Raw genomic sequence first — 72,089 nt, forward strand, 5'->3', positions numbered from 1 at the left:
AACTGACACAAATATTCCTAAGTTTTTTTGATATCATATGTGTTAATGATTTTCAACATGGTTGCCATTGATGGCAAAAAGATAGTCAATACGGCTGTCCAATTCAGCCCACACTCTATGGCGCATTTCGTCAGTAATGTTAGTAAAGGCTGCATTTATTCTTTGCCTCAATTCTCGGACATCGGAAACTTCTGTCTTATAAACTTATAATTTTGACAAATTTAACTCACATGCTGCACAGCAAACAGACTTTCGAGGGTCGTGAAGAAATAATTGTTGCACGTTTTCAATCAATTCATTTTGGATTTTTGGCCTACCTTTACCTTTTAAATGTTGTAAGCTTCCAGTTAACATAAATTTGTCATACCAGGCTCGAATGCTGTTCCGTGATGGAGGACGTCGACCATAGCGTCTTCTAAATGTTCTTTGCACTGCAATATCTGACTTACTTTGAATGTACCACTCAACGCATTGCGCTTTCTCTCGTGCGTTCATGGTGCCTGCTTAATGACAGGGCAATGTTTTTAAATTTCAAGTTTCAAGCGACAACAATGAATCAGCTGATAGTTACAATTGATATTGAACAAAACTTCATGAGAGCAGTTGTCATATGATCACCTTCAAAGTAGATTAGGTATGCCTGGACGTATTATATAACAATTTAAAATTGTTCAGTTTTTTTTTGGGGACACGTTGTATATATTTGTATATATTAAACTATCACTGCTAAATTTCAAATATTATTATAACAAGCGATCATCCACTGCCACTACACATTATACTCACCATACGATTATACATTGTGAGTATACAAATCAAATAGTAAATTGATAAAAAAGAATAGTTATTTGTGCAACTAGTGAGAAAAGTAAGCAATTGACTCACTCGAGAGAAATCCTTACTCACGAGCCGTAGGCGAGTGAGGAATGGTTTCTCGAGTGAGGCAATTGTACTTTGAACTCGTGTTGCACATTATACTTTTCCTACAGTTACCATAAAACAAATAAATTGGTGAAGAAACATAACCTATTTTTACACAGAAGTGAACTTTTAATATAACATTTAATGTGAAGTGACGAATACAACAGTACAACAGCTGACCAGCTGATTTACAGCCAGTGCTGCCAAACGTATTTCGCGCGCATACGATGTTGCCTGCATGTTACGCGCTCACTATTTCGTGCCTTCACGTTGCAAATCTGGAGTGGGACAAAGTAATTAGAGTGAGAAAATGTTAACATTGTCTCACTGATGAGCGAATTGGACACTTTGCTTTCTCAAATCAGTGAGAGAACATGTACATTGTTAGGTAACTGTAGGAAAAATACATTTTTATTGACCAAGCAAGTTTCAATTAATGTACAAGACACTGCTTCGGTGGGTTCTGGGTATTGTACAGCATCCACTATAATAACCATAGACCGACGGCAGAGCTGCGGTTAGCACATGTTCCTGCGTCCACCGCTAGGAGTGCCGTGTAGTTACGGCGCACACCGGTGCAGCCAGCGTCTGTTTGGTAGCATACGGCTCCTCGCCCACGGCACTCCTAACGGCACATCGCGGAGCTTTCCTTTGACAGTCTATATTTATTCTATGTGTCTATGTTATAACACAATGGTGACTATTATAATCATCTTGCAAGCTGTACCCACCGTACTATTGTCGTCACTGTTGTAGCTCTGTATGGAGTGATTGCATCACAATGCAATCACTTGCACTAACTACAACTTATCTTATTAATCTTATTGCAATCACCGCAATAAGACCATCGTTATTATGAGGTTGTACGATCCTTCTTCAACAACAACTTAACTCTTTTTGACATGAACTCTTTATTATGTGGTTTTAAAATGTAAGCCAATGGCATTTATATGTTTTTCAAGGAAATTGTCCAAGCCCGAGTCAATCATTTGTTAGATCAATGAAAAGTACCAGTAGTGGTAGTATAGTAGATTATCTAGTACCAGAACCAATCTAATCGGAATTGGACCAGATTCCTTCAGATTTGGAGGTGAGCACTTCAACACTCGCCTACACACCACACACTGCGATCATTGCGATCTTACTGCATTCGTCGATTTAGATAGTTATGTACTGGCATTCTTATCTTGTGTTACCCCTATCGAACTGTAATAACCCAATAAATATGGCTATGGGATTGCTGCTTTTTAAAATGCCGTATTTTATTATTTACTATTTGCTGTACCCGTGTTTTGCAACGGGAAGATGTACTATTAACCGTAGAAGTGAGAGAGAGATGGTAAAGATGGTACTCAGAGGTATACCAGAAGGAAGGAGACCATTAGGTAGACCAAGAATGCGATGGGTTGATGAGGTGGCGAAGGACTTGAGAGGAATGGGAGCAGACTTGGAGCTGGCAGAGGATAGAAGAGCTTGGAGGCACATGGTTGGCGAGGCCAAAAACCACCTAGGTTTCCAATGGCCACAGGAGTAAGAGTAAGTAAGATGTACTATACCGCCTAATCCAAACATTTTTGTTAAGTAGTTCAAATTTATAAACAACTAGGTGGGCCGACAGACGTTGTCCTGTCCTAATGTGGTTTTATGTCAAATGCTCGTTCATTTTCAAGATGAGCTCGTTCGCATGGCTCAATCACGTCCTGATTGAAGTTCGTTCGCTAGGCTCACTCACCTTTAGGTTGGAGCTCGTTCGCTGCGCTCACTTGCCTTCAGGTTAGCTCGTTCGCTACGCTCACTCACATTCTGGTTGCGAATTAGCTGTTGTCATAAATAAAAAAAAAAGAATAGTGCTGCACCCTGTTGGTAAACCTATTAACTTTTTAATGCTATTGAACATCACAGAATCAGATTGTTTAGTTGAACCAGCTGTTAAGATTCTTTAATTCCATTTAAATATGATTGCTCATAAGGTTAACATGGGAAATCCCAGAGCAACTGGGGCGGAGCCCTTTTGAAGGATCTGCACCAAACTTCACACAAACCATCCTTGAATAATGCTTAATAATGCCTGAAAGTTTCATTACAATCTGTGGAGCGGTTTTGGAGCCAATAAAGGACAAACAAACAAACATACATTGGATTTTATATATATAGAAGAAGAGCCACCGAATCTTAAAAAAAGTATGACCTGCATTCTAGTTTTCATAACTGTTTACATTTAAATATACCGTACAACACAATTTTCCATAATCAATGACATAAATAAACCTACAACATAGTTCTGTAGTATAAAATATGTTATTCAATTTGTTTGGATCAGCTGTATGAAATTGTAAAATAAGCATTTAGCAGTTCTGATTGTTTACATTATAATGTCAACGCAAAGGTAAACAAATAGTGTGAATTTTCTCATGCTTACGTGGAGACCAGTTAATGTTTACTTTTGAAAACTTCACCTCAAAACCTTGGACATCCAAGGGGCGTAGCCCGGGAGGTGAACTCAGGGAAGTGAATGGGCCTATGACATTCCTAGATATGTGGACCATCTTTGTGCTGGCAGCCGCACAGACAAACAAACAGACAGACAATTCAATTTTATAATAGTATAGATAGAATAGATAAATAACAACTAATTAAAATCTCCCATATCTAACCACCAAGCTACAGCAGATCTCAGTGTACAATTGCATGCAATCCGAAAGCATTCTTTGTCTTGTTTGCGATTTTTCAGTCTCCCCACCAACCTTTTTTGCAATTTCCCTCATACAATTCAACAATCAGGTTTTGACGTGAATTCATTCATCGTCAAAAGTATACCATCAGAGCGCTATTTGACAATCACTATAGCCTAATTGAGGCCGCAGATCCGATAATCGCACAACCGATTAGCCTATATGTGCCGACCGATGTATATATTAAATAGGAACAAGGGTAAGCTATGTATCGATGAATCGACAAAACGTTCCGATAGTCCTAATCGAATTATACAATATCGACCTGGCATTACATAACCAAGAAAGCGACAGTGTACCCTTACACTATTTGCTATTAACACACGCAAATTGGTCGCGGATTTGCGTAAAGAATAGAACCTGGGGATTTGAATTTCAATGACGTAACTGGGGTATTTTACAATCATCATATTATTTTTGAAGGCCTTGGAAGTTTATTTACAAGTACAACCACATCGGGCTTATTCATTACATTAAGGAAGGTGGCTCATATAAAGTAGCTTCCATAATAAGTTGTGAGTTGTTTTTATTGGTCTATTTAGTGCTTTGGTTTCGTAACAAGGAATGGAAATGGTTGAACTGTAGGTCTAATTGAAATCAACTCTGAATAGATGTGGTAAAAGATCTGTATATTTGCACAGTATGGGTCAAAATACATTTTTCACAGAGATGAGATATTTTTATTAATAACACTGTTTAAATACAGTACTATGATGATAATTGATCTTTTTTCAACCAGAATATTGTTAATTTCATTACGGTACCAAATCTACATTTATGTTTTTATCTAATTACCATTAATAACATTTAATCACCATTAAATAACACATTGAATGACAACTCTCTTCTCCGTCAATTTTAATATCATCCTCTAAAGTTTCATCTCCAAAAGGGGTATTGAAGTGTAAACTAGTCGAAACTATAGGAAATTTGGAACCAAATATTATCCCTAGAACTTCCTCCTCCATTACTATAGTAAACTATGAGAATTTGAACATCGTCCCTGAAATTTCTATCTAAAAAACGAAAAGTTTCGTTCAGAAACCCTACAATGTTCACCTCACTCACTAGACTAAACCCGTATATTATTAATCCCCCTAGTGATGTCCACCTGAGTAATTGAATGTCTAAAAAATTCCAACTTTTGACTTTTACATATTTAAACACTACACAAGAAATTGCCTACAGTTTCTAGAAAAAGGTTTCAGACACTAAACGTCCAAAAACGTCAAACCTCTATGACTTAAATAAACTTTCAGAAACAACGTCACCCATCATTTAATCTAAAGTGGTCAATGACTTGAGATGAGGGTTTTGTCCTCAATGACTCTCTTACTGACTAGACAAAACTGTCAGAAACTAATCCCCACCACTAAAATTTCATCCATAATATCGGACGGCAATGTTAATTCTTGAAATGAAATCATAATCGCAATAAACTATATTTTGACGCTACCTCGAATGGCAGCCTACTCGCTTTATGTAACATCAATAAGTATGGCAATCAATAAGTGTACCACCAATTGAGTTCAGGTTTATTGAATTATTATTAAAATGACAAGTCATGTTTGTTTTAGTGAGCGGACAAGTGTGCCAGTTACGTATATATTTGTCGGTTTTCCCCATTTCCCAGCGTCTCCTGAATTAAAGCTTTGTTAATTTCGTTGTATAACATTTATATAAGAGCCCGAGCTCCACCGCCTTTTGACAAATGATCAGATTAATTCGTTACGTGGCTCTTATACTTGAGCTGGAGTACATTGTGGTATTAATCGGGCTAATGTACACTAAATAGCGCTATTAAATCGTCAATTATCAAAGTCAAATAAAAGAATAGTCAATTTCAGTACTGTACAACATTTCAATAACTATTTATTTATTCATTAACAATATTTTTTAATTTATTTGCGGATGATACTGCGATTTTGTCTGTTCATCGTGATCCATTTCAAGCTTCTCTAAATTTACAGCAAAATCTGAACATAATTACTGATTGGTTTATGACATGGAGGTTCAAAATTAATGAAACTAAATCTGTCCACATTTCTTTTACTCTAAATCAAAATTCTTGTCCTCCTGTCACAATAAACAACACCCAACTTCACGAAGTAACTGAGGTTAAATACTTAGGTATCCATTTAGATAGGAAGTTAACTTGGAAAACACACATTTGGAGAAAACGGCAACAACTAAATTTAAAATCTAATCAGTTAAATTGGCTCATCGGAAGAAAATCAAAACTTAGTCTAGAAAATAAATTATTGCTATATAAAACTATATTGAAACCAATCTGGACATATGGAGTGCAACTATGGGGCTCGGCGAGTACTTCTAATATAGAAATTCTCCAAAGATACCAATCGACAATGCTGAGGAAGATAACAAATGCACCTTGGTATGTCAGCAATAGAACACTACATCAAGAATTCATTGTCCTACTTCTGGATATTGCTTTATATTAATTAAATTATTATTGTTACCTTACAATATCCGTTTGGTGTTGGTAGATAGACAACTACATGTTTCGTGGCGACTGCCACATCCTCAGGTTATCCTCTTCTCAGATTGGTCGCCGCCGGCCCGACCAAACGCGTGCACGCACCGTGACGGTATCAAAATAAATGTTTAATGTAATGTGTTTTTCTACGTGTGTTCAGTGTTTTATATTTTTAAATTGATGACGAATCTGAGAAGAGGATAACCTGAGGATGTGGCAGTCGCCACGAAACATGTAGTTGTCTATCTACCAACACCAAACGGATATTGTAAGGTAACAATAATAATTTAATTACTACATCAAGACCTTAAGATGCCTACAGTTAAGTACGAAATCATGACCATAAGTGAACGATATATTACGAAATTGGAATCTCATCAAAATCATTTAGCTCTTAACTTATTAAACAACATGGATACAATTTACAGACTTAAGAGACCATCAATTCTGGACCTGCCCTACAGATTTTTGTAAAGTGTTTTCATTGAAAAATTTGTTGTTGAGAGTGCTTAACAGCTATTTTTAATGTTCCAAAGTCAATTTTTCGTATTACATAGTATTTACTTATTGTTCAGTATATAATAGAACAGATTGTAAAGTAAATAAAAAAAAAAAATTAACAATATTAAAACATGTGATAATTAATCTTCACAAATAAACCATACAACAGAAATATGAAGATTAATCAATGGTCATGCATATGAAATTAGTCATTAACAAGCGCCTTCTTACATGAGATTAAATAGAAATTGATTAAATTCACTTTATTATCGTAGCCTAACAGTTTTTTAAAACACATCTTGAACTTAAAAAATCAGTTGTCCTTTATGCATTACATAACCATCCATCCGATCACCATGAAACATCGATAAATAATTAGTTTAAATATGCATAGAAAGATTTCTGTTTTATTCCCGGTTATCACTCATTATACACTGAATATACTGTAATGTGTAACACGAGCGCGAAGGCCCTTTGCTGCACTCGAGGAGCTTGGTTTTAAAAAAAGCAATAAATATAAATATGTTTATAGATATAATACAGAATACAAATGTTCCCACACTCTGCATTGATAACCTTTACTACTTTCTTCACCACTTCCTACGTTCGTCGTGAAGCTGTTTCCTTCCATTACCATAGCATTTTAGGATTGCCGATACATTAATCTAACTGCCACAAAGGGTTCCCACACTCAGCACCTTTAAACCTTTACTACTTCCTTCACCACTTCCTTCGTCATGGACCTGTTTCTCTCCCTTCCTAGTGCATTTAGCTACCCAAATCATATCTGTGTACCTATAAAAGTATGTTTTATCTATGATTGTACCTATTCGATCAGTGGTCGTTTCCAAATTCCGACTTAAATGTAGCCTAAACCCAAGACTTTCTCGATATTATTTGATCAGTTGTCGCATCATCCGAATTTTTTCCTTCGTACTGTGTTTAGGCCGTGGCTTGTTTTAACATATGCTATGATTCTTTGTTTTGTTTACATCTACGTCATTATTTAGTAACCATCATGGCAACCCATTAGGCCAATGTTAAAATTTTAAAAAACTTGGACTTACTTTAAAATTGTATGGGCATTATCAAAAATTGAAATTGGTTACGTCCAAACCATCCAAACATTTGACAAAACAACCTTGGTAAGATTGGCTAAAATATGTTCAGCCGTTATTGAGATTATGTGTTATAAATATTGCATTGAAGTTGATCCCAAAGAGCTTCGCTTCGCTCCGCTCAACTACTTGGATATGGATGAATGAATAAATAAATGAATGCATTATAAAATTATTTACAAATATTTCCACCACAGCAAGCCTGCAGACTAAGCGAATTTCCATTTGCCTGAATATTGATTTTTAATAAATCTATATAAATAACAGTTAGGTTTCACGAGTACCTAGGTTTGCTGCTACAGGGAGGCTAATACAGTGTGTTCTTTAGTAAATTGTGATAGCTTAGTATAAAATAAATAAATTTGCCAAGTTTGATCAAAATATATCCATAAACAAGCAAACTACACCATTTTACAATTCTCTATAAGGCTAACATGGGAATTTTAAATTTAACATTTTTTAATTTTCTCCGTAACCAATAACTATACAAAACACTTTGTACACTAAAGTTATTTGTTTTTTAAGCTCTTTAAAATGGTCTAGAAGGGAATATGAAAATTTGATGATATGAGGGTCAAAAATTAGAAACCCAATTTTTACCTTATAAAACCCCGTTTCCATGGTCCGATCATGCTGGTTCGCGAACTTATTCAAGTTTATCCCGCCTTTCACCTTCAAACTAAAGTTCACGGCCACACACACACACATACAGTATATATAAAACATTTTGAACGGATGGTTTTTGGTCTCTGGGGATATCAAAATGAAAAAGCAAATAGGTCCCGGGCCAAGGTCTTACCGTGCCACCTACAGTAATAGCTACTTCCCTATAGGGAAATTCGCTAAAATGTACTAAACTATCCAATGGAGAAAACAAAAAACATAAATGTGAAATTAAAAGAAGTGTAAAATAAATTAACCATTTACATAACATCTATGTTTAACAAAAAAAATATGCATACAGTAGTTTTATGAAATAAGCTGACATGGGCAGTGAGCCTGTCGTGTTCGAGACTGTAGGCAAACTCCAAAGCCATCATCACCTTTTTAATACAGATTAATCGGAAATTGACAATACAAACATTTACACGTCTTAGTGTTCTCTTTCGTACCAACAAAAACGTGACCTACTGAATAAGGAAAGCAAAAAGGCGGAGAAAACCAGATAATTCGGTGTCAGTCATGCGGCTTGCCACGTGATGTGTCCTCCCCCTCAACCAATCAGAGGCGTCTTCGGCGACCCCATGACCTTCACAGCGGATTAATAAAGATAAGATAACAACCGCTTATACGGGTTTGTTTGCGACGATAATGTGATCCGGTTAACAGGCTGAGGGTGTATAAAGTGCTCACACACGTAGGACGTTGTCGAGGTTTTAGGGAAGGTCTTCAAAAGAGTAAAGCAGGGAAATGTTTAAATTAATGTAGGTCTACCGAATTACTTTCGCCATGATCTAGCAAACTTCTTAATGGTAAGACTTATTTCTTGGATTACTTGAATATTTCGTTTTATTGTCTTCCACAGATATTATACTTCATTCGCAAAATTTAGGTGGTTTGAGGGAAAGCGATTTCATCCCCTCCACTGCACCCTTACTTTGAAACGACATCAGACAGCTAATTAAGCTCAAAAAACAGTGGGGGAACCCCGGAAAACTTGTCCTTAAACCTCCTAAATATTGTGAACGGACTAAAGAACAGAAAACGTTATAGGTATATTTGAGCATAACATAAATAAACAAATTACGTCACTGATCTGAACCTGGTATTGTTTAACATTTTGCTGAAATATGAATTTTTTGGACCAGTGACGTTATTTGTTTATATTCATTGTCCATGCAGTTTCCTGATCCTGGGGTCTCCAGAAAAGGAAAAATCCGTTCAAATCGTTTGAAATAGTAAAACTGTTATTCTTTGTTAGGGGACAAGTTTGCTTTTGCATACTGAACTGTTTTAGCCAATACAATGAAAATTGATCTTAAGAATGAACTCCGGTGGTGAGGTGCAGGAATGGGAGCAACGGAAATTACAGCAGCTCGAGGCCAAAGTGGAGTGCATCCTACCCCCCCCCCCCCCCCCCAACGGCTGCTCTGCAAATATTTTGCTTCTGGTGAGGGAGCTTCAGTAAACTGAGCCATTTGAGTATCATCTCAATTGAACATGAAAGCGCCAAAACCTTCATTTTCTGACATAATCCTATCTAGACGTGGAGTGTGTATAAGCAATATCAACAAATAATAATTGATCAATGATTTTTTCTCTTGCTATACCTACAGTTTTTCCATTGCAACAGAAGAAGTTTTTAACGTTTTAACATTATTGTTGAAGCTGTTTAAGGAGGCATCATACGCCCTATGATAACAATGTAAAATTAGCAACCTTAATTGTCCCATTTGCTTATAAACCACTAGAGCTATCAACCTGATTTTTTAAGGTTATAATTCATGCTTTTATATAAAACTGGCACCAAAATTATTTACTTTAAATAAAATTTTAATGTCTAAAAATTTTTTTTTCAAAAACATACTTTAAATTTCACTTTTTTGTGTGTATAAATGGCAGTAAAATTTTTCTTAGGTTGAGTATATTAATTAATTTGGTACCACTTCTTTGAAATACCTTCAAATATATTGTGTAAAAATTTCATGGTTCTATCTCCTGAGAAAAAGGGACATTTGTATTACAAAAAGTTGTTTCCGGGGAAACAGACTTTAAAGTCAAGATCTCTAGATTACTTATTACTCAAATGTAAGGAAAAACAACCGAGTAAGGAGAAAGGTTTCATTAACAAAATTATTTCTAAGTTTAGGATTTTTTTTAGAACCATAAATAAGGTGTAATCTTTGTTCAAGAAGTAACAGGCGTTAACTTAAACCAAAAATAAAAAAAATTATAGATTTTTTTGCGTATGATACCCCTTTAAAAGTTGAACTAAGATGTCGTTGAAATCTTCATGAAATTGACTAAATTTTATTGATCTTGCAATTTCTTTTCGTATAATAATAAAGAGTTTTCGTAAAAAGATTCTAAAATTATTTAGTATCAAATATTTTAAAATTTGAGCTATTTTTAACGGTTCAAAGGTTTTTTATTGATTCTTTAAAAAATAAATTCCAACTGTTTTCAACTTTGTTTTACAGTATACTGTATTCTCTATGGTTTAATTTAATGGGCCTATGTAGCAAAACAATGCTACTTCATTAGTCAACATTTAAAAAAGTTCAAGTCAAGTGCAAGTTAGTTGAAATAGAAGTAAACATATTACTATTTTAGGGAACTACCAAACTGAACCACGCATCAAACATAAAAATACATACAATTTAACAATAAGTTTAAAGTCTGCTTGTATTATCCAAAGCCAATGATGAAAGAAGATGAGTAGCTATACCGCCATACCTCTTTGTAAAAACCCTTAGTTAATATTGTACTTTGATTTAAATTTAAAAATTAGAAATTTATTAACAAAGTAAGCCTAACTGGTTTGTAAACATTATCTCGAAATTTAAAAATGCACATAGATTATCTCCTTGTAAAAAAACAACAACTATATCTTTGAGCTAAACAAAAATTATTAAAATAAATCAAATTAGTAAAACATGCAAATTTTGTTGTTATAACTCAGTTTCCATGAAAATCGATCGATAAAATAATGTGATGAACTTAACTTTGAAAAATCAAGGGCAAAGCTGTGGTTGATACAGTATGGGTTGTAGAATCTTACTTTATTTCCAAAGTCAATGACCCCATCTTGTAATTTTAATGTGCAAATTTAAAAATGCACATAGATTAAGTTATCTCCTTGTAAAAAAAACAACACCTATATATTTGAGCTAAACAAAATTGTAAACAGAAATTATTAAAATAAATCAAATTAGTAAAACATGTAAATTTTGTTGTTATAACTCAGTTTCCATGAAAATCGATCGATAAAATAATGTAATGAACTTTGAAAACTCAAGGGCAAAGCTGTGGTTGATACAGCATGGGTTGTAGAATCTTACTTTATTTCCAAAGTCAATGACCCCATCTTGTAATTTTAATGTGCAAACCAGCTGTGTGGAATTGTGAAATAAATGCATTAGTCAGTTTGTCAACAAAAATGTAAACATTGTGAGTATTGTCATGGTTACCATGAAATTCGATCCTATACTCTAATACGAGCAAGGTTTGCTTGTATGTATGCTTGCACCAAGATCTCGAAAACGGCTCCGACGATTTTCTTCAAATGTTGTAAATAGTTTATTTCTGGCCTAAAAACGAGTTTACTGCAGTTAGAACTGCCAACAAAAATCTAAATACGTAGAAAAATGAAACTAAAAATCACATTTTTTTAACATTAGTCTTATGGGTTGCTAGGTAACCATGTTGGCTGAATTAAATAACAAGGAAAAAGTAAACAAAAGACTTGTAATTTGTCTATCCACAGTACACTAGCAAAACAAAATACAGTACAAAAGGAAATACATCAGTTGTTACTATTGAGCAAAGATTATACTGAAGATTACTGGATTCTATAGTCAAGGGTAGCAGTGTGGAGTGTGGGATCTGTTTATGACGATTAGATTACGGTATCTGCAATCCTTAAATGCTATGGAAAGGGAGGAAAACAGGTCCACGACATAGGAAGTGGTGAAGGAAGTAGTAAAGGCGAGCAGTCTGGAGTGTGGGAACTGTTTATGACGATTAAATTAAGGTATCTGCAATCCTAAAATGTAATGGTAGGGAGGAAAACAGGTCCATGACGTAGGAAATGGGGAAGGAAGTTGTAAGGCTAGTAGTGCAGAGTGTGGGGGACCGTCTGTGGCATTTATGTATCTAGGGAAACAGGTCCGCGACGTAGGAAGTGATGAAGGAAGTAGTAAAGGCGAGCAGTCTGGAGTGTGAAAACTGTTAATGACGATTAGATTAAGGAATCTGCAATCCTAAAATGCTATGGGAATGGAGGGAAACAGGTCCGCGACGTAGGAAGTGATGAAGGAAGTAGTAAAGGCGAGCAGTCTGTAGCGTGAAAACTGTTTATGACGATTAGATTAATGAATCTGCAATCCTAAAGTGCTATGGGAATGGAGGGAAACAGGTCCGCGGCGTAGGAAGTGATGAAGGAAGTAGTAAATGCGAGCAGTCTGGAGTGTGAAAACTGTTTATGACGATTAGATTAAGGGAAGGAAGTAGTAAAGGCGAGCAGTCTGGAGCGTGAAAACTGTTTATGACGATTAGATTAATGAATCTGCAATCCTAAAGTGCTATGGGAATGGAGGGAAACAGGTCCGCGACGTAGGAAGTGATGAAGGAAGTAGTAAATGCGAGCAGTCTGGAGTGTGAAAACTGTTTATGACGATTAGATTAAGGAATCTGCAATTCTAAAGTGCTATAACGCATACTTGCACATGGAGATGGACGAAGACAGTGCCATCATGCAAACAATCAGTACTCACAAAGGGCTGTTTAAAGTGAACAGATTAATGTTTGGAGTAAAAGTGGCACCCTTGTTATGGCAAAGATTCATGGACAAAACATTACATAACTTAAAAGGCGTACAATGTTTCTTTGACGACGTAATTGTCCAAGGATCTAACAGGGAACAGCTTCTTCGCCGACTGGAACAGGTGTTTGAACGATTGAAGTTAAATGATTTGAGGTTAAATAGAGAGAAGTGCAAGTTTTTCCAGAACAAAATTGTGTACTTAGGTCATGTGATCGATAGCAAAGGACTACACAAGTCAGATGCTAAAATACAGAGCATTTTAAAATGTAAAAGACCAGAGAACGTAACTGAACTCCGAACTTTCCTAGGCCTTGCGAATTATTACAACAAATTCATAAAGAATTTGGCTACACTGCTACATCCTTTGAATCGGCTGCTACGAAAAGGAAACACTTTTACATGGAGCTTTGCTTGTGAACAGAGTTTTCTGAAGATTAAAGAAATTATTACAAGTGATGACGTGTTGGTACACTTTGATCCTAGCTTGCCTCTAGTCTTAGCTACTGATGCTTCGCCGGTAGGTGTAGGAGCCGTTCTTTCGCACCGCTATAATGATGGAACAGACAGGCCAATTGCCTTCGCCTCTCGATCTTTATCAAAATCAGAACAAAAATACTCTCAAATCGATAAGGAAGCCTTGGGAATATATTGGGGCCTGAAAAAGTTTTTCCCGTTTTGTTATGGCCGCAAATTTACTTTGATCACTGATCACAAACCGCTGGTGTCAATTTTTAATCCAGCAAAGACCTTACCAACAATCTCGGCAACACGGGTATTCAACTATGCTCACTTTCTCTCCGGGTTCGACTATGACATAGAGTACAGGCAAACTGCTCATCATTGCAATGCAGATTATCTCTCTCGATTCCCTATCGAAGTTGTACAAGAACATTCTGTAGATGACCTCTCGAAGTACCACATAAATCAACTGGAAACACTCAATATCAACAGTACCGTGGTGGCTAAGGAAACTCTCAACGATTCTGTTTTGGGTCCAGTCCTACAGGCCTTGAAATCGGGACAATCTGTTGAACAATACGGATTTCACGATAACGAGCTGTCCATTCAAGATGATTGTGTACTGAAGGGCTGTAGAGTCATGATACCTCAATCTCTCAGACCTCATGTGCTTCGAGAACTACACGTAGCTCATTTAGGAGGAATAAAAATGAAGGCTTTAGCTCGCAGTGTCCGCGACGTAGGAAGTGGTAAAGGAAGTAGTAAAGGCAAGCAGTCTGGAGTGTGAAAACTGTTTATGACGATTAGATTAAGGAATCTAGAATCCTAAAATGCTATAGGAATGGAGGGAAACAGGTCCGCGACGTAGGAAGTGATGAAGGAAGTAGTAAAGGCGAGCAGTCTGGAGTGTGAAAACTGTTCATGACGATTAGATTAAGGAATCTGCAATCCTAAAATGCTATGGGAATGGAGGGAAACAGGTCCGCGACGTAGGAAGTGATGAAGGAAGTAGTAAAGGCGAGCAGTCTGGAGCGTGAAAACTGTTTATGACGATTAGATTAATGAATCTGCAATCCTAAAGTGCTATGGGAATGGAGGGAAACAGGTCCGCGACGTAGGAAATGATGAAGGAAGTAGTAAATGCGAGCAGTCTGGAGTGTGAAAACTGTTTATGACGATTAGATTAAGGAATCTGCAATCCTAAAGTGCTATGGGAATGGAGGGAAACAGGTCCGCGACGTAGGAAGTGATGAAGGAAGTAGTAAAGGTGAGCAGTCTGAAGTCTGGGAACTGTTTATGGGAATTACATTAAGGTATCTACAATCTTAAAATGCTACGAGAAGGGGGAAAACAGGTCCATGACGTAGGAAATTGTGTAGGAAGTAGTAATGCTAGCAGTGCAGAGTGTGGGAACTGTCTGTGGCATTGATGTATCTGCAATTCTAAAATGGTATAGTGAAGGAGGGCAAACAGGTCCACGACGTAGGAAGTGATGAAGGAAGTAGTAAAGGCGAGCAGTCTGGAGTGTGAAAACTGTTTATGACGATTAGATTAAGGAATCTGCAATGCTAAAATGCTATGGGAAGGGAGGGAAACAGGTTCACGACGTAGGAAGTGGTGAAGGAAGTAGTAAAGGTGAGCAGTCCGGAGTGTGGGAACTGTTAATAACGATTAGACCAAGTTATCTACAATCCTAAAATGCTATGGGAATGGAGGGAAACAGGTCTGCGACGTAGGAAGAGGTGAAGGAAGTAGTAAAGGCAAGCACCCCGGAGTGTTGGAACTGTTAATGACGATTAGATTAGGGTATCTGCAATCCTAAAATGCCATTGGAAGAGAGAGAAACGAAACATGTCCGCGACGTAGGAAGTGGTGAAGGAAGTAGTAAAGGTGAGCAGTCTGGAGTCTGGGAACTGTTTATGGGAATTACATTAAAAGGTATCTACAATCCTAAAATGCTACGAGAAGGGAGTAAAACATGTCCATGACGTAGGAAATGGTGTAGGAAGTAGTAATGCTAGCAGTGCAGAGTGTGGGAACTGTCTGTGGCATTTATGTATCTTCATTTCTAAAATGGTATAGGGAAGGAGGGCAAACAGGTCCACGACGTAGGGAGTGGTGAAGTAAGTAGTGAAGGTTAGCAGTTTGGAGATTGGGAGTGGATTAATGTATCTGCAATACTTTTCAGAGTAAACTAATAATTTCCCCCGAGCAAAGCTCGGTCCCCAGGTACTAAATGTTTAATTTGAAAAACCTCACCTCATATATTTGAAAGCCTGTGGAGTAGAGCCCAAGGTAATTATCAAAGTGGAAATAGTCTTAATTTGGAGTGCATCCCAGTAGCAGTCTACCGTACTACTACAACCATGAGAGAGTGGTCATTGAGAAACCGTGGTACATACCAACACACACTCTATATCGATCTATCGTGAAAAACCGTATATTAATTAATCTATTAGCACGTTGCTTTTGGACTTAATTGTACGTCCAAAGTGCCTGGATTTAGTACTTTTCCATTAACATACACTTATATTACATCAGGAACAAGTAGAAAATTACAGTGGAATAGTAAACAAGATGATTAAAAAGGTATAAATGTTTATTACACTTTACACAATATTTCCCCAAACATTCTCTTTTCACTGTCATCTTCAATTTTTTCAGTCCTAAAACAAAAATGACTCCATTAAAAATTACATTTAGACAGATATTTTTGAACAGCAGTATCATATATTCCAAATGCTTTTTTCAAGGAGAGTCATAAAAACGTACACTTTACACCGTGTTACACTTTAATTAAAAAATAAAAACCCATATGCACAATGGGTTAATTGAATCACAAATCATGAGGAAATGAAAATAGTTCATATTCATTTACAATTCATACTTAAAGCGAAAAATTTGTTATTTTACCAAGGGTTGATAAACATACTTCAACAAGACAATGTTTGCTAGATGGTTTGTCACTTCTCTGCTGAGCTTCTCTCCTTCTATCAGCTCCCGCAGAGTTTTGACAATCAACTCGTCAAAGTCAGTCACCCAGTACAACAGGTTCGCTATCATTTTCTTGCCGTCTCCGTTTTTGTCTCCAGTGACTTTTATACTTGGAAGATTAGCTGTAAAAGTCATCGAAAATTAATACTGAAAAATGATGTCAATGTTATAAAAATAAGGTATGTCTATCTGTTCACCAGGCCAGGGTAGGTGCACAATATTACCATAGAGGACTCATCTGTGTTTTGAAATTGACTTGGTCAATATAAGCACAACAAGACAAATTAACAAGACAGAAGATTTGACAATGCGGCTGTTTGCCTCGAAACTATAGTCATAAAAAAAGACTTGGATTGAAGACGTAAATAAGGTATTTAACCTATTATTAGTACTCTTTATCAATCCAGAAGGCAAAAACATGGATAAATTAAAACAAAAAACGTGGGGCGCATGCAATAGGTAATAATAAAGAGGGGGTAGCTCTCAATAGGAAACAAACATATTCACAGTTTGTTTGATTTACATCTATAGCCTATTTCCTAATTGAGGTTAAAATATCTAATAATTCAATAGGCGAAGATTAGCTATTGCATTTCGTTTTAAATCTTACAAGTATTTTCATAGCTACAACATATTTACAATCACTAATTGTCTAGACAATCTATATGTGGAAAGAACAAATTAATTAATGATTTGTAGTATGATTTAAAACGTGGTATTTTAAACAGTTATTATTTCTAAATTATTGATTTTAATCAGATTGACTGCTGATTGAAAACACGCAACAAGAACCCTTTGTATGAGTGGGGATAAAAGGGACCCATAAAAAGGTATTTTGATTTTGTCTAATACATGAAACGGGTGTAGGCACATGTCCCAGGCTGTAATCCTCTTAATCACGGTCGGTTGACCTGTCAGTTCTAGGTTGGTGTCGAACGCTTCCGCATCATACCGTACATAAGCCGAACTTTTCGCGGCAAATTGTTAGCTCTATCGCCATCGCTGTCAAAACGGATCGTTTGTAGGTTAAATTTAAATTTAATTTAACTGTCATGACCTAACCAAACGAACCAAACTTGCTGATAACGAAAAATCTAATGATGATTTATTAATAAAAAAATAGTTCCGTTCATAAAATAAAATTACAAATGCCTAAAATTCGTTTTAATAATTTTTAAATTATAAAATCAAACTATCATAACCTAACCAAACCAAAAAACTTGCTGATAATGACAAAATCGAATAAAGGTCTACTAATCGAAAAAATATTTCTGATCATAAATGCCTTAAATTCGAACAAAAGATAGTGTACAGTTAAAAAGTAATCGCATTCTAAGCAAAATCTTTGACAAAAAGTTAACGCCTCCGGTGGAATTCAGAATTCTCGATTCTGACACACCCATCCTCCGGTGACCACTACCCTCAGGCCATAAATCAGTCGATTAACCCAAACAAAGATCTGGGACGCTGTCCGTCTCCCACATGAAACGTTGTTTCCTGTCTGGACTTGGTTTTTTCTTGTTTTGCTTTTTCCCATATACTAAGATAGAATAGGATAGGATAATCTATTACAAAATAACAATAACAGTGATACATAAGAGGCTTTAGAACAACAGTAGACAGGGAAAAAATCCCCATACAAAGACTGTTCATCTGGGTGTGGGGAGAGTTCTTCAAGTTGAACAATTTTTATATACATCATCAAATTTGAATATTTTCTGTTTATTGAATATGAATTGTTATCTATTCTACAAATTAGCTTGTAATTTTATTACAATATTTTTGATCTACACAACATGTTAAGCCCATTTAATTGTGACTAAGACAACAAATACTTGTTACATTTTAAATTTACCCAATATTTCCTCTATCCAGCCATCCAGACTGTTGACGAGTGCTGGGTGTTTACACCTGGCGATGTTGGCGACATTCACAACAGCTGATAAAGGCACGTACGGACGACACAGCAGGCCTGGCAGGGAGTCCAGCCACGTTGTGAAGTGTTTATCACTACAATGCCAATAATTATAACATTACTTTTAAAATGTATAAGTCAATCTTATACTCCAATAAACACATTTAGGCAGCATTAGGAGAAGAGACCTATCCACTCCACTTGACTTTAAGGCAACAGCTGATGTTTGGCAAACCGTCGTGGTTGCATAAGATAAACATAATTTAAGTTTCTGGAGTAAACTATTGATGAGCTGATGAACTGCTCAAAAGATGGTTTTGAACCACCTAAACATATGTAGCAAGTAAAATTCTACACTAGTACATATTAAGGATTGTCTGACAAGGTGCGTTTTTACCATTCTTAGAAGCAATCTTCTTAATTACGAATGGGCAAAAAAATGTTGATGGTGTTGATAGTGAGCTACTTAGAAACACTTTTTGGGCTGCTTATACAAAATTATACATTTATTATGACAGCTAACAAAAAATCCCCCCCCAAAATCCCCCTAAAAAAGCCCCCCCCAAAAAAAAAATCCTGTGTTCCACAGTACCCCGCCTCTGGGTAAGGCATTTTCGGCGAGTTTGCAGTCATATTTTCAAAAACTCATATAAACTAAACCAACAGAGCAAACCTATTGAACCGTATACTTGAATTGTTCGTAATGAAATGAAGAATTTGAAAATGGCTAAATAAATATTATGAACAGTAATTATTGACATTAGGTAGGGAAAAAAATTGTTTTATTAATTTTGAAGTTAAACTTTGCTGCATGTACCAAAAACTTGTTATGTCAAATTCAAGATATACAAAATGTATGGAATGTATTTCCCTACATGGAAATGTAAAAAGATTTTAATAATCATTTTTTAACAAAGTTATGATGACCCAAAAACAATAAAATGACAAGTTTCACGATTTTGCACTACAAATTTCAAACAAAAAACAAATATATGTGTTATCAAGAAATGTAGTAAAAAAGTATACATTTTTGTAAAGGTAATAACATTGGAGATCAATTATGTAAGAGTCGTTCATGGAAATTGGTTATTACAATAAATATTTATGACTTTTATAAATGTTTATATTTATCTAAGCTAAAATAGATGATTGGAAATGGATAAAATGGGAATTGGAAAAACTCAGAGAAAAAACTTATTACTTTTGAAAATAAAGTCCTGCGCAAAATCTTCGGCCCTACTAAAGAAGGAGATGTGTGGAGGATTAAACATAATCAGGAACTAAGAGGCCTGTTCAAGGAGCCAGATAAAATTGCAGAGGCTAAAAGCAGGAGGCTTCGCTGGACCGGCCACATCATTAGAAGAGAGGAAACTAGCACACTTTATCAAATATGGAACAATGACCCACTGGGGAGGAGACCAACAGGGAAACCGAGGAAACGCTGGATGGATGAAGAAAAGAAAGATATGGCCAGGATGGAAGTTAATGAAGATACCGCAAGAGACAGGGCGACGTGGAGACAGTGTGTTGGTGAGGCCAAGTACCACTTGGGGTACAAATGGCCATGGGAGTAAGTAAGTAAGTATTTATCTAAGCAGTCTTCAATATGGTCCAAGAAGATGTCATATGATTCTGACGGTGGTCTATACCAGGCTACGACAAGCAACTTATCGTCACAACCGATTTAGACTAACATTGCCGATAATTCACATTCTCCTCCCACACTCAAATTGACAGTGTCAAGGGGTTGATATTTCAGGTGTGGGCAGCACCAAATAGCAACACCTGTTTCTGTTTTGCAGAAAGATGATACATAGTCAAAATTTTGCATCTCTAGGTTCTCAATTTCATGAAATTATGCCTAGTTAAATAAATGTCTAGAATAACAAGTTTGTTAAGTAAGCTCCTGTATAATATAAACAGTTCCACAGACCTACATTAAATCATCAATTTAAACTTAAATACTGATAGCCTACAGTACAGCATGAGACCTAGATGCCATTTGTCTTTGGGTCAATTAATTACTGATCGAACAAAAAATTGGATGTTTGACAGTATCAAGACAATAGTTTATACAACATCGGCAAGACTACCTTACCAACCTGTGAAGAGGATGAGTGAACCTGAGAGCAATCCTGGTTAGGAAGTCTGCAGCCCGTGTGTTGTCGGGGTCACTGAGTATCCCACAGTTAGACAAGACTCCCAGCAGAGTAGAGTCACAAGATTCTGATGTAGCCTCTAGACATTGGCAGAGCACATCCTTCTCATCAGACTGCAGTGACGACCCTCCTCTTAAACTACCTGGATTGTGAACAAGTAGAATATGTCAATAATGGATTTCCAGATTTGTTAATGATCTTATTTGAGGGATTATTGTGGAAATATTCCATCAGGATTGGTGAAAAACTAGTTTTAGTTTTAAAAACGTTTCAGGACCTTAAATCTGATACAGTCCTCAGATAAGAAAGTACCTGAAATATAACAAAATTAGTACACAAATCCAGCCAAAGCTGGGAAGTTGCAAAAAAAATTAAACATAGAAGTAAACAGAAGTCAATATAAGAAACAAAAAAGGTACTGAGATAATTTAGGTACTTTCTTACCTGAGGATGGGATTAGATTTCAGATTACAAAACGTCAAAAATGATTTTGTAGTAACTTATGTTGGCATAAACTACTTAAATAACTAAAAATAAAAATTATAATTATTTAAAAGGGTACTAAAACAAAGCTAGATGAAGCCCCATCAAAGTTGGAAGAGTCATTTGCAAAGCTGGTAAAGGCTTCAGCAAAGTTTGTGAAAGCCTCAGGTAACCTCAGCAAATCTGTTTGGAAAAAGATTAAGTAAAATGTTAAGATAGTTGTCAAGACCAAACCAAACATAACTTTTCAATTATTTGGGATTGAGTTTTTTTAAACATATTTAATCTAAACGTTTTCTATTTGTCAATGAATCCTTTTTATTTCCTTTAACTAAAGCAGTTATTTTAGTCTGCATTTTGAATTAACTTACAAGCACTTTTTAGGGAAAGAGGTAATTTTATATGGATATGCTTTGGATCAAACCTGTGCTGCCTCCACCTACGTCCTACATAATTTACATTATTATGTTTGATTGCAAAACAACTACTAACGTTTGATAAACCCAATGCATCTTGTCCACAAATCACCAGGCTTGCTGAGCAGGAAAGTTAGCAGGCAGAGTCGCAGATTGAGCAACAGACACGACTGTTCCTTGGTGACTTGTAGAGCTGACAACACGTGGGATGCGTTACGTTGTCTCTTGCGGTTGCCTGCAGAGAGAGCGTACGGGAACCTTCCTACCAACATCCTGGTCACCACAGAACTGCCCCAGGTCTTGACAAACCAGTCGGACTGGAAAATACAATTAGGCTACAGTGTGAAGAGTGGTCTACAGCGTTTCCCAACCTTTTATTGTGGCCACCACTTCACGAGACACAATATAATTTGCTCACTACTTATTCACAAGGAGGTTTTCTTATGAATGGATTATCTTTATTATTCCAAAAGAAATAATAATGGCTTTGCAAACCAGACTGACTGTTTCCTACCATATCTACCAATTTTGCGACTATAAGTATGGACCTTTTTCAAGAAGGTAATTTTGTCAATTGATAAATGAATACCTGAGTGAAGTACTTAGAACTGGGTGAAAAAGTTTTAATTATGCTCATCATACTACTAATAAACAAAACAAAATGATGTTGATACACCAGCTCAACAAAATACTGACATAAAACACTTGAACCATCACATTCTGTGATCTTAGTAAAGCATTCGATCGAGTATCCCATGAAATTTTAATACAAAAATTAGAATATTATAACATTAAAGGTAAAGGTGTAAAGGTTAAAGGTAAAGTGATTTATTTAGATCTTATTAGTCAAACAGAAAACAATATACAGGGTGAGTTTTAATTGTCCCCCCCCCAACTTTTTTCTACATTTTTTCAAATATAAATCCCAGATCACTTCCAAACATTGTTGGGTAGTAAGTACTTCATTTTGACAAGGTGGTCATTTCCGGCCGCCATCTTGGATCCGCCATATTGGATGCAAAATATTTTTTTCAAATGTAAGGGTGAGGTTGAGACCCATTATTTCGAACTAGATTTTTACCTTGATTACAATGCCACAAACCGTTTTTAAAAATCTTGATCCATTCCAAAGTTATGAGGCCTTTTTAAAACTTTATTTTTAGCCCATTTTAACATTGTGCATTAACAATCTAAGACCAAAATCTCAAAATAGTGCAAGATAAAGATAAGTAATCACTACCAGTCAATGTCGACCTATTTTCACTTGGTTATGACGGATGTATTTTTTTCGGCCGCCATCTTGGATCCGCCATTTTGAAATGTGATCAATTATTTTAAATATGAAGGGTGTGTTGTGACCCATCATTTCAAACTACTTTTTTAAGCTAAACTCAACGCCGCAATCCCTTTTTAGTTATCAAGTTTTATTTATGAAATATTGCAAATTTTTTGTTAAAAATGTCAATATTTCAAAATCAAAATATTAAAATGAAAAACGGATCATGGAATTGGGTTCAGCTTAAAAAAGTAGTTCAAAATGATGGGTCACAACACCCCCTTCATATTTAAAATAATTGTTCACATTTCAAAATGGCGGATCCAAGATGGCGGCCAAAAAAAAGTTATCAGTCATAACCAAGTGAAAGTAGGTCGACAATGACTGGTAGTGTATACTTATCTTTATCTAGCACTATTTTGAGATTATGGTCTTAGTTTGTACATGCACAATGCTAAAATGGGCTAAAAATAAAGTTTTAAAAAGACCTCATAACTTTGGAATGGATCAAGATTTTTAAAAACGGTCTGTGGCATTGTAATCAGGGTAAAAATCTAGTTCGAAATAATGGGTCACATACCCACCTTTACATTTGAAAAAAATATTTTGCATCCAATATGGCGGATCCAAGATGGCGGATCCAAGATGGCGGCCGGAAATGACCAACTTGTCAAAATGAAGTACTTAGTACCCAACAATGTTTGGAAGTAGTCTGGGATTGATATTTTAAAAAATGTAGAAAAAAGTTGGGGGGGGGACAATTAAAACTCACCCTGTATGTAGTTTTGGGAGATGATCTCTTAAGCCTGTATTTTGTGGAGTTCCCCAAGGATCTGTGCTTGGGCCTCTGTTGTTTTTGGTAGTAGTTAATGATTTAAGTGTTAATATCCCTGCAAATATTGTTTTATATGCCGACGACACAACCATCATTACTAGACATGCAGATCATGAACAACTTTTGGTTGACTCTATGCATAATCTAAAGCTTGCTGAAAACTGGTTAATTTCTAATAATCTTGTTCTAAATAATGTTAAGACAAAAACTGTTTTGTTTAACCTACGTTAAGTACACAGTACGCCAAAGGATGAGAGAAATCCAAAATTTTTAGGATTAACTTTTGATTCTACTTTGACCTGGCATGACCATGTTACAGTTTTAAAAAATAAACTGAGGTCAAGTATATTTGCACCTAAACAATTATGTGGCGAACTAGAACGACCTTCTCTCATACAGGCATACTATGGACTTTTTCATAGCCATTTAAGCTATGGGTTACTTGTTTGGGGGTCTTCTGCTCATTCAAAAGAAATTTTCAACCTGCAGTAAAGGGCAATTAGGGTAATAGCTGCTGTAGATAGGCACCATGATTGCACTGAATTTTTTAAAGATTATCAAATATTAACACTGTTTTCTATATTTACCAAGCAATGCCTGTTATATTTAAGACCACAATTAGATAAGTTAGATTATAGGAGAAATATACACTGCCATAATACTCGTCATAAATGTAATATAAATCTTCCTTATGTTAGACTTGGTAAGACTGATAAAAAACCATTAATTTTAAGCAGTAAATTTTATAACAAGTTACCAATAGCCATAAGATTACTTAGTGATAAGGATTTCAAGATTAAAATAAATAACTTTCTTTGTAATCAGCCATTATACTCAATAGAAGATTATATGTCAAGGAACACTGACTCCACTGGATTTTAATTAATGTTATGTTATGACTAATTTGACGTGCCAATGTATTTGTATGGAATATTAACTGGCAAATAAAAATCTCATTCTCATACCACCGCAGTGGCTTTTGCACACCACAGGTTGGAACACACTTTGCAAGCCTATACTATAACTACCTTGATAAAAGCTACTTATAACAAGTATTTCCAGGGAGCAACCCACATAATTTTATCTTAACTGCTTCAATTAGGCCTAACATTAGCATTTCATTACATTGAGGTGTATGAAAACACTTGTTGTTAGGCGTGTATCAACAATATATTTTTGGCTTCACCTTATAGGTATGACACAATATTGCTCAGTATTGTTCAGAAATAATGGATCATGCCATCATTCACCTAGATATTAAACCTAACACAAGTTGTTTTTCAATAACTTACCAAGTTTTCATCCAACGAAGATAGTTTTAACAGGTTCCAAAGATGCAACACAACTTCAACAATGGTTTGTAAAATGGCTAATGAGTCAGGGCCTATTACACATCCTAGAAGAAAAAAAAAATCAATCCAGTATGTTTTTATCAATTCTTTAATGATTTCTGTCATTTCTGATTAGAAATAGAAATACAGATTTACTATGTTTTACACAGATTAAATAAATATGGCACTGTTATAAATGTATCCTTTTGCCATGGTTTGAATATACACTCTTAAAGAGATTTATCATCCTTAACAATTGGTTGTAGACAATGTTCAAGGTATGTTTCCGTCCGGTATGAAGAGTGTGTTTTGATGTTTACTATTTACGTCCTTTTATTTTACTAACTCTAAGACTATTTCAAATTTCACAAAATGCTTCTTGCCTAATGGTGTAGCCTAAGTAAAATGTAAAGTGTACAGAGTAAAACTAACTAAAACAATAAAAGAAAATCCCAAACTTTACTGGAACTTTGAATGGAACTGTCTGAAATTACTCATTTATATTATATTTTACATTTAAGCGAGCCTACTCACCAGTTTCAGGATCTTCAAGGTTTTGTTTAGGCACAGCTTCAATGAATGTGTCAAGTAAAAGAGGCATCAGTAGGGTTGTGTAGTCCTAAACATTTAAAATAGTTTAAGATAATTCTCCGAACAAAGGTTTGACCATGAAACTGAAATATTTAATAGACAATGAGTACAAGCATAAAGGGCGAGATTTTAAGGATTTTTTTTACGATAGCAAACTTATCAGAATTGGAAAGAGTTCTCGTGGCACAAGAAACACAACTTACACTATACCAATAACTGTGGATACTGAAGTAGGGATCCCATCTATATGGACCAGCTGTTACCAATTTTTCTCAAAAAGAACATTGTTGGATGAGTAAGTTATTATTCCAAATAATTTTTTTCATGACTGAGATACTTTTACTTTTTTAATACTTTAATCTGAAATGGCTGCCATATGAGTGTAGGTATTTTAAGCCAAGTATGAATGGAGGTGAGTGACACCATCTTGTAGTTTTGTTACTTTGTTAGTGACTAAGGCCGATATATTCCTTAGACACAGCTGTTAATTAATAGCCCATACAGCCAACAGCATCTAAGGAACCGACAGTTTAAAATAGAATCCTAACCACATTTTTGCCTTGTAATTAACGAGTTGATCTAATATCAGGATTTTGAAAAGCAAATAGTGATGAGTAATTTAGAAATGGTTAACCAACCATTGCCTGTACGATTTAGAAATGGATGTCAAACTTTCTTATATACTAAAAAACTTTTGCAAATCTTATGACAGCTAGCCTTACCATACAACTGGACTGAATTACATGCGGCTGGTATTAAATGAAAGATATTTTCCTGCAGATGTGCAGAATCCCAAATATAAGCACAAAAAATTAGTTTGAAATTTAAAAAAATTAACATGGGTCTTATGGGTTGCCATGCTGGTGACATAATAACAACAAAATATAAACAGAAAATCAAAACAAATGGAAGAAATTCCAATCACATGTTTTATTTACAGCGTGGGGTGAAAATAGAGAAGTTTGCACAAAACATACTTTTGGTTGAGTTTTCGGCCACGGGACGAGCTCTTGTTTTTAAAACTAAAATAATTACTGCTAATATCCCTGAGATCTTGATTTTTAAAATAGTAATATCATACTAATACTAAAAACTAGCAATTACCCGACGAGCGTTGCTGCGCTAACAACTTAATAGTTGTTAGCGCAGCAACGCTCTGTCTCACTCACTTGTCTTGCCAATTGTCTCACTGATGAGCGAATTGGCCACTTTGCTTTCTCAAATCAGTGAGAGAACATGTACATTGTTAGGTAACTGTAGGAAAAAACATTGTTTATCCACTGGCAATTAAGTTAAATAAATATTCAATTTTTGTTTTTTATATACATTTTTCATTCTACTGGTCTGCAATTCATCTGCCGAACTGTGCTTGGTCAGGTGTAAAGAACAAATTACCATTGCAGACCAGTAGAATGAAAAATGTATATAAAAAACAAAAATTGAATATTTATTTAACTTAATTGCCAGTGGATAAACAATGTTTTTTCCTACAGTTACCTATCAATGTACATGTTCTCTCACTGATTTGAGAAAGCAAAGTGGCCAATTCGCTCATCAGTGAGACAATTTTAACATTGTCTCACTCTAATTACTTTGTCTCACTCCAGATTTGCAACGTGAAGGCACGAAAGTGGCCAATACGCTCATCAGTGAGACAATGTCAACATTGTCTCACTCTAATTACTTTGTCTCACTCCAGATTTGCAACGTGAAGGCACGAAAGTGGCCAATACACTCATCAATGACAATCTAATTACTTTGTCTCACTCCAGATTTGCAACGTGAAGGCAAGAAAGTGGCCAATACGCTCATCAGTGAGACAATGTTAACATTGTCTCACTCTAATTACTTTGTCTCACTCCAGATTTGCAACGTGAAGGCACGAAAGTGGCCAATACAGTGAGACAATGTTAACAAATAATTATAATAACTTATTCTTGTGATCGTTGGCGAAGCCACTATGGATAATTATTAGCAAAAGCGTAAGAGAACTAAAGACATAAACCTCAACAAAAAGATAAGGTAAACAAATATTAGAGAAGTTCAAGCATCCAGTTGTGTCACATGTTTTGATTTAGATTGTAACACTATCGCAGGCGAAGCCTTGGGTCCAAGCTAGTTTCTTCCATAAAGTTATTTTGATTGGGAGAGCAACAATAAAACTACACACAGTAAAATACATTTCAAATCACCTTAATTGGTAGACTCAAAGCAGCTTCTTCAAGATTGGAGTTATTATTTTGTGAAATTGGATCATAAAGACCAACATATAAAGGTCTGTCATATGGCCATTTCACTGATTGTTTTTTCTCTTTTTTACCTAAAAGAAAAAAAAACAGTATCAGCAATCTCACTCATATACTTTCTCCAATCAAATCATTCAAAGGAATATAATATTAGGTTTAACAAATTTAAATATTACTAATTGCTTGTAGGGACGCAAGTCCCTAAAAAGCTCAAATTAATGTAAAACATAATTATTCTAATATTTAAACAAACTCAGTATTAAATTATCTATGGGTCAGACAGAATAGATATCCCTGTACACCATATCTTTTGTGTACACAACAGTTTGTTGTTTGTTTCTTTAATGTTATTTTCAATAAATACTGTAATTTGAATCACTCCATAGGTTTAACTCTACTGGTAAATTCTGGTTTACTAAGGTTTGGTCTGTGGTTAATGGTGATAAAAAGGGCATCCCTGATTGGAATTTTGGAAATTGTCTTCGTCAAATATGAAAAGGCAAAAATCCAGAGCCACTGGGCGGAGCCCGAAAGCCCAATCAAAATAAAAACTACTTAGTTTTCCTATTTAATGCCCAAAGAATCGGTGTACCGAATTTCAGCCTCCTAGGTAAATGGGAAGTGGGAGAATTAGTGATGAGTGAGTGAGTGAGTCAGTGAGGGCTTTGCCTTTTATCTATCTATATATATAAAAGGCAAAGCCCTCACTGACTCACTGACTCACTCATTCACTCATCACTAATTCTCCCACTTCCCATTTACCTAGGAGGCTGAAATTTGGTACTCTGATTCTTTGGGCATTAAATAGGAAAACTAAGTATTTTTTATTTTGATCGGGCTTTCGGGCTCCGCCCCAGTGGCTCTGGAGTTTCCCATGTTAACCTTATGATTTTTCATATTTAAAAGGAAATAATGAGTCTTAACAGCTGTTTCAATTAAACAAGTTGGTTCTGTTCTATGATGTTCAATAGCATTAAAGTTACAAGGATTACCAACAGGGTGCAGCACCATTATTTTTTTTATATTTATGACAACAGCTAATTTGCAACCAAAAGGTGAGTGAGCGTAGTGGACGAACTTCAACCTGGAGGCGAGTTAGCGTAGCGAACGAGCTAACCTATGAAGGCAAGTGAGCGCAGCGAACGACCTCCAACCTAAAGGTGAGTGAGCGTAGCGAACGAACTTCAACCAGAAGATGATTGAGCCATGAGAACGAGCTCACTTATGAAGTTAAACGGGGCAAAGCCCGCGGGTACAGCTAGTATATATATATACAGGGTGGCTGAAAAGTAACTTGCACCCCCCCTTAACTTTTCAACCATTTGAGATATTTGAAATCGGTTTGCTGTAACCTTCTTAGATATGAGGGGCTACAATAATTATGGTCAATTTTGAAAATTTTGCCCTTAGGGGTAGCGGGGGTAGGGGCTAGCTCAAAATTTTCAAATGACAAGTATAGTCGAGTTTGGTATCATTTTACAGGTCTTGACGAAACATAAAAATTGACATAAAGAAAACCAAAATCGGCTCACTAATAACAAAATGGCGCACTAAAACGTTTCAAATCCAAATAACCATGAGGGTGGCAAAAAAATTAACTTGCACCCTCTTTAACTTTTTAACTATTTGAGATATTTGAAATCGGTTTGCGGCAACTTGTTTGGAAATGAATGGCTACAACAATTATGGTCAGTTTTGAAAATTTTGCCCTTAGGGGTAGCGGGGGTATGGGGTAGCTCAAAATTTTCAAATAACAAGTATAGTCGAGTTTGGTATCATTTTACAGGTCTTGACGAAACATAACAAATAACATAAAGAAAATAGAAATCGGACCATTAATAACAAAATGGCAGCTAAAAATGATTGAGACAATGGTTATTTAAAGTAATTTTGAACTGCCATTTTGGTATTAATGGTCCAATTTCTATTTCCTCTATGTTAATTGTTATGTTTCGTCAAGACCTACAAAATGATACCAAACTCGACTATACTTGCTATTTGAAAATTTTGAGCTACCCCTACTACCGCTACCCCTAAGGGCAAAATTTTCAAAGCTTACCATAATTATTGCAGCCCTTCATATCTAAACAAGTTGCCGCAAACTGATTTCAAATATCTCAAATAGTTAAAAAGTTAATGAGGGTGCAAGTTAATTTTTTTGCCACCCTCATGGTTATTTGGATTTGAAACGTTTTAGGGCGCCATTTTGTTATTAGTGAGCCAATTTTGGTTTTCTTTATGTCAATTTTTATGTTTCGTCAAGATCTGTAAAATGATACCAAACTCGACTATACTTGTCATTTGAAAATTTTGAGCTACCCCCTACCACCACTACCCCTAAGGGCAAAATTTTCAAAATTGACCATAATTATTGTAGCCCCTCATATCTAAGAAGGTTGCTGCAAACCGATTTCAAATATCTCAAATGGTTGAAAAGTTAAGGGGAGGTGCAAGTTACTTTTCAGCCACCCTGTATATATAGATGCTAGGCTATTTATTATTTTAACCTTTTTTGCTTGGAGCAACAGACAGTACCTGTTTAAAATCTCCTCCAAACAATATTGTTTTTTTCCAACAAATATTGGAATTGTCATAGTACTTACTTAATTAACAAATATATTACCCGAACAAACCTATTCCATCTTTATTTCCAGGTTATTTTCTAAGAGTAGCCGTTGAGGTTATTCCACTTCATACAAAATATTGATTAAACAAATCTCAAATTAAAAAGTTAATAAATTTACAAAGAAATAAGTGTAGAATAAATCTCGAACATATGTATTGAAATAAAAACAAAGCAGAAGTTCTACATTTGATCTTGAATCGTTAATTATTTAGTCAATGTGGTTATGTTCTTGTCTTGTGGTTACAAATAAAAATACACAAATTTGAAAAGTTTCACAGTAAAATAATTTATTTCAACATTCTATGGCGTAACTAAAACGTCTTAATTATTATAGGCAATGTTATCCCTGGTTTTATATAGTAAGCTACATTGCAGAATTGACTGGCAAATAAAGTCATCCACATTTAATATTGCGTACCAGCTTAATGATAAATCACGATCAGCTTTATTGAAGTAAACAAAAATCAGCAGTAAATGGTTTCTAATGCTATTCTTATGGAGAACATTTTATGTTATATCTAATTTTGTGTTAAAATTTTGGGTATTGCACTATTTTTCCCGCCGTCACGGGATCCAGAACTTTAATTTGAGCCCTCTCCCGTCATTCTATGACTTCTCAGTCACCCACAATTATGACACAAAGAATCGGCTTACCTAATTTATATGTAGATATGGCCTATATATATGTAAAATATTTACTAAGGTTAGGGTTATTTTGTTTTAATGGTTAACTGGTTTGAAGTTTCGTTTAAATTACTACATTTTGTTGTAAACCAGTTTATTATTATAATGTAATTTTCTTGTGTCTTTAAAACTTAAATGTACATAGGCTAGGGTTAGTTTTTTTGTGGTTAGTAACTGTACCCCTACAGTAGTCTCTTTTGAATGACAACAGTTTGTTGTAAACCATTTCATATATTATGAATCAAATTTTCTTGTGTCTTAGAGATATCTATCTACCCATAAACTTAGTACAATACAATAGTATGTTATAATTAGTAAGGGGTTTCTCTGTAACACTGCTTTTTCAGCTAAATGTCAGCACAAATTTATGTTTTATTGCCTCTTGCGTCTTAGGAATATATTATTTAGAAGAAAACATATTTTAAGATGTTTTTGTTTATTTTTAGTAATATTTTTTTTATATTTGTGGATTAAAAGAAAACATTAAATATATACTATTTTAAAGGTGTGTACTTCATTTCCTGTGATCAAAAAATCATTTTCTGTACTAACAACTAAAAAATGTTGGAGTAAACTGAATTTTATGAAGTTACGGCCAGCACTTTTAGATAGCCTAAAACAGCAATATTGAACACATATGTTTCAAAATATTTGCGGACCTCCCCTTTTGATGGGGGGAATTCCATACCCCCCAGGCCCCCCCGGAGAAGCCATAGCCACCGGATGCCCCCCCCCCCCCCGAGAATCTATCCTGGAGCCGCCCCTGATCTAACGGTCTTGATTTTAGCATAAGATATGGTAGTTGTATGTGCAATCAGTGTCAACTGTATAGATTTTACTCACTTCCCACAGAGTGTTCTGAAATCACAGTGAACAGTTTGTTCAATCGTCCAATGACTTTGCCTCGCCACTTGTCTGATGTAACCTTCCCCTCTAGGTGTAGAGAGAGCGCTCGGGTCCCCGTGTCTCCGCCTCGGTGTGATATTAAGTCCAGGAAGTGTGGCAGCAGTGCTTGCGTATGATTGGCTGTCAGTCTTGGCAGTGTTGCCAACATTGTGTCTAACAGCAATAGCGAGTCGTTACGTACAGCTGGCTCTATGTGGGTCATCGCGCAGGTTAGGTGACAAACAACAGAAGGGTATAAAGGTGCCAGCTCATCTTCTTCTACCTGTGAAATTTAAAATAATGTTTGTTAAACATTTAGAAATTACATGATATTTTGATATACTTGCTCTTGTTTAGAGTCTTTGGTTATGAATCCGGAAAGTTCAGAGAGCCATACAAGTATGACAAATACACATATTTACTCAACTGTGTGTACAACACACATATTCATACTCTGCAAACAACTCCCAACCTGTTTGTCTAGTCCTTTTTGATTGCAGACAGAAGCAATTGGTGTATTTTTCTTTTGTAGGCCAATTGTTTAATATAGTACAAGTACCATAGGTAACCTATTTTGTACATGGCTTTGAAACAGAACCATTCAGCTGAAATGGTTGATCTTAATCAACAAATCTACACAGATCATATCACTTTATTCTAGGGTACTCAAATTCATATATTTCACTCAAATTCAGCTTAAAATATGCACATAGTGTTGCAGTCAGTGTTTCAAAATGCAGGATTTTTAGACCATGTGGGCGATAAAAATTTAAACCAGATGTAGGATAAAACCAGGACATTTTACTCTGACACCTGATTTAATTCTTTTCCTGCTTTTCCAATAAAATCCATCCCAAATTGCTGGAACTATCTTATACAGTAGGCCTATATTATAGCAAGGATTGAAGAGATATTTATAAAAAAAAACCATAATAGGTAAAAAATGTTACTTTGGATGAAACAGGAAAATTCAAGCCAGACATAGTTTTTTTAACTCGGTTAGTAGGATTTTTCTTTTGCTTGAGTGGAAACACTCGGAGCGGTCTCAAAATCATAGACCCATCATTATGAGTGTAGAGAAGGAGTTAAATTTTACGTAGCTACATCTAACTCTTCAGAAACTTACCCGAGTAAAGACAGCTGCCAGCAGTTTGATAGTATCTGTACGGACGTCGCTCTCCTTGTCCACTGTGAGGCCCATGACAGCCTGTAGCATGGGAGACAGTGAGGGTAGTATAATGTCTGACCCATGAGTTACTATCAGCTCTCTCAGACCAGCCAGAGCCTCTTGTCTCATACCAGAGTTGTGGTGGCTCAGACGAGATATCAACTCCTACAAGAGGTACAATGTTAGTTCACTATCCTTGTCTACTGTGACAGCCTGTAGCATGGGAGACAGTGATGGCAGTATAATGTCTGACCCATGAGTTACTATCAGTTCTCTCAGACCAGCCAGAGCCTCTTGTCTCATACCAGCGTTGTGGTGGCTCAGATGAGATATCAACTCCTACAAGAGGTACCGGTACAATGTTAGTTCACTCTCTTTATATACTGTGACAGCCTATAGCATGGGAGACAGTGATGGCAGTATAATGTCTGACCCATGAGTTACTATCAGCTCTCTCAGACCAGCCAGAGCCTCTTGTCTCATACCAGAGTTGTGGTGGCTCAGATGAGATATAAACTCCTACAAGAGGTACAATGTTAGTTCACTCTCCTTGTCTACTGTGAAAGCCTATAAGAACCTATAAGAAGCCTATGAGAAAAGCAAACCCGAGGTAGATATCTCACCCCTAGCAAAAATGTCAGGTAGCCTATTCCAAAAATTTGATTGATGTAAAAAAGCCAAAAAGCACTAATTTTACAAATATGGAAACAAGTCTTATTTTTTTTACTGGACAGATCGAAATATTCTGCTTGTGGCATTGATCCAAGGTTCTGGGATTCCACTGCGCCATTTTTGCTTCATTGTATTTCTCTTGACAAACCCTTTAAAATGAGGGGTCACTCAATAGGAATTGTTATTTGAAAAAAGTCACCCCCTACCCATACTCCTGTTAAAAAATAGTGTAACAATTTTTTTTTATGTAAAGGATCACCAAATCTTTGTTAACAATCAATGCCATGTACATATTTCTATCTAGGCTTATTTAGGTTCTGAAAATACAGATTTTGTCCATAGGTACCTACCTAATTTAGGCTGTATATTTTTAAAACCCAAATACAGTAGATCCCCTCTTAACCGACCCCAATGGGACCGGACCTAGGTCGGATAACTCTTAAAAAGGTCGGTTAAAACGGGCAATCCCTAAAAATCATAACATAATGAAGTGCTATTCATTTGGAATTACATAATCATTATTTTGAACTCATACTTGCATTATTTATAAAATAAACTACTCTTATCTCCTTTTTCGTATTGATAGAAAAGTCACAAATAAACACAAAACACGGTTAAGTCAAATAGGCCTACTTTCAGTGGAATATATATTATAATACTAGGCAAGAGTCAATAAAAATTCCTATTTTAATGACTTTAGTACTGTAATATATTAATTGATGCTTTCCAAATCCATCGTAATACAGTACAGATCCTTTTGTCGAAATTAAAGATACAAGCAACCATTTTGTTACAAGACAGGATGTTTATTTATAGCCTCTCACTGGAAGCTCGAGGCACAAAAACTATCTTGACCTTAGAGTTGTTAACCCCCCTTCCCTGCCCTCCCTAAGAGTTGCGTTGTTTGTTTACTCCAGCGATAGGATAATCAGTTCTCAAAATCGTAACGCACTTTATGATGTTATAAATTTGCCCACAGATAACAAATCAGATCAGATGTGCGCGCTACGAACGATGATGACAAACTGACAATAGGCTATGCTATATTTTTTGTGATGAAAACAAAATAACTTATTCTTAGTCATATCCTGTGGTGATAAGCGTAGGTCTATGGTTCAGTTCTCATCGCCCAGCGTGGGAGCGGAAATGCCGAGATTCCTAGAAAGCGGCGGTTAAGCAGAACTGCTCTCAAAGCAAGGTCGGTTAAAACAAACTGTATTATTTTACGATCGAAGGGGGATAATCCGATTATCGGTTAATACGAGGTCGGTTAAGAGGGGGTCTACTGTAGATAGAAATATTATGTTTAAATGGCATTGATTGTTAACAAAGGTTTTGGGATCTTTTACATCAAAAATATATTATGTAAATACATATAGGCCTGACTTAGCCTAACTGTTTTAATAAAAGGTTTACCGTAGGCTATTGTCAACAGCAATGTTAAAATCTAAATCAGTGACGAACTAATTGACAATTCGAGCAAATTAGACCTGTTAAATTAAGATGCTGTTTTCTGGAAACTAAGGCTACGGACTCATGCATGGGCATTTTTCCCGCACGAGCACAGCAAGAAAATACATCAAAAATTTGAGCAGCGTTAAAACAAAAACAAGCCCACTACTGTGTGAAACCACAATGCGTATAGCATTCCACATTACATTCCATGCTTTTCATATTGTTTAAGGTGTGTTTTATGCTGTGTTCGTTCTTGTGTGTGAAAAAAAAACGCCCATTTGGCTGTAAGCTTACAGTAAAACAAAAGGTTTAAACCCATACAAAAGAGTTTTGGTGTTATAGAGTCTCCACATTTTGCCAAAATAAGAGCCACTAAAAATGAAAATATTAGGCTAATAAATATCCAGTCACAAAATGTTTATCATAAAGTGAAATAGGTTGGCTAAAAAAGAGATACGCTATGACACTTGTTTATTACAGAATAATGATTTCCATGGTTCAATGATTAAAATAGCCTAGGATTCAAAAGACTTTCTTATCTTAATGCTGAAGAAAAAACTAACCTTAATACTTAAATGCTTTTTAGTGAGTAACTCGTTTTCTCCATGTTCTTTTAACTGCTCTTTTACAATGATTTTCTTCACTTTGAAGTTTGTATCTGTTACATTTTGACCCTTCGGTAGTATAGTTTTGTTCCCTTTCAGTTTAACTTTGGCTTTTTCTTGCTTTTTAAATCTCTTATACCCAGCTTTTCCCATGATGAAACTTCACCGAAAATAAGGGGGGTTCCTGAAACAAAAATATATATTTATTTTAAATCACTTGTAAGTGTCAGCGTCTTGCAAGGATCGAGACAATGTCAACCAGTACCGTGTGTGTGACTGGTCTGTGCATTATTGTAATTAGTCCTATTAATCTTAATGTACTTAGGACTCCATTTATCCATTTGTGGACTTTAATCCACAATATTGAAGATTGTTAATAAAGATTTCTCTCTCTCTCTAGGAAATATCTGTGTATGTTATGTTCAAACTTTGACGACACTGCTTCAGCTGATATTTTCATGTCTGATGATGGTATTGTGATGACAAAATTTACTTAAGCCTAGTCCAAAGCTAATAGTATATTTCGTACCTAGGGCCGAAAATGAGGTTTTGCCGGCTCGAGATAGTTTTTAAGTTCGAGACGAAGTCGAGAACTTAAATCGATCGAGAGCTGCAAAACCATTTCGGTCCATGGTACGAACGCTATTTTTCACCACACTATACCCTATTACCACTATTCACCACTATAATAATGCACACTGATCGTCAACACAACTACAACTTTAAGGTTATGTGAAGAAATAATTTGAGGAATCAGCAAAAATAAAAATAAATAGTTGCTAGGCAACGGTGACAATAACACAATTCTATATTGCAATGCTATGGATTTTGATTGTGTATTTAAAACGCATTCATGTTTTAAGTAAGCAAGCGGACAGCTGATTTTGCGGCCCCGGCCTGTAAAAACCTGCTCGGTCCCCAAATTGGCGACAGCTGGCATGGCCAGCAAAACGTAACTTTCAGCCACCAATTAACGTATGTAATACAGCCAAAAACATCATAGTGTGGTGAAAAAAGTGTTTACTTTCAATTTCATTTTTTTAGACAAACAATATTATTGTTCGAAATGAAATGAGATGTTGTTGTGCCGTGGTCTATATATTACACCCAAACTGTTTATAATCATTTTTAATTTAACTAAAAATGGCCCTTTAATTTATTTCAATAAAATGCTTACAAGAGATGGTTTATTTTATTCTTTATATTGGAAGGATATGTCTTTTATATAAATTTTCAAAAAAAAAACTAACATAAGTAACCCTACAAAATATAAAAAAAATTTTAATTTCTGCCCGAATTTTAAGTAAACTATAAATTGGTGCTAAGTAGGCCACCAGATGCAAGTATTCTTTGAACCACGGGCTATATAATTAAATAAAAACATAAGTTGTTATTAACAGAACAGTAGAAGCAGCAGTAATCAATTGTAGTTCAATTCCGTCAGCTCAGTTTGTTTTAACAGTATTAATCCTCGAACGTAACTCACATGAAAAAACCAAGCAAAAATCTGCCAAAGTCGGCCATCTTTATTTAACATGCCATACATTAGGCCTACATTGTTTTTCTTGGCGGAAAAAAGCTATGATTTATTATCTTTTTTGGATTGCTGACTTGGCGGGGAAAGTGTTACCACTTAGTGGTTTTTTGTTAGATTGGATATAGAAGAAGACATGCCATCTATATGGATCAGCTGTCAACAATTTTTTACTAAAAATGAATGTAGATGTGTGAGCCAGTCACACATTGCGCTAATATCAATGAATACACAAACTATAAAGAAGAACAGGTCCTATGGACAATATTCTAACAGTATTTTCAAATTTGGCGCCCGAAATATCTGTAGTTCTGCACTGAACCACCACTCAGCGCTGTAGTCAAGTTTAGCACGCGGTGAAGTGGGAGAGAGAGCGACATACACTGTTTTCGCCCCCTCTCTCTTTCTCTCGTGGCCTGGCCCACAGGGGACGAAAACAGTGTATGTCCCTCTCTCTCGCACTTCACCGCGTGCTAAACTTGACTACAGCGCTGAGTGGTGGTTCAGTGCAGAACTACAGATATTTCGCGCGCCAAATTTGAAAATACTGTTAGAATATTGTCCATAGGACCTGTTCTTCTTTATAGTTTGTGTATTCATTGCTAATGTAGTGTCTAAAACTCTATTTTGTGCCTTATTATTTTTTTTCTGACACAGTTGCTGGGTCATAACAGTTGCTATAGGGGGTACAGTTTCTTAACTGGGCTATGCTAATATCGATTGAAACTATCAAATTGAAAATATTGATTAATTATCGATATTTTTAAATATATTTATTATCAAATTAAACGGTATTTACTCAAGGGAGGTACAGAAGAGCCTTCGATGACGTCAGCTGTCAGATCTCCTCTTGAGGAAACACCATTACCGCAACGATACGGAATTCAGTCATCGGCCTCGGTGGTGTAGTGGATAGCGTGTCGGGCTGATAATCCGAAGGTGCCGTGTTCGAATCTTGCTGGCAGCACTAACTTTTTGTCAACAATTTTTTTTTCATATCAGCAAGTTTGGTTGGTTTGGTTAGGTTAATGACAGTTTAATTTTATAATTAAGAAATTAAATTAAGGCATTTAATTTTTATTTTATGAAAAAACTATTTTTTAGATTAGTAGCCTAAGCCTTCATTCGATTTTTTCATTATCAGCACGTTTGGTTAGTTTGTTTAGGTTATGACAGTTTAATTTAATAATAGAAAAATGTTAAGATTAATTTTTAATTTTTCTTACTTTTATAATTAACTAGGCCTAATAATGAAGTAAAAATTACACGCTGTGCTCTCTAACTACAATGCTGTTAACGGAGGAATTTTTAATTAAACTATGATGTCATCGTTGCCTCATTTGTACCTCCCTTAAGTCAGACCCCAAATTAAACTATCTTAAGCTAACCTAACCAACCAAACTTGCTGATGGTGTAAAATCGCACAAAGGTTTACTAATCGAATCGATAGTTTCAATCGATATTAGCATAGCCCAGTTAAGAAACTGTACCCGCTATAGGTAACTATATAACCTACTTAGCTCATAATAAGTCATTACATCGTTTTGACTTGGTAAGAACTATCGTGTAATCGGCAGAAATCAGTATACTTAATATAGATCAGCGCAATCTGTAGATGGCTCACATCAACTAAACATAAGACAAATTTTATTAAAAACCTGGCAACAACTTTAACATGGGGGTGGAAAAAGGCAAGACCTGACTTACTCACTAGGCCTATTCACTATTCAGGTCCAGTCTCGCACCAACTTCTAGGCCCTAATGTAATTTTGGTAAATTTCTGTGCAATTCTTTAGCCTATTGGGTTGGGTCTAACTCAGGCAAAAAGTGAAATTTGAAACCTTAAGCTTATTAGGCCTAATTATTGACGGAAGGCATGCAATATAATATTTATATAAGTTAGTAAATAAATTAAGTTACTGGTGGTTAAGTTTACCAGTTATAGAGGGTTAGGTAACTTAGTTGCTGGTTGAATCCAAACCACTAATTAATTTTCGCTTGCTCTTTCTTGTCTTTTCTTAACTCTTCTGAGTCTATCAGTCTATGCCCTTGCCCTATGGAATGGTGTAACTTATGGTCTCTAGCCGTCTAGCCTAGGCTAGTCCTAGTCCTAGTTCCTTCCTTCCTACCTAGTCTGCTGGGCTGGCTGCGCTGTGCTTGCTGGCTGAGGCCTGAGGGGTATTTACTCAGGGGAGGTATAGAAGAGGCTACGATGACAGCTGAGGGCTTCTTTTTAGCTGAGGGAACGCCATTACCGTAACAAAACGTTCGATAGCCATCGGCCTCGGTGGTCCAATGGTTAGCGTGCCGGGCTGGTATACTGAAGGTCCCGGGTTCGAATCCCGCTAGTAGCATTAACTTTTTGTCCAAGATTTTTTTATTATCAGCAAGTTTGGTTGGTTTGGTTTGGTTATTACAGTTTAATTTTATTATTAAGTCATTATAAAATTTTAACTGAGCAATTTCTAGTTTTATTTAATAAACAGAATTATTTTTCCGATTACTAAACTTTTGTTATATTATTTCTTTATCAGCAAGTTTGGTTAGTTCGGTTAGGTTATGATAGTTTAATTTTATAATTAAAAATAGTAAAATTGAATTTGAGGCATTTATAATTTTATTTTATGAACAGAACTATTTTTGCGATTAGTAAACCTTTATTGCCAAAGTGCTCTCTACTACAGCGCTGTTTACGGAGGAATTTTGAACTAAATGCCTCATTTGTACCTCCCCTAAGTCAGACCCGGCCTGAGGGCTGAGGCTGGGCTGACTGATGAGGTTGAGGTTATGTTATTGTTTTACACGATTGATGAGTGGTCGGTTCGGTGGGTCGGTGCGGCACACGGGAGATTTTTCAAGTGCCGTTATGACGTCACTAACTGCTGCATCACTGGTCCACGCTGACACCGACTTGCACCAAGGCCCCACTAGAAAAAACTTGTACCGACACAGCGAGCGGGCATAGATTTCACAACAAGCGTCTACTCTCTCTAGTCTCTACAGCCTGACTGTTTTGTTTTGAGTTTTGACTGATCACTTTCACTTATTGCAAACGAAAAAAAACTGGCCGCTGAAGAAGAAGAACCATCTTGTTGATGACTGCGGTCTGTCTGTTACTTAGCAGCAAAAGTAAAACAGAACAGACGCGAGCCTTTCATGACAGGAAAATGCCGCCCTTCTGCACTTGCGCTTAGCTGTCGATATAGCAGCACTAGCAGCAGCTGATTTCATAAAGTCACACCACAGACAAGGGAAACAAAAAAAACTTTTGTTTCCTTAGTCAATGGCTGTATCTAAGGAATTAAAAAATGGGAAAGCTTGTGGAGTTGACAGAATATGTCCAGAGTTTATAAAAAGTATTTTGCAGAACGAAGTGTTTATAACTATAAGGATGTTTGATTGTTTGAATTAATATTTAAGTTTAATGGCGGGAAAGTACCAAAAATGTATGGGTCAAGGGTATGATATACAGTCTATACAAAGGCAGTGGAGACAGACAAGATCCCAACTCGTATAGAGCCATTACTTTACTCCCAGTGTTAGGCAAGTGCTATGCAAAACTATTAAATAACCGAATTAGGGCTTGGGCAAACAAATACGAAAAAATATCATGTTTTCAGTGTGGTTTTAAGCAGGGCTATTCAACATATACAATGTATTTGTATTAAGAACACTTATAGATAGAGAGCTATAAAAAAGGGGCAAGCTGTATTGTTGTTTTGTGGACCTTAATAAGGCTTTCGATTCAATATCAAGAGAGGCCTTATTGTACCTATAACATGCGCCCAGGGCAGCTTGCCCATGGTTGCCCCACCCCCTTTGGACGGCCTTGAAGAGCAGCAGTTTGGGCTTGTAATGTTTCCAATATTGCTTTGTTTTGTTCAGTCACTTCTTGAATATCCATTCAGAATGTCCCGTTCTCTTCAAGCTTGTAATTAAGTTCTCTTTAAGCTCTGAGTCGCCATTGTTACGTACTTATTGAATTAAATCATTACAACACATAATTTTATGAAACTGAAAATAATGTCTTGTTTTCATTCATTCCTCAATATTAAAATTGTAAACATTACATCAGCTGTAATACATTTAAAATAGGAATAAAATTAATTAATGAGTCCAGTAACGGATAACACATAGTCAGTCCATGTGCCTTATTTAAAGTCGTGGAAAAGGTAACTTACTTCGCTTTGATAGAGTAGATGCCCAAGTGAGCTACAACCAATCTTGGATAGTAATGCTTAGGTTTCTCATAAACATGATAATATAGAGCTTTTTTTTAGCGTGGATTTATGAGGTAACAAATCTAAAGGGCGTAGGGAAACTCAAATGAATACAACAGCACGTCCTGGTTCTAGTCCCTTAGTAAAGAACCGAATGAAAACTGATTTTAACCGTTTCCTGTTGGTAACAAAATCAACACAACATAACCATTTATTGAAACCCGCAGTAAAAAAAAGATAACGGGTGATATTTGGAGATGGAATTCTTAAATATACATAGAAGGGTTGGTAGGTATTTAAAAATGAAGGCAATGTCGTAAATAAAGAAATATAAAAGCTAATGAATTCATGCATTACTTACTTCTTGTTTAGATTTCTTTAAAGTGAATACTGTGATTTCATCCAGGGAGTTATTTATCGTAGAAAGCACAGACTTACTAAAAATGTAGTATGTTTAGTAGTATGTTGGTCACCATTGATGAAGTAAAAACAAAACACTCAGATTTGAGAAATAAATATTCCTTTCTTTTAGCGAATTTCCCTATAGGGAAGTAGCTATTACCGTAGGTGGCACGGTAAGACCTAGACCCGGGACCGATTTACTTTTTCATTTTGATGTCCCCAGAGGCCAAAAACACCATTTGTTCAAATTTTTATATATGTATATATATATATATATATATATATATATAGACTTATATACGTCCGTGAACGCGATAACTTGAGTAATTTTTGTCCGATTTTGATGAAATTAGGTGTAAAGCGGGATAAACTTGAATGAGTTCGCGAACCAGCACGATCGGACCATGAGAACGGGGCTTTACGGGGGGTTTTATGGGGTAAAAATTGGTTTTTCTCACTTTTGACCCTCAAAACACAAAATTTCCCGATTTCTCTTTAGACCTTTTTAAAGAGCTTAAAAAAAACAAATAATTTAGTATATAAAAGTATTTTTGTTCGATTATTGGTAACGGAGAAAATAAAAAAAATTGTAAATTTAAAATTCCCATGTTATTCTTATGGAGAATATTGTCAAATGTTGTAGTTTGCTTGTTTATGGATATATTTTGATCAAACTTGGCAAATTTATTTATTTTTTATTAAGCTATCAATATTTTACTCAAAAACAGACTTTATTAGTTTCCTTGTAGCAGCAAACCTAGGTACTCGTTAAACCTAATGTTATTAAAATATATTTAACTGAAAATCAATTCAGACAATAATGGAAATTTGCTTAGTCGGCAGGTTTGCTGCGGCAGGGGTATTGATTAATTTAATTCACATGTTTCAGCTGATCAAATAACGTTAATAAACATTTCAAGTTAAAATTACTTGCAGAATGATATAGATCGTTTTTATGAAATACCCCCGCCGCAGCAAACCTGCAGACTAAGCGAATTTCCATTTGCCTGATTGGATTTAGACTAAAATGTCTCCTTGAAAATATCACATTTATTCCCTATTTAAATAGAATCAGTTTAAGACATACTTAGGTTTGCTCCAACAGTGAGGGTAAAAGTGTTTTTTATGTAAAATGTTAATAGTTAGTAAGAAATAAAAACATTTTCCAAATTTGGGCAAAATATGTTAATAAACAAGCACACTACAACGGTTTACTTATTCTCCATAAGAATAACATGGGAATTTTAAATTAACAATTTTTTGGAATTTTCTCCGTAACCATTAGGCGCATTATAATGCTTCAATATACTAAATTATTTGTTTTTTTAAGCTCTACAAAATAGTTTGGAAAGAAATTTAAATTTTTTTTGTTTTTTGGGTCAAAAATAGGAAAAACCCATTTTTACCCCATAAAAGCCCCCATAAACCCCTGTTCCCATGGTCCGATCATGCTGGTTCGCGAACTCGTTCAAATAAACGTAGGTTTACACGTTTGTACCAAATTTCATCAAAATCGGATCATTTTTGCTCGAGTTATCGCGCTAACGGACACACATATATATATATATATATATACATGAATTTGAACGGATGGTGTTTTTGGCCTCTAGGGACCTCAAAACGAAAAAAAAAATCGGTCCCGGGTCCAGGTCTTACCATGAGTACTACGGTAATAGCTTATTCCCTATATGGGAAATTCGCTAAAAACTACTGAAAAATGAGTGACATATCTTTCCCGGATAGAAAGTAAAAAAGCTTTAATGACACCTCATTTATGAAAATTGGTGAAGAAATTTGAAGGTCTACGGACAAAAAAAGTACTTAAGAAATTAAAATATAGATATCAGATGGATATAGATCATTAATGCAGTTTCACACAGTGGAATAACATGAACAAACAAACAGATGGAATCAGTTAGGTAAATTATTACACTCTAACAACTAGAGCTATTTTATGTATCAGAGAAGCTTACAAATCCTTGACCCCAAAATATTTTAGTAGTCTTTTGATATTTGTAAAAAACTACCTTAACTTTAAAAAAACTTGAAGAGGTTCTGAATGAGGGTTATTAAGTTTTAGAACAACCCCAGTGGGCTCACAATTCAACAGCGTGATCATGAGACAAAAAGGATACCATACAAATTCTGTACATTTAATTTAACTAGAGGTCGTCCAGTGGAGACTTGACCAAAAATATGTAACATAAATGCATCTACCAGACTTCTCTATTTTCACTCCACACTGTAAATTAAACATGTGATTGGTATTTCTTCCATTTGTTCATTTGTTTTGATTTTCTGTTTATATTTTGTTGTTATTTTGTCACCATCATGGTAACCCATAAGGACCATGTTACATTTTTTTAAATATTTAAGTCATGTTTTGTGCTTATTTTTGAGCCTATTTTAATTTATAAATGGATTCTGCACATCTACAGGAAAACACATTTCTATTTCTAACAGTATGCATAGATTTTCCCTGGGATGCACACGAGCTGAGAAAAAAGGTTTTAAAGAAACATGCTTGCTTATTAATATAGACTTTATCAAACCTCCAGACATCATGAAAAAATAAAACAATAAATAAAACGTGAACAAAAATTTAATTTTAAAGAAAAACAGTACAGTACAAATTTTATAACTACTTTTTTAATATGTAAAGCTTTTCATACATTTATAAAATACAAATGCAAAACTCTCTTAAAATTTGATATGATCTACATTTTTATAATACAATGTGAACATGGATATCTGTGTATAAAAGTGTAACAATGAATTAGAATAATTTATCAATAATATCAACAAATCAGTGTCTTACAACTCTATAAAAGAGCAAATTATAAATCCAAGCAACATAATAAATCGTAATATAAAAAATATAGCCTAAATCTCTGAAGAAAATAATATATTTATAAATTTACACAACGAAAGTAATAATAGCCTAATAATTCAAATGTGTTATGGATATAATGCTAACTTAGGTATAATATGGTACAACACGATTGTGAATTTCTAAAACTCTTTATTGCACCTACCTTAAATTATTTTTTAAAGTTTCTAAGGCTCTTGATTTAGAATAAGTTGATAGTAAAATACAAAAATATAGGTAAATTGAACTAATAAATTATGTGTTATAAATAAAAAAAGCATTGATCAAATATATGTAAACTAAATAGATATATAAAGTACATATTGTCATATCATTGGGAAATATGTTAATTTTAATTTAAGTACTACAGTAATTAGATATCACACAAAACCTAAATAGACGTACATTTTTCTTCAAAGTATTAAAAAATCTAAAAATTGTGATCAGAGTAGAGAACGATGTAAAACCTTAAAACTCGTTGACTAGATTTTACTACTACTGCGATCTTTAGTTATGGCAACTTAGAACCATCAGATGCAACATTTTTAATGGATAAAATCTTATAAATCTTATTAACCAGGCATAAAAATCATCATTATTCTTTAGATTTGCTGCTAATACCACAAAAATAATGATATATCAAGTTAATGATATATTAAGTTATTAGAACACAGTGGCGGATCCTAGAACAGTCACAAGGGTGGGGTGTCGAACCGGGGGAGTCGGGGGGTTCTGGGGTACTACCCCGAAAAATGTGTGTAAAATAAGCCTCCAAGATGGCAGTTATATACCATATCTTTTTCCAAAGTTACTGTGACAAATTATTTTACGCAATGTGTATGCACGAGTGTATTACATGCAGTAAAAAAATATATATATGTATGCCCTAGGGGGGGGGGGTGGTCACCCCCTTCGCCCCTCCCTCTGGAACCGCCACTGTTACTGTCCGCGAGAGTAAAGAAGTCCCTTGAGCCAGAGCGATACGCAGCTATGTTTGGAGGGTATCGCGCACTATTTGCAGGCGCTAAGCATCTGAGTGCCTCGCCTCGATGTCTGTCTGTAAACAACTTTTGTAAACATAATTACTCATATCTTTGTTTTGTTAAGTGGATTATCATCATGTGGTCACGTCATTTTTTCAGTGCAGTCTCGTATGATTGCGTATTGGAGTTCTGTTTTGTTTTGGACAGTCCTTGCAGCTATGGATTTATCAAAATGTGGTGCTACTATATATATAGTGGAGAGAGGGATTTAATTAGACGGGTGATTGAGTGTTGTGACAATGAATGTAAAGACAAAAAAATATTTGTTTGATTACGTCGGCAAAATCTAAAAAAGATAGTTAACATTCTTTTGCCGTGGTAAATAATGTAATGATGGATTTTCGCAGTTGATAGTTAACATTCTTTTGCCGTGGTAAATAATGTAATGATGGATTTTCGCAGTTGATAAACATGGAACGAAAACAGGTTATTTCACAGTAGTGTTGCGAAAAAAACTATTATCTGTTTTGAGAGAAAGGATTAATTTTAAATGGTACGAATGGGCACTTCGGCGTCTTTTCAAAGATATGGGGTTAAAGTGGAAGAAATGCGATTCCAAAAGAAAATGTTTGATTGAAAGGCCTGACATTATTAATTGGAGGTTTAAGTATTTGCGAGAGATGAGGAAGCTAAGGGAACAAAATAAGACAATTTTCTATCTGGACGAAACTTGGATGAGCAATTATTTAACGTTCCAGAAATGTTGGCAAAGTGTAGACGTCGATGGTGAGTTACCTTATATGAACGCGTCATACCTCATGAAGAGTGAAGACGGCTCTATAAAAAAAAATAATTGTCCCGCGAAACGTTCAAGCGTAACGCCTTCAAACTACGAATAGGCCGGAGCTCAGGGGACTTCTTTACTCTCGCGGACAGTAAGAACATACAATAAGTGTATATATTTTTCAAATTTATTTTATAGTTAAATTATTAAATTGCGTTTTTTTTATATTTCTAGTATGAATGTGTGTTAATATTATGTACTTTTACAGATTACATGCTTATCTGCGTCTCAAAACACACACAGTATTCTTATAAATAACTACAAATTAATTTAGATTTTTTCACAAACAACCTGCACATGGAATTTAACCAGATACATACCGGTAATTTATTAATATTTGTGTAGAAATAGAAATTTATACATTCACCTACCGGTACTTATTTTCTAACCACTCTAGCATCAATGGAATTTCATTGGGGAAATATATGGCAGTGAAACTTTACAGTAACAAAGTCACAGTTATAATTTCTTAGAAAAAAAAAACAAAACACTTATAATCTGATTTCTCAACATGTTCCTTTGTTTTCCTTGACACATTATATTTAAATTTGTTTAAAGAATTATAAAATGTTCCGAACTTGCATTGTTTACGAGTGATTTTAACCTCATACTGTATTAAGAGAATAAAGACAAACAATAATAAAAAAAACTGTATATCATACAATTTTGAAATCAAACAAAATCTATAGGTAAGGAGTTAAGACACTAGTATCATCTTCTTATTATCGTGTTCTTAGCTCAGCACAAGAAGGCCAATTCTTAGACAGTGAGATTGTCTCAACACGCACAAGATTTGCTTTCTTGTTCTGACTTGCCATCCAGGGGGAACTTTCCTCCATCTCGCCCAGAATCTCTTCCGTTCTGGCTGGATTTGTCATTTTGTAAAATCTGTAAATAAAATTTGGAGTTTAAATAAACTTGGCGTGGTTCTCAACTATGTTTGCTCAAAAGGAAAATAAATAAATTATCAAAATCTACATGGTATGCTTAGAAATGGAATGACACATGCAGTAAAACTCTTGGTTGGAGAGCTAAACACAGACCACAGAATAGCTTGAATCAACAGAAGAGACAAAAACAGCGTCAGAATAGAAAAAAGGGATGGATTAATAAAACACTTCTGAAGTGGCATTTTTTGAAAGATGCTGAAGGTTTATTTGTGGAGACAAGCTCAACATAGGAACACAAAATTTGAGTGTGAGGCAAAGATCATGTTGTTTTCCTTTTCCAAATATAATTTTGGCTTAGCCCTATTTGGGAATAAATAGAGCAAGTGCCGGAAAAGGACTTTTGGTACCTACAAGTCATGAAGCCTTTCATCAGGATACTCAAATTAATTGGGTTGTGTAATTTTTTGTTTATATTTTGACTAAAAACATAGGATTTGATTTTAAGAATAGAAACTGAATATTGAAACAGTTAAGAACGATTAACTAGTGCGCACAGTGCTCCATTTCTAAAAGTGAAGAAAAACATGCAACAATATTGTTTATACCACACTACACTGTTTTAACCAACTTCCCACAAAAGGATTTGGCCCAGAAAACAGCACCAGCTTAATCAAATGTGGTTTCATTACGTATTACTACAATACGTACTACTGTAATGTGTTATTACCGGACACCAGCCGATTATATTTGGCGATGAGTTTTTATAAACAGGTAACCTCTCTTAGAGGTTCATGAGCAGTGATTGTTTGTACTTTAGTCGGTGGGAATATAAAAGGATTTCTATAGGGTTTTTATTGTTAAGTTATCTTAGAGTAGTATAGCATAATAGCTATTTATATTACAAGTGTAGTAAGAGCGTTTTTACATCACGCAGGTGAATGTTGCGCAACGAGCGGAAGCGAGTTGCATAATTCACCTAAGTGATGTAAACACGCTCTTGCGTAACGCGTAACGTACAAGATTTTACCTGACCCGACAATATATATGGGTTTACGAACAATATTTTTCATTATCCATTTCACTCATCTTCTAACAGTAACGTTCTTTTACAAACAAAAGCTAGGTTAGGAAAATACTTCAAAACATAACAATAACATTCAAGCACACAGCTGATTTCTAGCGTTGAATGTCGTTGGCCCCATAGAGGTATATTTTTTAAGATAAGCACTCAATGTTATTTAAATGGGTTTCTTTACATCACCGAGTGAGTTTTTGATACTTTACATCACTCGAGAAGTAAAGAAGTTGTATACATCACGCTTGGGATAGGGAAGTTTAACATGGCGGGTTAGGTAAAATATCGTACGTCACTCGTCCAAAATGTGTTTACCGGACTCATACGGTAATCCCGTTCTCGAGTTTGTCTTGCACAGGGAACCACACTCGTCCGGTAACACCTATTTTCAAGACTAGTAACGTAATATAGCCTACTATTACGTTAATTATATTTTAGTCTCAGGCTTCTAGTTTTGAACCAAAATTTTCATGTTCAATTTTCTTTCCTTCATAAAATTAAGACAATGGTCTATTGTAAAAAATGAAACTGTTGTTTTGAGGCTTTTTGCCGAAGTCCAAACTACGATTGACAACCTAAGGTATCAGTTTATTTATTTATATTAGGTCAAAAATCAAACCTGGAGGCAACGATAAATACATTTTGCTAAAATACAATACTTACATTAATTTCTTATGATGGACGGTCTCTGATTGTCAAAATTAATAAAAGAATGTTAAGAGACAGCGGTTTTTTGTGTCAGATTAATCTGTTATAGTTCAATTAAACTGTAGCCGTTTTGTGCTGAGAAAGCCAGCTCAAACTTTTGGTGTTCCTGATCCAAGCAATTTCTCAACTTTTTGCAGCTCAAAATACTTTTCTGGTCCCTACAAATTGTTATTTCTAAGAATTTGAAGTTTCATTTTGATTTCCACTTAAGTTACTTTCATTATTAGTGACGGCTACTTTATGAAATATCTGCAAATATATCCATACTAAAACAGAGAAATCAGTGGACAGGTTTTTTACCTGTGTAACTAAGCTTTTTGCAGCCTCGTCTATGTTGATATTTTCTTTGGCAGATGTTTCGAACCAAGCAGAGAAGTTATTTTCTTTACAATACTCGTCCATCTTGGCCGGAGTATTTACAATTCCCTCCTTTTGTTGATCACACTGAAAAACAAAAAGGTTGCTTTACTTAGACTAGTATGGTCTAAGCATATATACAACTGTACATGGTCTTACATATTATATATGTAAACACCCTATATAAAATCATCACTGGATGACTAGTTTTAACCGAGCTGATGATATGTCATAGCTGGGAATTGATTGTATGATAAGCTATATTCAATACAAAAAGGTGAGTGGTCAATACCCCGGAGATAAACAGAATAGAAAAGAATATAGGCTACATGTTTGAACAGGGGGAGAGTGGGGATCCTTGAGACAAGGGGCACGTTGAGACAAAGATAAATTTAGGGTAATTTAATGTTGCCGGTTGGAAACACTGAGCTCAAACTGTTGTTTTCTTTCTCCTATAACCCCAGTCTGCATATTGTATCTCTCTGAATGGTTGTGTCTGAGTTAGTGAGTTAAACGTATTTGTGAACATCAAAAGTAAATACTTGAGTCGTTGGGTAAGTTAATACTGTTAGTTTACTTTTAGTTCAAATTTGTTAAGATTTGTATTGTTGAACAGGCCATGTAACAGTGTATAATTGGCTGTGTTTTTATTCGCCAATTTCTATTCGTTTTAGTGGTAATGTTGGCTTTGTTTACAGATGCAGAGTGGGGAAGGTTGAGACAAAATTAGGCGGGGAAGGTTGAGACAAACAAACTTCGATGTAGAGCAGGTTGACCTAGAAGATTTTGTGCTTGTTAAGTTTGTTTTGGACAGAAAAGAAGTTTTCTATGCAGGAACAGTTCTTACAAAAACTGAAAATGGAGACTTCGTTGTTAAATTTTTAAGAAAATCTTCTAAAATGAAAAACTCATTCTTTTTCCTAAATGTTGACGACATTGGCAGTGTAGCAATCAAAGATATAGTTATGATCTTGCCGTCTCCTTCAAATGACAAAGGAAAACCCAAACCAACCATCCCCACCATCCCCAACCATCCCCACCACCTGTCTCAACGTACCCCATAGGTGGGGCACATTGAGACACTTACAAAAATTACAATTTATTATTTTTTTTTGTTATGACTTAGTATAGATCTTTGAAATTCAATGGAAGAGAAAGGTATATACTTAAGCTTAATAATAATACATAATCTAGCCCTTCAAGTCATATAGAAAAAAAAATAAAATTTATATAAAAAAGCTTGTCTCAAGGATCCCCACTCTCCCCCGTTTGACATTTTGTTCTTATACCATCTAATACCATATAGTATAATTAACATTTTATGTATTTATATTTGTTAATATTGCTGAGTAGCTATGATATTATAGTGTTTGCCTAACAATCTAAAAATCACTGATTTTATCCCGAGAAAATTCAGTAGTTTTTTGATGAGCTTTTAATAATGGATCCTGGCCAATGACACAGCTAATCAGTAAACATTGATGTAGTGGGACAGGAACCGCGATACCTCTCTGCTTTTGCCAAAGAACCTATATTGATGAGTGACTAAAAAAATTTTTCCATACCCTTGGGAAGCGTTCCCACAACGGAACATTTGTGACTACACCACTGTCCACCACGTAAAGCTACACAGATCATCTCCCTCTATCTTACACTCACCCTGCATTTATGTTCAGCTTAAAATATAGTAATCAAAAGCATAAAAATTGAAAGATAAATTTGCCCAACCAAATATTGTAGTCAGAGTAGACAGTTCTCAAAGTATTTGTAGATATCTTACTTTGTTTGCTAGCAGCACACAGGGGATGTGACTACCGTCAGCAAGTTGTACTTTGGAATCAAGATCCTGCTTCCACTTGAGGACGGCATCAAACGTCGCAGATCTCGTCACGTCAAACACGATAAAGGCACCAACCGCTTCCTTGTAGTACACTCTGGTCATGTTTCCAAACCTTTCCTGTCCTGTTGAAACATTTCATGGTATAGAAACAGGTAAAATCAACGTATAGTTACGTGATGACCTGAACTGGTCACTTAATAAGGACACCCTCGGCACATTCAACAGTTTATCAAACACTACAATATAAGGGGTCAAGGTCAAACGCTATGAATATGTGCATTTAAGTTTGTGTTTTCTTAAAAAAAAATTGAAAAAGGTTTTCCTGACAGCTAATAAAACAGTTAGTAGTACCATAGACAAAAATAACTAAATATAGAATGTCAGCCGTGCTGTGGTTACCATAGGTTCTGGCGCACAGTGATGGGAGCGCCGGCGCTCCCAGCGGTGTGCGCCAGAACCTATGGTAACCACAGCACAGCTGACGGTGTATATTTAATTCTTTTTGTCCATGGTAGTACTCAATCATTAGAATGAATATGGGACATCTGAAATGTATGTAAAGGGAAACCTTAAAATATTAACACTATAATGGTGTAATTGCCTTAGAGATTGATTTAGTAAACCCAAGCTTATGAAAGAGAGTCTGGCAAAAAAATATAGCTAATCTAGAAGAATCAGATTCTGTCTTAAATTTGTGATTAAAATTTCAAATAAATATGAGGGGATCTATTAAAAAAAAACTTGTTTTGAGAAGGCAATGGTGAAATCGCAGATGGTAGAGGAAGAGGAAATGTGGAGAGAAACATAGTTGAGTGGTCTAGTCAACATCCAGACCCGGAGATAACCAGAATAGAAAAGAATATAAATGTTTGACAGTACTTTTGACATTTTGTTCAGGATACAAGGCTAACAAAGCACCTTTAAAATGTCATCGTTTTAACATTTGACGAAATCATGTAAAAACCTTCCCAAACAATCTCTGAAAAAGTGATTGATATAAAATTAATAATTCTTTAAGCTATTTCTCCAGGAGAATTTATGAATCTCAATATTTAAAGAAACAACGTTAAACTTTGATTATGTGGAAATGATAATTTAATAAAATAATATTTTATGGTAAAAATCCCACCAGCAATATCCCAAAGCTGCAGGCGGATGATGGTGTTTGAGTCCCAATTAAGCACTTTGAGAGCAAAGTCGACCCCGATGGTTGCTCGGTAATGCTGCGAAAAAAACTGGTGGACATATCTCTTGATAATAGACGTCTTCCCAGTTCCCAACTCTCCAATAACAAGAATCTTGTAAAGACACTCTCGCTTGTCTGATTGTAGACTCTGTAAAGAGAAAATCTTATTAGGAGAAGTGAACAATAATACAATTTAGAGGAAAATTATGTTTTAGTTTTGGTGGCACAGTGAACAAATTATTGGCAAAATACGAGGATCGTCAAAAATAACATACGTTGAAATTGTAAGGTAGTAATAAGATAGAAGTAAATAAGGACTCTAGTTTTAGCAAATTTCCCATATGGGGAATCTATACAGGGTGTTTTTTTAAAAACTTGCATCTTTATTTATGTAAAAACCGCAATAGATAGAAATATGCAGTTTGCGGGAATCATCTATTGACGTAGGGGGACCAATTTTTTTGAATTCAACGTTACATTCACATTCCCCCCCTTTCCCCCCCTGACCCCAACTTAATTTTTTTAAATAGCAAGGTACCCCTTGTGACATATCAAATAAAAGAGCATGAAAAAAGAAAATGTTTGATGAAAAAAAATTGAAAATCGGTTCATAAATTTGTGAGATATGCCCCCCCTCAACCCCCCGGAACTTAATTTTTTTTAATACCAAAGTACCCCTTGTGACATATCACATGAAAGAGCATGAAAAAAGAAAAATGTTGGTGAAATTTATTTTTTATTTGATATGTCACAAGGGCGGGTACCTTGCTATTAAAAAACAAGTTATGGGTAGGGGAAAAGGGGGGTGATTATCTCACAAATTCATGAGCCGATTTTAAATTTTTTTTCACCAAAAATTTTCTTTTTTCATGCTCTTTCATTTGATATGTCACAAGGGGTACTTTGCTATTAAAAAAATTAAGTTCCGGGGGGGTGAGGGGGGGAATATCTCACAAATTTATGAACCGATTTTCAATTTTTTTTCATCAAACATTTTCTTTTTTTATGCTCTTTTATTTGATATGTCACAAGGGGTACCTTGCTATTTAAAAAAAATAAGTTGGGGGCAGGGGGGGAAAGGGGGGGAATGTGAATGTAACGTTGAATTCAAAACAATTGGTCCCCCTACGTCAATAGATGATTCCCGCAAACTGCATATTTCTATCTATTGCGGTTTTTACATAAATAAAGATGCAAGTTTTTAAAAAAACACCCTGTATATTAATGCGCAAGCAGTTTTCTTTTCACAGTCATAAGTAAACAACAGCTTGACGGATTTTAACGTTTGAGGTGTCAAATCAAAGGTATTTTCACGTAGATGTGCAAATACGTCTTTGAATATTAAGAAAGGGCATCACTTAAGTACAGTTAAGGGCTAATGTTTGGGAACAGCGGCGCTATCTGTTGACATTGGACCAAACTCAATTTCCTTTGTAAACAAATAAACATACTGTATCTGGACGTTATTTGAAATAGTTTTTAAGGTTGACCACAGGCTCCAGGTCTTATTTCTTCCAGAGCAAAGCCGTAATTTTTATTTTTATTTTAACATCTGTTAACTAAGTCTGGTTGTACATAAAGAGTTTCCTAGCAAGACTTGACAACAAATTTGTTGTAATAGTTGAATTTAATTGTAGTATTTTACTGAATTATCATGTAGTTTTGGAGTTCGGTGTGATGAAGTGGATGTTTAAAGTGATTAGGCTATTCACAGTGCACTTATCCGTTAGTTTTCATATAATTTACAAAGTGTATCAAAATTCCTTTGTAGTGGTTTCTGTTGTTTGGTTCTTTCGTATTTTATTTAGGCCTAAATTTAAAATTAAATGCCACCAGTAAGACGAAGAACTGAGTGTGGAGGGAACGTGAACGAACGTGACCGCTTGCATCACCCTCCCAATGGAACAATTGACGGATACAGAGGGTGCTACATCCAACCTCGGGCAAATGAACGATACATGTTTGCATTAGGATGGCTTAAACTTACATTTTAAACAAGAAAAGACTGGCTGAGACATTTCAATTTGTACTCTTTGTTGCCATAAATGAAAGGTATGTTTAGCCTAACTCACTTGCGGAATTCACCATACTTTCATGAACTTATTGGAAACTCCCAATCTGAAAAAAGGACTGTGAGACTTAGATCCAGAAACTATTTGGATAAAATTCGTCAATTTAATTCCGCCTTTGCCATTGCCAGCTCTGAAGTTCATTTACACAGGGGATCTACGATTTCGAGATCCATTACACGTTTTACCACCGAGTAGATCACCTCAATAAGGATATGATCCTTAATACGCACAGATGTATCCCTATCAACAAAAACGGTTGGGGATTGGTTGGCCCAACGACTGTCTCCCACGGTTGGCCAACGGTATGTAGCCATCTTGCCTACGTTGGGCCAACCCAACCATTTGCCAACCAAGGGCCAACGTCTGTAAATTTTGTTGAGCCAACTATTAGATTTAGTATGAAAAGCACATTTATCAGTTGAGTATTTTGATTAAACCATTAAAGTAAATTAAAAACAAAAAATGGAACAAAATATTTTTCCCCAGGTGGGTCTTGAACCTAGCTACTTCGACTTATGAGCCTTATCTCTGAGGTATCTGTAATTGTTGGTGTTGAATGTTTTCAAGCGGTTAAAGAGGGACCGACAGTTGCAATGGTCGCAACACTAAAAATATTTTTGATATGCTTTATGATTCTGATTAGGCATCTAGTTGTTGAATTTATTTCTGGGAGTTGGAGAGGATACCGGCATTTGAATATAATTTAATTAATTACCATATTAGTAATGTACATTGACTAGGGGGTTTCGCTTACAAATAAACATAAACAATTCCAATACTGTACAGACAGTAATAAGCACAAAATAAAGTGTCCTCGCCTCAATGTAAACTAAAATAGAAAAACAGATATATTCCACCTTACAGCTCGAACAGTTTTATGTAAGGAGGTATTTACAAAATCAAAATGTTACAAGTAATTAAAAGCTATTAAAAAATGTTGTAGATTTTTATTTCTCCTTTAACCAGAGAATGAATTGCAGGTTATCCTGTATGCTAATGTCCACGAAAGAAAAAAAAACATGAAGCAATACCTGGAGCGGTCAACACGTTAGTTACATAACTGATATTATATAAGAATAATTCTACACCTATATAACAATTTTTACCATGATAAATATATGTAATGTCTTAGTATTGAATATGTAAATATGTTCTGCAATAACGGAACGTTTAATTTCGTTTTAAATCGTGACATTCGAATGCTGTAAGCCAAATTTAGGTTTATATTTTCTTGGTACGAGTCTAGGTTCGTTTTGAGAGGAATTGAATAATCCATTGACCTTTGACTATATAATATCTCGAATAGTGGTGGATGCTGGAGTTTTATGATATTAAAATTGTCATTAGGAATCAGCGTACATTAACGTAAAAATAACAATCATAACACAGTCGATCTTTACGAAGGTTTGTATATTTTGCTACTTCAGCGAATAAAGTCTTTTCAATCAGGTCTATTCACACTGTACAAACTTTATTTTTTTAATGTTGAACTAAACGGTTTAATATAATATATTGGGTTTTAGATCCAACAACTTTTAGTAATTACATAAGTGTTTACTCATTTTAAGTATAAGGTCCTGAATCGATATTATTAAATCGGGAAAACACTTTTATAGGAACACGATTCTAATAGTAAATACTTACTAAATGTATAAAAAATATGTTTATCAAGCAATTACTAGCGCCTCGTTTGTCAGGAGTTTGTGTCCTAAGATTATATAACCATGTAACTGAACGCTTATCACTTAACCCCACATAATTGGGGCCGACGAGACAGTTAAAGTAACTGTAAAATAAACCACAATCATCTTAAGTAAAACACTATTTTAATAATATTCCTAATTTATAATTTTGCTAGTTACAAAACACGCAATACATTTCTAGAGTACTGTAATTCAAAAATCAAAACATTTTAAAAGGTGATTTACTATCAGAAAATTCGTTAAATTTGTTATGCAGGAAGAAAAAAATTAAATTTTGTCAGGTAAAAAAGTTTTAAATTTCAAATGATTTCTCTTTTTGGTATAAACTAAATGAAGTAACGTTTAATGCATTTCTGAAGTTTCCTAAACCAATCAAATATGGGAGCAAATGTTACGAAAGCATAACCAAGAAATAATTTTGAGCACTAGGCTAATTTATAGTTACAAATTCGTTAGCGAACAATTTCATTGCCTATAAACTCTAGGTACAAGATAGGTGAAGCAATCTAATCAAAAATCAATTGGATGCAAGTGATTAATAACGCATGCGTCAAGATTAACCAGTGATTATGTAAACCTCAATAATAGTTGTGACGTCACTCACCCCATCGCCGTTTTTGGCGGGTGTTTCCTTGATGGTTCCCGCCATACCCTCAGCTGACAGAAACGCTTGCAGCTTCTCCTCGACTGTCAAACCCTGAGGGTCTGTGAGGGGCGAAGAAACGTCCTTTTGCGGAGTTTTCAATGCGGCTTTTTCTACGTCATCACTTTTTTTTGTCTTAGGCTCTGGACCTTCTTTTTTAACTGTGTCACTCGTCGATTTTCCACCTGTGAGGGTGGACGGCGATTGTCCTTGTGAACTTGAAGACACGACCTTTTCAGGTGTTTTCAATGCGGGTTTTCCTGCGTCATCACTTTTTGGTGTCTGAGGCTTTGGGTCTTCTTTCTTAACTGTGTCATTCTTAATTTTTCCTTCTGTTGGCGAAGAGGTACGTTTTTCTGGGTTTGGCACATTTTCTTGAGAAACAGGTACTTTACTTGGTGGTTTATCCGGTTTGTTATCGTATCTCTTTTCGTCAGAGGTTGATGTAGTTTCAGGGGTCCCTTTAGAATCATCATTTTTACTTTCTTTACTTTTGGAGGCGCCTTTCTTCACATCTTTATCCGTACTTTCCGACTTTGAATCTGAACCTTTTCTCGGGGTTTTTGATGGAGGTGCAATAGGGTCTACTACTGCTCGTTCCGAGTTTATGAAACCTGAACTGTCTTCCTTTTTGCTTTCTCGGTTGTTTTTCTTCTTACGGCCATCCATTGCGTCTTCATCTCCCACTCTGCCTTTTTCCACAGGAGCTTCATTCTTCTCTTTCACAATTCCAATTGCCGGTTCTTTGGAATCTTTTGTTTCGGGTTTTACAGCAGTTTCCGCTTTTAAAAACTCCACCGACACATCACTATTGGATTCTTTCCCTGGCGACGTCAAACTCTGCGCGAACTGTTCCGTCTTCGTCACCAACTTGTCAAGTGATTCCTCCTCTAGTCCTCTGTAAGATTTAGATTGGCTGGGACTTGTGTAGTCGCTGTCCACACTCACGTCGGAGGATACTTCCTTGATCTGGCTAGGAGGTCTGCTACCCTCTAGGCTACCCATGGTCTGACTAGCTCGACCGCTGTCCGGTGACTCCTGCAGTTTGATATTTCTATCCAACGTCAAAGACTTCTTAGGGGTATCGATGTCACTCGCCGATAGATTGCTTTCACTGGTAGACCCTGACTTGTGGAGAGCCTTAGCGTAAGACTTAGGTCCAGGACTCACTGACGCCGGTTGATAGCCAACGAAAGGTGTGCTAATACTTTCTACACTGAGTTTCTTCATTATATTTTTCGTGGGAGATTTCGCTCGAGGGGGTTCTTCAGGAGTAGAGGGTTTCAGCTCACCACTACTACTAGCCTTTACCTTTTTACCCTTTTTTACTCGTTTCTGCTCACTACTTTCAGTAGGGTCGGTAAATTTTGGTTTGGAACTCATTTTATCACCAATTGATTTAATACTGCTCTTGAACTTTGACCAAGGTTTCTTCTTTTTCGTAGACTGCTGACTGGCGGTCGTGGCAGTGGTGCTAGTAGAGGCTAAGGAGCTCGTGTCTGGATCTCGATTTAAACTTTCGGGATCCGTAAAAGTATAAGACATGACAGCCGCTAAGCTGGAAAGAGAAGGGCCGCGTTAGATCCCATCCTGCAAGCGTTGCGTGGAATCAAGGTTACGTAACGTGCCGTCTTATTTACACAAGGAGCTATTACTAAAACGTGAGTGTTAGAGTGACACAGATATTAGATCGAGCAGTGCATAAAAATATCCTCAGTGCCAAAAACTATGTTAGTTGCTTATCTGAAAAAAAAACACACTAATTATGTAGTGTCCTACTTTCCTATTTCTCTCTGCCAAGTAACCCCAAAAACAGATACTAAAGAGTTCCTAAATATTAGCTTACAGTCAAACAGTGCAATGTTCACAGGTGGTGTTAGACACAAACAAAAACTTAACAACCTCAACACAAACCGAAACAAACACACGATAAAAATCACAGTCGCGAAATCACAGAGACCGGCACCGAAACACAACAATGTAACAACTGATAAGGCGCAACAATGCAAAAACAGCAACGACAACAACAACGCACCGCACAAAGAGCTAACTTCTAACAGAGTGCGGCAAAGCTTGGTTATGTAACGGTGAGGTGTGGGGAAGGGAGGGGGAATACCTGGCTAATGCAAAGTGCGGTCGTGCGAGCTGGGAGCACCCCCGAACTCAAAACCAAAATAAACCAAAAAAGTGGTCAAACTACAAGCAACGGTATCTTATGAATACTGCGAATGAGTAGAATATTAAAATTTAGGTTATGCAACAGCTATTTGTAAGTTACGTAACCTGCCACTAGATGCCAGGGATGTTAGCTCAATGACTTGGAAAAGGGTGCATTTTAAAGTAAACTATAAACTCGTGGGTATGAGGTATCTTTTTGAGCCATTAATAAATTTGCAACTGTAGATAACTATTTTTTTTCATTTTTTTAAATTAGTAGATAACAAAAATATAATAAATAAAAATAATTCAAATTAACTACATCTCAGGTGAATAATATTTTTTAATACTTCATTTTGTACCAAGTCTATTGAATTTGAGTTATTAATGCCAAAACAGCTTCCTAAAACAAACTCTTATTAACCTTCAACGCAGTCAGTGGATATTACTCAATCGATTTCACACCGCTGAAAGAAGTATCAAGAATTTCAGGCGAAGAATCACATAAGCAATTGTGATCTACATAGTTAACACTTGATTGCTCTTTCTGTTGAATTAGTTTAAAATTAGGAGCGAACGTGCACTTCAATGGTCCATACGCCATGCATTTAGCTTAGAGAAGGGAAGATCCTTTTGTCTGATTTGAAACTTTATTTTAAGATAAACTGACTTAGTATAATGTATTGAAGTTTATTTAAAACATGAATCATTTCTGATGGCTAGATTAAGAAGCCCGATACTACTATAGATATGTACAACAAGAATTTAACATCGTGGAAAGAGAATTTAAATTGCAAAATGCCTACGGTAACGACCAGCGCAGGTTTGAATAGACTTATCAAGAAACACTTAAGACAATCATACGCCGACTTTTAGTGCACTGCCTTTATAATTTAACTGCACTTTGTACTGCTAGTTTATGACAAATTCTGATTCAAAATTGATAAGTCGAAAGTCACGAGTTGAGCATGTTTGTGTTGTTCTTTTTATTAGTTATTAGTTTACAAGTAAAATTACTTTCTCACTTTTAAAGCAGCAATAATAACTGCCAAGACTAAAAATACACCTAATAATAAGGTTAAAATGGAAATGTAGTTTGTGGTGTTAAAAGGTTTAACAAGGGTAGAAAAAAAGACTTTAACGATACGTTTTACTGAAGCTGTGTTACATCTAGAAGTTGTATCGTATTCGCAAAACAAAAATAATTTATAGTGTAAATATATATTTAAATGGTGCCATTTAACAATGTTGAAATATGTATTTCCACGATCATATGATAAAAAAAATATTCTTACGCTTATCTTTTGGTTTTAAATTGGATATAGAAGTAGACATCTCCCCACTTTTGAATGTTTTTGCCTTCGTGTCATGTCCTTGGACGATTTTCGCACAACTATACTATATATGGACTTTCACTTAGTGCGCAAATAATTTATGCATACTGATCATGTGCCCTATCAATAATAACTCGTTTGGTAGAAAAATAATCAAGCATGAGGTTTTATTTTTATTTTTTTAAATTTTAAATTTTATTTTTTTCTTATCAAGTCATACTAATATTTAGCTTTTCTGGAGGTTAAACGTTATATCACTTACTTAATTAACTATTATAAATATGTATAGCAAAACAATATAAATATCAGTAAATCACGAAGAAACCCATAATCAAATAAATTAACGTTTAATTGTTTTTTAGCAACGTTTATAAAGTTCTCTTGTATCGAATTAAATTGAATACATTTCCGGTTTTCGGTTTTACCAACCAAGGTGAGGACGCAAATGGCCATTAAAAAATTAGTGGAGACGCCTTGTGTACATTTGCTACTGACTAAGACAAGATGTTTCCTCAGCCAGAAGCATATATAAAATCCTATTGATCAAGGACAGCTAGGTCGATATAGGTCCAGTTTCGAAAAACTGAAAAGTTATTGAATTTCCTCATGATCAAAACAGACGACCTTCGGTTTGGAGGACGAGAACCGTAATCACTCAGTTTTCCAGACAAATTAGTTGATACAGATAATAAATAATTTATGAGAACAAAAAATTAATTCACACAATTTTGTTACTCAACCATAGTAACTGTGCCTATGACCTATTGATTTTCGACCAAGTCAATTAGTAAAAAGACTACACGATTCCTTACATAAATAACTGATTATATAACTGTTATAGACAGTCTCGTTACAGAAAAGGCTAGAAAACCCCAATTTTGTAGAAAAGAATTCATACAAAATGTGATCTATGATGGATCATAAAAACGACCCAAGCTTGAGGTCATGTTGATTCTCTACATCATCTGCTCTTGTCCCATGCTAGGAGGCCAAGGCTGGGCGGGGGTCCCGTTGTGTTATATAACGCGCACTGGGCGTAGGCGTCTTTTTGTACGTTTGTACAGAAGCGTGTGTAGAACGCCCGCCATTCTGACAGCCTGAGAGCCTAGTTAGACCAGCTGGAACTTGTTTCGATTTGGAAATCGAGGAATCCAGTAATCCTGTTCGAAACTCACCGTGTCAAGTTGGATAAGTTTTTTACAATATTAGGCAATTCTGATCTGGAATGGGCGTGTCGAAATTCAAAAGGTGTGATTCACATGTAAATAATATGCGTTAACATGTAGGCTATAACAGGGTGTCCACAGAAATATGACTATACATGACCATTAACCATTGATTTCCATGACTCACGAACTTTACTCGAAAATTATAATATACCGTAAACACTTGAATAATACTGCCTAGACAGAAAATACTGAAATATGTATTGACAGATAACAATGGCGTACAACAGGTACAACAATGAACTAAATACAAACTCGAAAAACCTATAAACTAAGACAACTGTATAAATTGAATTGTCGTACATTTATGAAAAATTCAGAAAAATGCTACAATAGTCGGGGTTACGGCCGACTAGATCATTGAAAGTACCCCTGAAATCCATCCATCATTGGGGATTTCCATGACTTTCAATGACCAGAATTTTTTTCCATGACTTTCCATGACTATCCCTGACTTTCCAGAATGTGGACACCCTGTATAATGTTAGTTAGGGGTTTGTAATACGATTCACAAACTGACTGTTTTGTTGGAAAAAAACTTTGTTTTGTTTGGATTATGTTTGCAGTGAGGCTAGTTGACATGAAAAAATGTTACATTCATTTATTCTTTTTTCAGCTTTGGCAGGGTTTGTGTACCAATCTTGTTAGTTGTTTTAAGGTGCTTTCTCATTTGAGGGGATACGATTCCAAATATCGAAACGTCATGAAAACTTTGTTTGTTTTTACTAAATGAAGAAGGAATGATTCCCACAATCATTTCTTAAATAACTTGAAGAATGAAGTATCAGACTCACTTTACATTACTCAATTTCACACGCAACTTAAGAACTTATGACCTTATAAAACACAAAATAACGAAGCCTAAATAGAAGACTTTGGTGACATACTAAGTTATTGGTGTTTATATTTAAAATGAGGTTAAAAACCCAATAATTACCTTAAACTGAAAGTACACATTAAGGATTTTACAGTATAGACCAATATCTTATTCAGCTTACTCTTTGCATTCCATCTTATTTGTCAAGCTACGACAGTTGTTGACTACATTGATGAAAAGATCACAGACCTCCAAGTCATGGTTCATTTCTCTACAGGCAAACAAACTTGGACGATGAGAGAGCGTGGTATATCATTTGGCTTGGATTAGCTATACTGTATTCGTGTCTGGAGACAATAAAATTAGTTAAAAAATAACGAAAAGTAGGGAGGTTTTTTATGGAAAAATTAAATTAAAGCCGAGAGGTTCAAAGTGACTCATAGATTTTTTAAATATGTATAATCACAATACAGTATAACAATACAACAGCCGGGTCACAGGCACGGATTTTCCGAAGGTCATTTTGTATAAATACTATGACAGGCTAATGACAAAAATGAAGCTATATTTTTTTAAAACTATAATCAAACCCATGGTAAGAATTTAGTATTCCAAAAATTGATTGTAAAATCAAGTGTGTTATGTTGTACATCAAGCAATTAATTTTAGTTTGATTTATGGAAGGAAAAAAGGAAGTTTCAAAATACCATGAAAGCTCTCATAAACGGAGATATCCATCTTTAGTTCTTTTTAGTTTCATAAATAGGGAGCTACATTTCTGTATCACATAGCTGTTGATTGGCGAGAATCGAACAAGAGTCTTCAGTGTAATTAACCACTAGACTAGACACACCACGTCGCCTGTACCACAGAAAACATACTACTATAACCTATACCTACTATAGAGTAGGTATATATATATAGAGTTATAGGTATATAGGTTATAGTAGTATGTTTTCTGTGCCTGTACTGTATAACGATCCCCTGCGTGTCTAAGGTCATCTGGTAACTCACATAACAGTCTTGAGACATCTTAAGTGTTATGTCACAGTAACATATATTACGAGGATTTTTATTGTTAACTAGCTGTAACCCGCGGGCTTTGCCCCGTTTAACTTCTTAATTTTCAAGATGACCTCGTTCGCATGGCTCAATCACGTCCTAGTTGAAGTTCGTTCACTACGCTCACTCACCTTTAGGTTGGAGCTCGTTCGCTGCGCTCACTTGCCTTCAGGTTAGCTCGTTCACTACGCTAACTCGCCTCCAGGTTGAAGTTCGTTCGCTACGCTCACTCACCTTTTGGTTGCAAATTAGCTGTTGTCATAAATGTAAAATAAATAATAGTGCTGCACCCTGTTGGTAATCCTTGTAACTTTAATGCTATTGAACTTGAACATCATAGAACAGAACCAACTTGTTTAATTGAAACAGCTGTTAAGATTCATTAAGGTTCATAAGATTAACATGGGAAACTCCAGAGCCACTGGGGTGGAGCCGATTGGACGGATCACGAAATTGATTGTGTATAAACCTATTCCATGAAATTCTACACGTATGTACCAAGTTTCGTGGCAATCGGTTCAGCGGTGTCTGAGTTTACCACTGCCAAATATATATACAAACATCCTCTTTTATACTTATAGATTCTTTATGATCATTGAATTAAAACTCCTGTTCAATCAGAGATGGGGGTTCCCTAGTCTGTGGTTCAATAGGATCGTCAAAGCGCTAAAAAACTTAAAGGTTAATAAAGTAAGATATAACTTATAGAGAACATGGCATAGACTCCAGCTGTTAAAACCGACACACCAGGAAGGAAAACAATCGAGCGAGTTAAATCATTTATGATTCAACTGATATCACATACGTTTCCTTGCACGTCTTCTGATATCGGACGATATGACAAGGGGATACCCCCGCCGCAGCAATCCTGCAGACTAATCGAATTACCATTTGCCTCAATTGATATACAATTAAATCTATTTAAATAACATTAGGTTAAACGAGTACCTAGGTTTGATGCTACAGGGAGGCTAATAAAGTGTGTTTTATAGTAAAATATTAATAGCTTAGTTTAAAATTAAAAAAATGCCAATTTGATCAAAATATATAAAAAAAAGCAAACTAAAACATTCTACAATATTCTGCATAAGTATAAAATGGGAACTTTAAATTTTAAAATTGTAAATTTAAAATTCCCGTATTATTCTTATGGCGAATATTGTAAAGTTTGCTTCTTTATGGATATATTTTGTGCAACAATATTTTGTGCCATGACTAAAAATCTTGGGGAAAAATTTCTCTCTCAAAGCTTAGGCTCTTAAAGAAAAACAGATTTTCCTTTAGTTACATGACAAAGGGGGCTTTCTTGTACTGATTATAGCACGCAAAGTAGCTAATTGCTGTATTTACTTACTTTTGCCGCAGTCCAGTATTCCAACCAAACAACAAAAACATTGTTCTTTTAATAGACACGTAATATGTGTACCCTTGAAAATAAGTTGGCAACACTTGATAATACGACTACGATCAGCTGGTGCATCGTTTCCCATTTCGCTTGGATTTAACCTAACCTAAAAATGTGTTGTGAAAGACTTATTATTTAAATGCTTTATAGTAACTGTAGGAAAAATATAGTCTAAAATAACTATTAAACTGGTGTCTTGTTAATTACAATCACAATACAAGTTTTATTTCTTAAACACTAACTTTTTTAATCAGCAAAACTGAAATTACAACTTATTGTAAATACAGTACAGAATATTTTTCGTTAGTGGAATAAAACCTTAAAAGATAAAGTGGAGGCTTGTAGTAACTAATCATACTCATACAAAGTTACAAGAGGTTCATTTTAAAGAATTTCTACTTCTAGGCCTACTTCAGAATGTATAACGCTAAACGATTATTAGAATTTAGAAAGCAAGTAAAATAATTTAGCATTAGGTTATTATCAAGTATATTCACATTTGAAATAATGTTGATGTTCGATGATTGTATTGAAAGCTTATCTTGTTTCATTATATATTGTTACCGAAATCACAGCATTTAAGGAATTTCAGTAGTTTTAGGCAGGAATAGAGAAGATAATACTACAGTTATTTGAAACTGTTGGGGAAAATACATTGTTATCATTGATCATATTTACTTAGTGTATAATAACAGTCTACAAACACATTGAATCAAAAATATTTTCAGCCGAGGGGGCTTGAATATTTAGTCTAATATAATGGGAAAAAACAAGTATATACGAAACACCGGACCAATCATTATAAAGCTTAATCTAGCTCGCTTATCCAGGTAAGAATCAAAACCAAAACTATTGGTGAACTCTTCGGTACCCCTTGGTCTTATAAATTATTCTCTTTCAGGTTTAAATCAATTAATTACTCACTCTCCTTATTGCTGAATGCATAACACTTTTTATCACGAAACTTGTACACTGTACACTCACAAAACTTGCTCTTACAAAACAACACTCACGAAACAAACACCATAAACGGTCTAAAGTCGACACAAATGTTCTATGGTGTTAAATGTTTGAACTCGTTATTGGTTATCCTATGTTATCGTATAGGAAGTTCCCCCAGACCGCTAAACACACAATCTCAAGTACATAGGAAGGAAGGGGCAATGTCTAATAAGAAATAAGTTAACTAACGCGGTGGAGAGTTTTATATGATATAACCCTATTTTGGATTGTATTATTTTTCATAATCATATAGAGTCATTCGCAAGTTAACAATACTTAGGTGTTGCATTACATGAATTCAATGTTAATAAGTAAAATAAATACCACCAAATCAAAGAAAGAAACTGTGAGCAAAAGAGAGACATAACGTTTTATATGTAAGGAGTTATACATTTTATATCATAGATGACAGGGTAAACCATCAAAATCTACTTTTCAGAGAAATCTACGTGCAGTTTCTAAAGCCAATGCTGCCCCTTTTTCTTTAGAAAACGTATTTCGTGACATGGTCAACGTAACTTTTCTCTTTCGATGACACAGGAGACAAAAGGAAAATGAGAAAAGTTGCAACATGGTCGGAATACTCTTTGGAAAGCAATTTTAGGGCATTTAGAGGACGCTCTGTTATTTACTATTCACTTCTTGTTAGTAAATAAACAGAAACTAATAAATTAATGTAATTAAATATAACAATCTATTTGTAAAGTATTACTAGTCCTACGGTAATAATCAAAGATCAAAGAACAAGTTGTACAATCTACCCTAAACTAGGAGATACTGTGTAATCATTTAGTCGACACCAACGCACTCAGACATCACCAACCAAAACACACAAAAGACGCTTCAGATTTGACAATATGATCGAAAGTCTACTTTTTCACTTCAATACGACCGAAGATAACTGAGAAATCTAGGTAAGTTGCAGTGTCGTGTGCAGCGCTATCTAGTGGAATTAGGAGACGAACTACTGTATGTCAAGTGAAGCGACGTCTTCAACTTTATCAGAATAAGTGACGTAGCTATGAGAAAGATAACGCTGAATATCACATTAATTCTTCCTATTACAATAACATGTTATGACATTTGTCGAATAAAGTGTTGGAAAAATACAAGCCGCAATCAGTAGAGAATTAAAAAGATTTATTTTAAGAAAATTTATTTTTGTGTCAAATTTGTTATTTACTCATCGTGAAAGATTATTTACCTACGACCGTTTTAAAGTAGTCATTTCAGTTTAGTTCTTAGAATTGAAAAGTTTCACTTAACAGCTGATTACTCTCATAACAGCATAGTTTTATTTCATAACAGCATAGTTATTCTCATAACAACACGGGTAACGGACCAATGAGGTTCAAGGATTGAGAGAAAAGGAGTAAATTTGTAATGCTTCGAACGTCAATTAATCAGCTGATCAGTTGACAATTTTAATTGTTGATCCGACTTATTCCTGTAGATACTCGCGCATTCTTAACCTAAGTTGGTAGAAGTTAAGATTAAACTGACTTGAAAATGTCAGGTAGTGAAAGTGAAGTTGACAAGATGGAAATGTGAGCAGAAACTGTTTGTGCTAATCTTTTGCCACCAAAAATCGAAACAAAGGTATGAAATTACATACTAGCAATTCATTAAATGGACGAAACAAAATAAGGTTAAATTGATAAATGAAAATTTGCTTCTGGTTTATTTTGAAAACATCTTAACCACTTTTTCACCCAACTCGTTGTGAACCACATATTCGATGCTTACATTATTATCTAACTGTATAATAACTGTTTCAATATATTATTCAGTTATAAAAAAAAATGCAATATTTCCCTAATTGTACCTGATACGGTATTTATGGAAAGAATGCTGCTAGGAGAACTTATTCCCTGAAAAAAGTAACGTATTATTTAACAAAGTTTTTCAAACACGTAATAACATGAAATCAGCTGATTGTACAATAAGTCGTTGCATCACTTTCAGTAACAATGACAATAAACGAAAACATAACCTCTCTAAGAAATTATGAGTAGTGATTGTTAGTAATTAAAAGCCAGATATTTAGTAATTAAAAAACGGTCGTGGGTAAAGTAGTGTACGCAACTCGCGTTAACAGTTTTTACACCATAGTTTTTAAACCATAGTTTTTTTGAACCTTTGATTCCCAAATCCAGATACAACATTAGAAAAAAATCCAAATTGAACATTCCATACCACAAAACCTCCTTTTTCAAAAAACATGCTTTTTACAATGCCATCATGCTATACAACTCACTGCCTGACAATCTTAAGTCAGTTAGTGATATTAGGGATTTTAAACGTAAACTCAAACTATTTCTTTTAGAAAATAGTTTTTACAGCGTAAAAGATTATGTTAACTACAATTCATCATAAATATGTTATTTGTTTTAGGCATGATGTGTTTCTGTAAATGTGTAATAGTGTAGCTATGTCATTGTTTATTATGTATTTTATTTCAAAATTGTGACGCAAGCCATGCATGTAAATATTATGTTAACTGGCAATAAAGGAATATTTGATTTGATTTGATTTGATTACAACACTCGTATAAGTTTTTAAGGCAGCCGCCAAGACTCGTGCCTTAAATTTTCTACTCGTGTCGTAAAGACTAACTTAACGCAATCGTTGCGTAAACTACTATTCAAAGCCAGTCCAATTGCAATAATTACATAGTTGTTAATAAAGCACGTTATTCAGCAGTTTCATAAGCCCGGTAAACGTATGAGGGAGTATTATAAATCCACACTTCTACAAAGTCATCCAGTGTGTTAACAAGTTCATTTAAATTCGCCACCTACACAGAAACGAACTGAGAAAACAGAAAACCCATTAGGTAACATAACTCGTTACAAGCATTGATTAAACCAACCACAATAATTAATTCAGTACTTGAATTTCACAACTGTGTAAAGTAAGTAGAGCCTTCTCCACGACCCTGCTTCGAGTGTACAGTGACGGATTCAATAGCCGAAAAAATATCTGAGTAAGAACGACATCGGTCAGACCTCAAGATATCAGTATGATCGCAACAGTGATCTGTGTCAGGATCAGGATCAGTTTCGGCATGATACTGATGTAAGATGTCATTTGATACAGTGAGCTGCGTCACGTGGGCATTGACTTTAGATAGTCCTATTGAACATCTAGAAGTTTGTTTGGGTGTGTGTATGATGTATAGTAGCTCTTTAATAAGTTGCTGACCACTAAACCCTTATAAGTTTTATTTAAGGGTAGATTTAACAGATCGCACTTTATAATGTGCTTGTTATGTATTACATGAAAACAATAGTTCAAATATATTACTGTATCCGGTCGCATTCGTTTAAAAACTAATAATATAGCAAATATAAAATATACGCATTATACGCCACTAGTAGTCCGGTGGCTTAGGGCTTTAGTTTACGAATACCGTTACCTGGTGGATAAAAGCACCAAATTTGGCATGAAGGTACCTAAGGGTATACTAATAAATTTTAGCCTGGGAGCCCTTTTGAATTCTTAACAAATTCCGTACATGGTACCAGAATCCAAAATGGCCGACAAATACGTTCAAAGATCACGTGGGAATATATATTTACGAGAGACTACTACTACAGATAACAAAAATGCACTAGATTATTGTGATGTGTTGATTATGTGGTTGAACCGTATTGATTAATATTTCTACCGCATACACGGTAAAAGTCACCTGTAAACAGCTGTTTTTCATTTTTTGAGAGGCAGTTAATGTTGCGTTCTATTGTTGCAGTTTGTTGATGCTATGTGTTACGTTTTGCGGTATACTGATGTGTTTATTGCTACAATTTTCAGCTAATATTGTTGGTTTGTATATACAATATTCTTTCTTCTATTTCACATGACATTGTGGATAAAAATTATATTAAATAAATCATGTAACATAGCAGTTTATATCTCAATCTTATTAATGTTAACGAATCGGCACAACCCATCAGAGAAGGTATGATTGCAATCTGTATTCACTGCTTGTTTGTAATAATAAAATTGCATAATTTGGTGTAATAGTTAAAATAAAACAATATTTTAAACAAACATTGTATAGTTTGGAAAAACCCTTTATATTTATTTTATATTTATAGGTAGAAATATACTTTAAAACTGCCTTCAGCTGATCCATACGAAGGGAATCTCCAAAGAGTATGTTTTACCAGGCTTAGGCTTACCAACATTGTAATCAATGCTTTATATGAAATTATTTGAAACAAACACGAATGTGATATTTTTAAATATATTTGTTGATATATTAAAATACGATTTTTATTTCACACTTGGTTTCATACTCGTTTGGGTATTGTTTACGGCAACTGTCGGTTGCATAAATTATATCGAGGCATGTAGCTTAAGCTGGAGTTTTTTAAAGTAGGATATTCTTACATATTCTAGAAGCACACTCTATTTCAAAGCATGGCCATGTATTCATACAACTCCTTTTAGACTTAGCAAAGCATCTGCTGAAGACATAAGGCAAGCTACGTCCGGTTCACGTAAAGATCACTATGTTGTTCATTGTGTGCTTCTCGTTATTTAATCAAAATTGTAAAACTGTTTAACTGAATAAAATTGTCTATTTGCCATTGCTTGTCACATGATATTATAATCACAGAGTGAAGCACAAAATAAGTGTCAACTGAGATACACGGGTGTAAGCACTCAAGCCTCACCAACACGAAAATTAAAACAGATTTTACAAAAGGATAACAAGTCCAATCACCTTATTCGAAGTAAATGGGATGTTTCAATCTTTTCGTTCTAATAAAAATACCCCCGTCGCAGCCAACCTGCAGACTAAATGAATTTCAACTTGTCTGATTACATTTTTACTTAAATATTTCCATAAATAAGAAATATTTATTCCCAATTTAAATAACATTAGATTTGAGTGCTTATTTTTGCTGCTACGGGAAAGGTAAAAAGTGTTTTTGACCATACGTCGATAGTATAGGATGAAATAAATAAATTTGCCAAATTTTATCAATATATATATCTATAAACAAGTAAACTACAACGGTTTTCATTTTCTCCATAAAAATAACATAGGAATTTTTAACTACACTATTTTTTAATTTTCTCCGTGATTGTTAGGCATACAACAGCGTTTCAATATACTAAAGTAATTCTTTTTTGAGCTCTACAAAACGGTTAAAAAAATTGGTAAAAAATGGGGAAAATCCATTTCTACCCTATAAACCCCCGTTCCCATGGTCCGATTATGCTGGTTCGCGAACTCGTTCGAATAAACGTAGGTTTACATGTTTGTGCCAAATTTTATCAAAATCGGATCATTTTTGCTCGAGTTATCGCGCTAACGGACATAATATATTTATGAATTTGAACGGAGGGTGTTTTTGGCCTCTAGGGACCTCAAAACGAAAAATTAAATCGGCCTCGGGTCCTGGTCTTACTATGAGTACTACGGTAATAGCTTATTCTCTATATGGGAAATTCGCTAAAAGGAACAGCATATGAATGGGCTCTAGCAAATAACTAGTTGTGGTTACGTAACAATGTTTTTAAAATGCAAAGTTCTCGAGCTAAGGGAACTAATCAACGCAAGTAAACTAAAGCCGTTGTGAAGCCCCGGGGAGTTGAAGGTTTTATGATATCGACTAGCATTGAAAGGCTTCCACTCCACGGTGAATCGTGGGGGAGAAAAGTTCAGTCAAAATAGTCAGATTATATCAAGCA

At 35.2% G+C, this 72,089-nt stretch overlaps 2 protein-coding genes across 7 annotated transcripts; both read right to left on the reverse strand.

Moving 5' to 3' along the window:
- Positions 1–16,294: 16,294 nt before the first annotated feature.
- LOC128989839 (testis-expressed protein 10-like) lies at positions 16,295–39,807 on the reverse strand. Of its 3 annotated transcripts, none has more exons than XM_054411914.1 (12): positions 39,718–39,807; positions 36,013–36,238; positions 33,281–33,487; positions 32,113–32,437; positions 27,906–28,033; positions 25,657–25,741; positions 25,084–25,187; positions 21,757–21,997; positions 20,725–20,923; positions 18,563–18,717; positions 16,646–16,829; positions 16,295–16,379 (listed from the first exon to the last, which is right to left on the reverse strand). In XM_054411914.1, exons 2-12 carry the CDS (start codon positions 36,205–36,207, stop codon positions 16,316–16,318), a joined length of 1,887 nt encoding a protein of 628 aa, XP_054267889.1. In that variant the 5' UTR covers positions 36,208–36,238; positions 39,718–39,807; the 3' UTR covers positions 16,295–16,315. The 3 variants fall into 3 exon arrangements, with proteins under 3 accessions (XP_054267889.1, XP_054267888.1, XP_054267890.1); XM_054411913.1 differs by lacking the exon at positions 39,718–39,807 and adding an exon at positions 39,525–39,662; XM_054411915.1 differs by lacking the exon at positions 39,718–39,807 and adding an exon at positions 38,388–38,489.
- A 4,987-nt stretch (positions 39,808–44,794) lies between these two features.
- LOC128988930 (dentin sialophosphoprotein-like) lies at positions 44,795–59,427 on the reverse strand. Of its 4 annotated transcripts, none has more exons than XM_054410720.1 (6): positions 59,295–59,427; positions 57,342–58,938; positions 52,906–53,110; positions 51,717–51,898; positions 49,880–50,023; positions 44,795–47,794 (listed from the first exon to the last, which is right to left on the reverse strand). In XM_054410720.1, the coding sequence occupies exons 2-6, from the start codon at positions 58,923–58,925 to the stop codon at positions 47,684–47,686; spliced, it is 2,226 nt and encodes a 741-aa protein (XP_054266695.1). In that variant the 5' UTR covers positions 58,926–58,938; positions 59,295–59,427; the 3' UTR covers positions 44,795–47,683. The 4 variants fall into 4 exon arrangements, with proteins under 4 accessions (XP_054266695.1, XP_054266694.1, XP_054266693.1 ...); XM_054410719.1 differs by having other exon boundaries at positions 59,283–59,427; XM_054410718.1 differs by having other exon boundaries at positions 59,227–59,427.
- Positions 59,428–72,089: the final 12,662 nt, after the last annotated feature.

The sequence above is a fragment of the Macrosteles quadrilineatus genome, unplaced genomic scaffold (genome assembly GCF_028750875.1).
Source record: "Macrosteles quadrilineatus isolate MER2022 unplaced genomic scaffold, UCM_ALF_1.0 Scaffold_3__2_contigs__length_128488019, whole genome shotgun sequence".
Lineage (NCBI taxonomy): Eukaryota > Metazoa > Arthropoda > Insecta > Hemiptera > Cicadellidae > Macrosteles > Macrosteles quadrilineatus.

What these genes read in the sequence shown, in the direction of transcription:
- LOC128989839 (XM_054411914.1), bottom strand. Translation starts at nt 36,207, where the DNA reads ATGGGAAAAGCTGGGTATAAGAGATTTAAAAAGCAAGAAAAAGCCAAA. An exon ending in TTCAGAACACTCTGTGGGAA is followed by an intron (nt 28,034 to 32,112) that starts GTGAGTAAAATC and finishes TTTTTCTTTTAG; the next exon opens with GTAAAAAAGAGAAAAAACAA. An exon ending in TTCACTCATCCTCTTCACAG is followed by an intron (nt 18,718 to 20,724) that starts GTTGGTAAGGTA and finishes TTGGCATTGTAG; the next exon opens with TGATAAACACTTCACAACGT.
- LOC128988930 (XM_054410720.1), bottom strand. Translation starts at nt 58,925, where the DNA reads ATGTCTTATACTTTTACGGATCCCGAAAGTTTAAATCGAGATCCAGAC. An exon ending in CCGCCAAAAACGGCGATGGG is followed by an intron (nt 53,111 to 57,341) that starts GTGAGTGACGTC and finishes TTCTCTTTACAG; the next exon opens with AGTCTACAATCAGACAAGCG. An exon ending in GTGTGCTGCTAGCAAACAAA is followed by an intron (nt 50,024 to 51,716) that starts GTAAGATATCTA and finishes TTTGTTTTTCAG; the next exon opens with TGTGATCAACAAAAGGAGGG.